The 66,696-nt window shown below is 37.0% G+C and overlaps 13 protein-coding genes across 27 annotated transcripts in view; 6 read left to right on the top strand and 7 right to left on the bottom strand.

The window, feature by feature from the left end:
- The window catches only part of LOC111445033 (putative methylesterase 11, chloroplastic), a 2,670-nt gene extending 509 nt beyond the window's left edge, over positions 1–2,161 (bottom strand). The window contains exons 1-5 of the mRNA XM_023083220.1: positions 1,713–2,161; positions 791–1,027; positions 559–702; positions 104–235; positions 1–29 (exon numbers count right to left, since the gene is read on the bottom strand). The exon at positions 1–29 is cut by the window's left edge and continues 509 nt beyond it. Coding sequence (XP_022938988.1) covers positions 1–29; positions 104–235; positions 559–702; positions 791–1,027; positions 1,713–2,051 — 881 coding nt within the window. The 5' untranslated portion in view covers positions 2,052–2,161. The remainder of the gene's footprint in view (positions 30–103; positions 236–558; positions 703–790; positions 1,028–1,712) is intronic.
- A 5,432-nt stretch (positions 2,162–7,593) lies between these two features.
- Positions 7,594–11,258, top strand: LOC111445054 (protein LONGIFOLIA 2-like). Its single transcript, XM_023083260.1, has 4 exons — positions 7,594–8,109; positions 8,182–8,234; positions 8,317–10,102; positions 10,197–11,258. The coding sequence occupies exons 1-4, from the start codon at positions 7,950–7,952 to the stop codon at positions 11,000–11,002; spliced, it is 2,805 nt and encodes a 934-aa protein (XP_022939028.1). The 5' UTR covers positions 7,594–7,949; the 3' UTR covers positions 11,003–11,258.
- An 862-nt stretch (positions 11,259–12,120) lies between these two features.
- Positions 12,121–14,219, bottom strand: LOC111445056 (transcription initiation factor TFIID subunit 8-like). Its single transcript, XM_023083263.1, has one exon. It carries the CDS (start codon positions 13,419–13,421, stop codon positions 12,381–12,383), a length of 1,041 nt encoding a protein of 346 aa, XP_022939031.1. The 5' UTR covers positions 13,422–14,219; the 3' UTR covers positions 12,121–12,380.
- Positions 14,220–14,227: 8 nt separating this feature from the next.
- Positions 14,228–15,735, top strand: LOC111445055 (malonyl-CoA:anthocyanidin 5-O-glucoside-6''-O-malonyltransferase-like). The gene has a single exon (XM_023083261.1). The coding sequence runs from the start codon at positions 14,290–14,292 to the stop codon at positions 15,679–15,681; it is 1,392 nt and encodes a 463-aa protein (XP_022939029.1). The 5' UTR covers positions 14,228–14,289; the 3' UTR covers positions 15,682–15,735.
- A 49-nt stretch (positions 15,736–15,784) lies between these two features.
- LOC111445057 lies at positions 15,785–17,795 on the bottom strand. 3 transcript variants are annotated; one of them, XM_023083265.1, is made up of 3 exons: positions 17,343–17,795; positions 16,309–16,986; positions 15,785–16,193 (listed from the first exon to the last, which is right to left on the bottom strand). In XM_023083265.1, exons 2-3 carry the CDS (start codon positions 16,917–16,919, stop codon positions 15,959–15,961), a joined length of 846 nt encoding a protein of 281 aa, XP_022939033.1. In that variant the 5' UTR covers positions 16,920–16,986; positions 17,343–17,795; the 3' UTR covers positions 15,785–15,958. The 3 variants fall into 3 exon arrangements, with proteins under 3 accessions (XP_022939033.1, XP_022939034.1, XP_022939032.1); XM_023083266.1 differs by having other exon boundaries at positions 16,309–16,949; XM_023083264.1 differs by having other exon boundaries at positions 16,309–17,795.
- Positions 17,796–22,062: 4,267 nt separating this feature from the next.
- On the top strand, positions 22,063–29,371 carry LOC111444907. 2 transcript variants are annotated; one of them, XM_023083038.1, is made up of 11 exons: positions 22,063–22,471; positions 23,039–23,255; positions 23,420–25,009; positions 25,040–25,249; positions 25,503–25,642; positions 25,723–25,850; positions 26,029–27,768; positions 27,918–27,966; positions 28,057–28,307; positions 28,575–28,682; positions 28,862–29,368. In XM_023083038.1, the coding sequence occupies exons 2-11, from the start codon at positions 23,225–23,227 to the stop codon at positions 29,067–29,069; spliced, it is 4,455 nt and encodes a 1,484-aa protein (XP_022938806.1). In that variant the 5' UTR covers positions 22,063–22,471; positions 23,039–23,224; the 3' UTR covers positions 29,070–29,368. The 2 variants fall into 2 exon arrangements, with proteins under 2 accessions (XP_022938806.1, XP_022938805.1); XM_023083037.1 differs by having other exon boundaries at positions 22,064–22,471; positions 23,420–25,249; positions 28,862–29,371.
- A 2,146-nt stretch (positions 29,372–31,517) lies between these two features.
- LOC111445126 (UDP-glycosyltransferase 83A1-like) lies at positions 31,518–32,996 on the bottom strand. Its single transcript, XM_023083359.1, has one exon. It carries the CDS (start codon positions 32,889–32,891, stop codon positions 31,518–31,520), a length of 1,374 nt encoding a protein of 457 aa, XP_022939127.1. The 5' UTR covers positions 32,892–32,996.
- A 223-nt stretch (positions 32,997–33,219) lies between these two features.
- On the bottom strand, positions 33,220–37,209 carry LOC111445664 (solute carrier family 25 member 44-like). 2 transcript variants are annotated; one of them, XM_023084187.1, is made up of 6 exons: positions 36,692–37,205; positions 35,096–35,477; positions 34,812–35,008; positions 33,794–33,938; positions 33,556–33,706; positions 33,220–33,466 (listed from the first exon to the last, which is right to left on the bottom strand). In XM_023084187.1, the coding sequence occupies exons 1-6, from the start codon at positions 36,748–36,750 to the stop codon at positions 33,435–33,437; spliced, it is 966 nt and encodes a 321-aa protein (XP_022939955.1). In that variant the 5' UTR covers positions 36,751–37,205; the 3' UTR covers positions 33,220–33,434. The 2 variants fall into 2 exon arrangements, with proteins under 2 accessions (XP_022939955.1, XP_022939956.1); XM_023084188.1 differs by lacking the exon at positions 33,220–33,466 and having other exon boundaries at positions 33,562–33,716; positions 36,692–37,209.
- Positions 37,210–48,821: 11,612 nt separating this feature from the next.
- LOC111445417 (cytochrome P450 85A-like) lies at positions 48,822–51,777 on the top strand. The gene is made up of 9 exons (XM_023083772.1): positions 48,822–49,271; positions 49,357–49,678; positions 49,781–49,930; positions 50,016–50,258; positions 50,384–50,470; positions 50,592–50,670; positions 51,059–51,165; positions 51,280–51,404; positions 51,493–51,777. Exons 1-9 carry the CDS (start codon positions 49,084–49,086, stop codon positions 51,578–51,580), a joined length of 1,389 nt encoding a protein of 462 aa, XP_022939540.1. The 5' UTR covers positions 48,822–49,083; the 3' UTR covers positions 51,581–51,777.
- An 847-nt stretch (positions 51,778–52,624) lies between these two features.
- On the bottom strand, positions 52,625–54,404 carry LOC111445418 (probable tRNA (guanine(26)-N(2))-dimethyltransferase 2). 3 transcript variants are annotated; one of them, XR_002710853.1, is made up of 4 exons: positions 54,299–54,404; positions 53,457–53,527; positions 53,152–53,329; positions 52,625–52,957 (listed from the first exon to the last, which is right to left on the bottom strand). XR_002710853.1 is itself a non-coding variant. In XM_023083773.1 (4 exons), the coding sequence occupies exons 1-4, from the start codon at positions 53,934–53,936 to the stop codon at positions 52,858–52,860; spliced, it is 396 nt and encodes a 131-aa protein (XP_022939541.1). In that variant the 5' UTR covers positions 53,937–54,264; the 3' UTR covers positions 52,625–52,857. The 3 variants fall into 3 exon arrangements, 2 of the variants coding, with proteins under 2 accessions (XP_022939541.1, XP_022939542.1); XM_023083773.1 differs by lacking the exon at positions 54,299–54,404 and adding an exon at positions 53,916–54,264 and having other exon boundaries at positions 53,126–53,329; XM_023083774.1 differs by lacking the exon at positions 54,299–54,404 and adding an exon at positions 53,916–54,264.
- Positions 54,405–54,516: 112 nt separating this feature from the next.
- Positions 54,517–57,165, top strand: LOC111445419. Its single transcript, XM_023083775.1, has 4 exons — positions 54,517–54,641; positions 55,293–55,390; positions 55,821–55,893; positions 56,889–57,165. Exons 2-4 carry the CDS (start codon positions 55,306–55,308, stop codon positions 56,911–56,913), a joined length of 183 nt encoding a protein of 60 aa, XP_022939543.1. The 5' UTR covers positions 54,517–54,641; positions 55,293–55,305; the 3' UTR covers positions 56,914–57,165.
- A 373-nt stretch (positions 57,166–57,538) lies between these two features.
- LOC111445459 (E3 ubiquitin-protein ligase At3g02290-like) lies at positions 57,539–61,080 on the bottom strand. 8 transcript variants are annotated; one of them, XM_023083851.1, is made up of 5 exons: positions 60,360–61,080; positions 59,718–60,158; positions 58,742–59,168; positions 58,445–58,554; positions 57,539–57,871 (listed from the first exon to the last, which is right to left on the bottom strand). In XM_023083851.1, exons 2-5 carry the CDS (start codon positions 59,835–59,837, stop codon positions 57,845–57,847), a joined length of 684 nt encoding a protein of 227 aa, XP_022939619.1. In that variant the 5' UTR covers positions 59,838–60,158; positions 60,360–61,080; the 3' UTR covers positions 57,539–57,844. The 8 variants fall into 8 exon arrangements, with proteins under 8 accessions (XP_022939619.1, XP_022939622.1, XP_022939621.1 ...); XM_023083854.1 differs by having other exon boundaries at positions 59,718–60,129; XM_023083853.1 differs by having other exon boundaries at positions 59,718–60,076.
- Positions 61,081–62,123: 1,043 nt separating this feature from the next.
- LOC111445189 (auxin transport protein BIG-like) overlaps positions 62,124–66,696 on the top strand; it is a 24,039-nt gene continuing 19,466 nt past the window's right edge. The window contains exons 1-4 of one of the 2 annotated variants that reach the window (XM_023083432.1): positions 62,124–62,506; positions 62,939–63,045; positions 65,024–65,192; positions 65,288–66,696. The exon at positions 65,288–66,696 is cut by the window's right edge and continues 4,689 nt beyond it. In XM_023083432.1, the coding sequence (XP_022939200.1) occupies positions 62,221–62,506; positions 62,939–63,045; positions 65,024–65,192; positions 65,288–66,696 (1,971 nt within the window). In that variant the 5' untranslated portion in view covers positions 62,124–62,220. Of the gene's footprint in view, positions 62,507–62,938; positions 63,046–65,023; positions 65,193–65,284 lie in introns of both variants that reach the window. The other variant, XM_023083431.1, reaches the window with a different exon arrangement.

The following is a 66,696-nucleotide window of genomic DNA, read 5'->3' as shown; positions in this document are numbered from 1 at the left end:
CTCATTGACACAGATGCCAGAGCAACATCCTGGACCAAAAATACAAAATGGCTATGAGAATTAGAACAGAACTCCACAAGCTGTTGAGAAGTTTATGAGTTACCTTGGCAGGACTTTTCTGGAAAAATATGTCCCGCAACAGAGATTTTTCGAAGTTGATAGCTGTCGGAGGATGATCGTTCCCATTTGCGTATGAAAACGTCTGAGCCTGCTGCATTAGATCATCTGCACCAGCCTGCAGTAGGCGAACAAGACACCATTCACATACCTCAACTACGGGGCTAAGGGGGGAAACCAAATGTCGAACAAAGAAGTTGTGAGCCTAGTCAAAAGTGACTCAACAAAGGGTGTACTTTGTTCGTACATGTTCATTGTTACGAGACCTTTTGGGGAAACCAAAAGCAAAGTCACGAGAGCCTATGCTCAAAGTGGACAATATTAGGTTCGTGGTTTCTAACAAGCAGCCGAACATCATTTCGTACAACACAATTCAAATACATGTGCCATGCCTTCCAAAACGAGCAACTTCAGAATTTCAATCCAGATAAGCAAGAATACCTGGTGGGAGAACATGTCTAAAGTGCTCTGTCCATTACTCAACATTGCCGCAGCAATAAATATGGCTTTTGCAATCCTAGAAGGAAACAACTCCATTGCATAAGCTATACATGCACCGCCAAAATCATGTCCCACCAAGATGACCTGCCACAATGTCAAGCTCAAAGCTGGATAAGAAGGAGAAAATAAGTGAATGACTTCATAGTTACTCATTCACAGCCATTTCCAGCACCTTTTCTCCATCAGCAAGCTTCTCGAGGAAATCAGTAAGAGGCTGCACGTATTGCGAAAGGCTCGTGATTCGATTCGGATCGAACGAATGAACTCCTGAACCAGTTAAATCTATTGCAGTTGCTTTGTAACCCCCTTCTTCTAAAAGTGCTATGGTTTTGTACCAACACCATGCACCAAAGCCACCACCATGGACAAGAACAAAATGATTTGTTTCTATATCCTCAAGTTTAACATTCTGCATGCTCAAAACAAATGAAATCAACCAATTTTCACCATCAAGATTTTAAGACTCTTCATAAATGCAGATGTTGTCTTCTTTGGGCTTTTCCTTCCGAACTTCCCCTCAAGGTTTTAAAATGCGTCTATTAGGGAAAGGTTTCCACACCTTTATAAAGGGTGTTTCGTTCTCCTCCCCAACCAATGTGGGATATCACAATCCACCCCCATTTAGGGTCCAGCGTCCTCGCTGGCACTTGTTCCTTTCTCCCATCGATATGGAACCCCCACCAAATCCACCCCTTCCGAGGCCAGCGTCCTTATTGGCACACCATCTCGTATCTACCCCTTTGGAGAACAGCCTCATCACTGGCATATCGTTTGGTGTTTGGCTCTAATCCCATTTGTAACCGTCTAAGTCCACCACGAGTAGATATTGTCCTCTTTTAGCTTTCCCTTTCGGAATTCCCCTCTCAAGACTTTAAAACGCAGGGAAAGGTTTCCACACCCTTTAAAGATGTTTCGTTCTCCTCCCCACCCAATATCGATATCACATTAGCTCCAATAAATTACTGTTGTTTTCCTATCATCAACTCAACAACCATAAGATCCATTTTGAAATTTGGAGGCTACATCAATCCATGAACTAAATATCCAGAGAAAAACACCAAAAGCCATGTTTCAAAACAACACTAAAACTCTACCTGGGCAACGAGTTGGTGGGGTTGAAGCATGGGATCGGTAAGCGACCGAGCACGAGTACTCGAACTACGCGGCAAAGCGTTGGTATTCTTCGACCCTGATTTCGGGTACCGAAGCGAAGAGGTCCGATCAAAAGGGTCGCGGCCGTGGTGCTGTTGAAATAAAATCGCAGCGGCAAGAATTTGCTGTTGGGTCAGAGCAGCATCGGGTGTCTCTTTCCTCGAAGAACGACCTCGGGTCCATATTTTACTCGAACTGGCGGACGACGGCGGGTTGGGAGGGCGCTTGGTGGGTCTTTTCTTCGTCGGCTTGGGCGCGAGACTGCCACAGAAATTACCCATTAGCAGAGCATAAAGTGATCGAAGAGGGCGAAGTTTGAGGGCGGTCTGTTTTGGCGACAGAGAAGGGAATGAATGGATGAATGAATTTCAAAGGAAAGAAATTTATAGTTTGTTCTTTGACTATGGAGCATTCAAAGCACACCGTATCGGCGGCCTCCAGCGATGACTGAGATCCAAGTCGGTGTCTTTTTCCAACAAATAGAATAAGCGTTATTAGTATTTACATAATCGTGGAATTATCTAATTTCATATGAATTTTATATTTATAACAATTTTTAATCTTTTATTTCACAAAATTTAAAACAAAAACAAAAACAAAGACAACAAAAATGGTCGGATGGGGAAGACTTTTCAGTTTGGTTGGGATCCGTTACTTTAAATTGCACACCCACTTTAGGTGAGCATTTAATTGGACTGCAAATTAGATTTTAAGGTTTCGTGACATTCATTAATTAAATACTCCCTATGCTTTAGGTTAAGATACACATTTATATCTTTTATTCATATGATATTATTAATACATTACTTTATAATAAGATAAAGTTTGACCATATTTCTCTGTGGGATGAACGGCCAGACAAGTTGCGACATCTAGGCTAAGCGAAGATAAGGAGATTTCGCGAGATGATAAATTAGGAGTTAAGAAAAGAGAAAGATAAGAGTAATGTAGACTCGCTGCTAGAAGAGATTGTTAGCTTTAGACAATTTCACGATTTTTAAAACGCGCTTGGTAGGGAGAAATTTTCACACTTGTAAGATATGTTTCATTATCCTCTCCCAACCAATGTGAGATCTCACAATCTACTCCTCTTGAGACTCCGCGTTCTTGCTCGCATACTATTTGGTGACTAACTTTGATACCACTGTAATAACTCAAGCCCACCGCTAATAGATATTGTAATCCACTCCCCTTGGGACCCAGTGTTCTCTCTGACACACTACTTGGTGACAGGCTCTGATACCACTCTAACAACTCAAGCCGCCAGTAAATATTGTCTGTTTTAGTCTGTTACGTATTATCGTTAGTCTCGCGATCTTTAAAATGTGTCTGTAAAGGAGAAGCTTTCACACATTTATAAGATATGTTTAATTTTCCTCTCCAATCGAACTTACAATCTCGTAGTTAGGAGAATGAGCTTCAACATTGAATGATGGCTTCAAATCTGCCTACCTTCCCCTTTATTGCCCTTTGACCTCTGACCGACATCCCCCTAACGGTTTACCTTTTTCTCCCTATTTATTATATTATTTAAAGCATTGACTTCTTTTTTTTTTTTCCATTTATGTGTAAATGTTAGGTCTCCTGATTTTCTTCTTCCCATATTTTTTATATTTTATTTTAAGTTTATTTTTATTTAAAGGTTCACCAATTAATAATTTGTAAAGAGAACAATTAATATAATTAATCTTTCAAAAATTACAATATTATTCTTAATTTTTTATAATAATTTTTTTATACTGTTAAATGAAAAATAAAAATAATACTACTTTTAATCCAATATTCTAATTATTATTGCATGGTAAGGGTACTTTTAAAATGAAAAGTAAAATTAATATTTGGTTAAGGGTATATTTGGAATAGTTTAGCAGAAAGATCGACCACTTCGTTCATACGGCCCATAAAAGAAGTAATGGGCCTATAAAAGCCCAAGTTTTGACATTTAAAAAAATAAAAATAATTAATCACAAATTGATTTGATTATAGCAAACATTCATTTACTATAATTGATAATTGACCTAATTAATTCATAGTAATCATTAATTTAATGAATTACATAATTTTCCCAATATTGATTTAAATACTTTGTTTTTATTGGTAGTTGATGTAATAATGATAGCCAACTTTTTTTTAATCCTTTTTACAGTAATAGCTAACTGTGGTAATTAATGTTGACCGCTACCTTGATTTAACCTCACTCATTCGTGTATATTTACCCCCTCCATAATCACAATTACCTCTTTTAACCTCTTTTTTGTTTTTATTATTTATTCGTTTATTAAATTATAATTAACGTCGGTGTCAGAGTGAGCATAATTCATCTAACACAAAGTGTATATTCTCGATCGAAAACTCAGAAGTTCGATCCACCGCTAGCAAATATTATTATCTTTGGGCTTTCCCTTTCGGGCTTCCCCTCAAGGCTTTAAAACGCGTCTGTTAGGAGAAGGTTTCCACACCCTTATAAATGTTGGTTTGTTCTCCTCCCAACCAATGTGGGACATCACAATTCACTCCCTTTCAGGGCCCAACGTCTTCGTTGACACTCTTTCCTACCTCTCATCGACATGGGACCACCCTCAAATCCACCCCTTTTGCCGCCTAGCATCTTTATTAGCACACCGCCTCGTTTCTACCCCCTTCGAGGATCAAACACGGACGATGTGTCAACCTTTTCGCTGTTCCTCGAAGGGGGTAGACACGAGACGGTGTGCTAGTAAGGACGTTAGGCCCCAAAGGGGAGTGAATTTGGGGACGGTCCCACATTGATTGGAAGAAAGAAAGAGTGCCAGCGAGGATGCTGGGCCCCGAAGAGGGGTGGATTGTGATGTCCCACATTGGTCGGGGAGGAGAACAAACCATCATTTATAAGGGTGTAGAAACCTTCCCTAACAGATGCGTTTTAAAGCCTTGAGGGGAAGCCTAAAAATGACGCATATCTGCTAGCGGTGGATCTAGGTCGTTACAGTATATGACTGATATCACATTTGAATGAAAATGATACCATTACGTGCTAAAATGTTCAACGTTACAGATTTGTATAAAAATTAATAAAATAAAAAATTAGAAATTAATTTTTAAATCTCCAATTCCACTTGGTTACCTAATTGGAAGCAGAAAAAAGTTGGCAATATAATATTTAAAAACATATAAAATAAAATAAAATAAAATAATGAAATTCATTAAAAGTTGAATAAAATAATTAATTAAAGTCAAAGTTACATGAATTTGAGAGAGAGAAGAGCATGTGAGTGTGTAGATCCCAATGAACTGTCAATTTTGAAGACTATGATTTAATTATTGAACTTGTTTGAGTTTGTCAATCCTTTGCATAAAACTATTTGCAGACATACCCCCACATTTTTTATATTTTATTATTTTTTCTTCCATTATTGACTTTGTGTTTAATATATTCAACCAAGTTATTATATTATATAGTTTTAAAACATATCATATGGTTAATATAAAGTTTTAATCAACAACAAATTCATGCAAAAGTTTGGTTAATTATAATCATATCATTAATTATTAAATAATAAAGTTAGGAGTAAGTTTGAGATCCATAAAATCTTAAAAAAGCAACTCTCATCATGAAAGATGAGATAAGATGGAATCTCTTGACCTTACTGCACAATCTTGAATATCTTCAATTTATATTTGTAATGAGAGACTATCCCTAGTGTGAGATTTAATGATTATTCTTTAGGCCATACCGTTTATACACGCGGCATGAACCCATTGAGCATGCTTGTTAACGTACGTGACACCCTAGTAGAGAAGGGTACATGAATTGTAACAGCCCATGTTAACCGCTAGCAGATATTGTCCTCTTTGAGCTTCTCCTTAAGGTTGGTGGTGATATGTAATGGATCAAATTGGATAATATATGCTAACGGTGACCTTAGGTGGTGTGCTAGCCATTTCTTACATATCCATAGTGGACACATTTTAAAACTGTGAGACGTACGACAATATGTAATGAGAAAAAACATACAATATCTATTAGTGGTGGGGCTCAGACTATTACTAATGGTGTCAAAACTAGAGACACAAGGGGTGAATTGGGGGATCCCATATTGGTTAGAGAGGGGAACGATGCATTTCTTATAAGTGTGCGAAAATCTCTTTTTAGTAGACGTGCTTTAAAAACCATGAGGTTGACGATAATACGTAATGGGCTAAAGCGAAGAATATCTGCTAGCAGTGAGTTTGAGCTATTACATAAATAAATCGATACCACGTATGAATGAGAGCAATATTGTGGCTCTTATAAGTGTGTGAAAATCTCTCTTTAATAGACGCGCTTTAAAACCACGAGGCTAACGACGATACGCAACGGGCTAAAGCGAACAATATCTGTTAGCGGTGGGTTTGAACTATTATATAAATAAATCGATACTACGTTTGAATGAGAGTGATACTGTGGGTTTGGGTGACCTGGGCAGGTCACGTGGAAATGGAATGTACAATGGGTGATGATGGTGGTTGGAAAATAGTGAAGAAAAATGATGGAGATGGGTGAGTTTGAATTTGTTAAGGGAATCAGTCACGTGATGCCTTCACTTTTCCCATGTGCCTTTGCATTCCCTTTTCCAAATTCGAAAAATTAATAATTTAATGTAATTAAAATTAAGTTTGAATATCAGCACTTTACATATTATTAAATTAAAAAAAAAAACAAACTAATTTGTAGTTTTTCTTCAAAACAAAAATATATTTGGAAATTATTTTTCTAATTAATTTCTCTTAATTAAAACAATAAAAACCCAAAAAATATAATTCAAGAAAAAAAAAAAAGAGTAACAATAAATAAAAGAATATTAATGGAATATATAAATTATAGAAAAGTGGTGTCTTGGCTGAATGTCCTTTGCTTGTACTTCTCCCTTACCCACTATTCCTCATAACTCACATGCTACAATTAATTAATTAATTAATTATTATAATTATGTGGGGAGGGAATTTTAAATTAATAATATCTTCGTCATTTATATTTTTATTTTTTTTTTCTATCTCTAAAATAAAACGAAAAATTCTAATATCTATATAAAAAAAAGAAATATTAGTTAGCGATTAAATTATATTAAATTTAGCGTAATTATATGTAATAAAAGATTAAAAAAAATAGGTGACAAAATGATTTAAATTAGATAATGATAATGATGTCAAATAGGGTAAGAAATCCATAGGATCTTTTAACACACTGCTTTTTACATACCATGGTTTTACCCGCCATTAATTCGCTTAGCTGTCCAGGATTTCAATAATTAAAATAAGAGTGTGAAAATGGGAAAATAATTATAAAAAAATCCCTCTTTTCTGTTAATAAAAATTTTAAAATTTAAATTTAATCCGCACCCTTTTAATTTTTTTAATTAAAATTTATAAGGATGGAAGATGAGTTGACTTTGACTTGATTAAAATATATTATAAATGAATATTTAGGCATTTGAGAGGAGAGGAAACCTTTCTTATAAATGTGAAAACATTTATCTAATAGATGAATTTTAAAACTGTGAGGCTAAGAACGATAATGAAATGAAGTAGATAATATATACTAACAGTGGGTTTGAGCTCTTACGAGATTTATTTGTGTTTTGGATTGCGAACTAAAGCAGATAATATCTATTAGTTGTGGAGTTGACGTTATTGTTTGTAAAGATAAAATCCGAGTTTCTTAAATTTTGTTCCACTTTTCTGACAGACACCACATGGTGACCCCTTGAGGTCCACCAGCCACCATTATCTTCTTCTCCACACCAAACTCTCTGAAACCAAAGAAAAAAGAGGAGAAGAAGAGGAAATGGAGTGATCTAGATCTGACCCACATCGTCGTCGTCGTCGTCGTCTTCGTCCATAACACCCTGTTTTCATATTTAGTATTCTCTTCCTCATTCTATCTTATATACGTAATGGAGTGTACAAAATGGGTGTCCCCAGAGAGCATCTTCTTTCTTTAACTGCTTTCTGACCATTCCCTGCTTTTGGTTTTTTCCTCTTCTTCTTCTTCTTCTCCTTCTTCATTGCCCTGTTGGCTGTTGCGTGTGTGTTTCCCGCATTCCCAAGATGAACAACGCGTTAAACTCACTACTCTTTTCCTCTTCTGTGTGCCCAAACCCCAAAATAAGCCATATCTTATGACCTTTCTTCTTTGCTAACTCAAACTATTTTGTTCTAAGATGTCTGCAGACCTCACCAATTCCTTATCACATGAGAATCAAAGCCTTCATAACCAGTTTGGCTGTATGAATGCCATTTTTCAGATGTTTGACCGCCGTTATTTCCTTGGTGGCCGGAGCATCGCCGGTCGCCTCCACAAGAAACTCCTACCACCGCCAGGTACTTGCTTGCTAACTCTTCTTCCACCATAATTCATTTCTTTTTAGTAATGAACACTGTCTTCTTTGGCAGGTCATAATGAAGGCATCCCAATGGAGCCAAGCAATGCCTCTCAGAGAACTCTGGTGAGAATTCTGTAAGCAAATGGCAATTCAGTTCAGTTTTGAAAGACCATTTTTGTAAAGTGCTTGTTTTGTTGAATTGTAGGGGAAAAACCAGAAGATGTCAAGAAAAGAGAAGCAAAGAGTCTCCACTGAGTCATCCAGAGCTTCATTTTCGTCTACAACTTCTTGTTCTTCCAGTTTTTCATCTCTTGATGCTAACAACAGAGCAGCTCACCTTGAAACAACATTGCTCAGCCTTGTCGATTTCCCTGGAAACACGACTCGGGAGTTTCTGATGAACCCGCATGATTCTTCTGCTGCTGCTGCTAAGCAATTGAGCTGCAAATCTTTTGAGTTCCGGGATATTGTCAAAGAGAATATGAACAGAGAAGCAGTCAGAACTGTGGCGGGAGAAGAAGCCGTTAGTCGTAAATTAAAACATGTGGACTCTCCGAGGCCGGTGAGATCGACTTCAGGATCAAACGAATCATTTCGTGCTCTTGTGCGATTTCGAGAAGCGCATCGATCTGCCAATGAAGAGGATGATATTCCCACACATCCAGCAACCAAGTTTAATCGAAGGCTGTCTTATGATGAAAGGGAGTCCTATGATGCATTGAAATCAACAATAAAAATCAGGGAACTACCGAGGCTATCACTGGACAGTAAAGAAAGCTGGGCTAGGCGGTCTGCTTCTGGAACGAGATCGAATGATCTAGTTAAAGATTTCGAAGAACGGGTGAGTTCGAAACAATCATCTACAGTCGTAGCAAAGTTAATGGGATTGGATGATCTCCCAGATTCATCTTCAACCACCAACAGTCCATCAAGATTGATCAATTCTCACCCAAACTATGAAAAAAGTTCTTTGTCCAGATCGTCGAGGAAGAACGATGAGAACACACAACAAAATCGGTTTTCCGGGTCGCCAAGGATTTGTCATGGAGATTCCTATTCACCCAGCTTGAGAAACAATCCTTTGGATTTGAAACCCAATGCTTGTACTGAAAGTCATGAACTTGCTACAGATGTTCCAAACTCCTCTGTTTATGGAGAGATTGAGAAAAGATTGTCAACACTTGAATTCACCAAATCTGGAAAAGACCTCAGAGCTCTAAAACAGATACTTGAAGCTATGCAAAAATCTCGAGCAATATTGGAGAACAAGGAACAAGCATCAAACTGTGCATCACAAATAAGTAGTTCAGGAGCAGCAAGCCCAAGAAACTCGCTACTTGACAGCACGGCTTCTTCTGCGAGAGCCAAGGTTTTGAACTCTTTAAAGTCACAGAAATCCTCAATAATCATCATGAGACCAGCTAAACACTTGGAAAAACTCAGCAACTCCTCTCCCTCGGTGCCATTGAATCATGTTGCATTGTGCAGTGGGAAAATGCAATCTACCAATACAAGAATTTCGAAACCAACGAAATCGACAAAGGATCAACACGGCCTTCGCACAGAAGTCTCAACAGCCTCAGGAAACAGTCCAAGAGTAACAAGCTCAAGACTGCATAAAAAGTTTGGGGTAGAGAAAGAATCATGCCCCACCACTCCATCATCAGATCCAAGCAGGACCGAAAGGATTAACACCAGAAACGTTGGATCATGTTCCACAGAAATAAAACTCAGGCAAAAATCTCCCACTTCGAACCAGAAAAGCGCCAGGAAATCGAGCAAAAGTAGTACATGTCCTAGTGATACGAGTCGACGAGGAAGTGTTTACCCTCTGAAGGCTGAGACCAATAGAGTGGAATCAAACAGCGTCACAAAAGTCAAAGCAACATTAACAAGCTCTGAGCAACAAAGTCCCGTCTCTGTTCTTGATTCTACATTTTACCAAGATGATTCACCATCTCCTATCAAGAAAATATCATATGCTTTTGAAGGTATGGATCTCGTTCTTCATTATGCTGTAATGACCAATAATAATTATGTTGCGTTCTGTTACATGACAAGAACACTTGAATTTTGATGGAATAGATGAAGAGACCATAAATTCTGAAGCAGAGTCGAGTCAGGAGGTACCAGTTCAATCACAGAAAAGCACAGAGGCTCTCAGCACCGAGATTAAGAACTTGAAGTCAGAGATCGACAACTTGAGGAAGCACGTTCGACAAGCGAACTTCAGTAACGTGCAGGAGGAGCTCTTGAATGATTGCCAGAATCACCACTGCCAAGAAATGAGTTCACAGCACAGATATATTTGGCAAATATTATCAGAATCAGGTCTCCTCGAAGAGCTTAAAAATGGCCTGTCTGCCATTCAGCTTCACTCACCAGGACACTTGATCAATCCCAACTTATTTCTTGCACTTGAGCAGTCCGAGGCAGTCAAATGGCTTTTTAATGGGAATTCCTGCATTAAACAGAATTCCATATCAGAAGCTCGCAATAAAGTTCAGAGGAAACTTGAGTTTGATACTGTCAACGAAATTCTTGTAGACAAACTAGTGGTTGAACGTTCTTTCAAGCATTGGCAATCAAAAAGTAATATTGCAGGAACAGAGGCAAGAGGCCAACAGATTTTGAAAGAACTATGCACACAGATTGAGCAGCTACAAGATAGCAACCAAAATGGCAGTTTCCATGACTGCGATGATGCTTTAAAAAACATGATTTGGAAGGATTTGATGCATCCATCACGCTACTGGAGAGATTACCAAGATGTTATTCCAGGCATAGTGTTGGATGTTGAGCGGCAGATCTTCAAAGATTTAATAACTGAGATTGTGATGAATGAAGCAAGCTTCTACGACGATCATTGCAGGGGATTTTCCGCAAACTAGGAGTTCCCATAATCTTAGATGAATAAATGGGCAATCTATCCCTCACTTCCCGCTTCAAAATTTGCATCTTCAGTTACTTCTACAGGTTTAGGCTTATTTGACATTACCCTTCCAGAGTTTTTTTTTCTCTCTTGTACAACCCCAGCAACTCCTGCAGTGTGAATTTAGATCGTTGCTGGCATAAGAACTGTATTAGAAACAAATATTAATTGTATATGAAGGCAAAGGTACAAGTAGCATCCTTGTTTTCGAGTTCTGTTCAGCACACTGTACAGATCACTAGGCCATCTAGGAACATCCAGGTCTTGGAAGTTAGAATAGAAAATGCAAAATGCAAAGGATAAGTGCTAAGTTCCAAACACTGCAGCCTAGCAGGAAATAATTGATACACACAAATAATCAAAATGATAGCAGAAACAAGAAACCAGAAAGCCATGTTGGCATGGCGTTTCAGTACATCATTAAACAGCAATTGATGTGAAACCAGCAAACCACTACTGTCATGGAATAGAAACTTGGCTACAGTTATGTCTACATTAGCATGGTGGTCACAGGTCACCAACACGTTCTAGAGACCAAGATAAAGTAAAATGAAGATATAAAAGGGAGAATCTTTCTATAATTTTTAGTAGGACCTTGGGTGGAAGAATTGAGATTTAATCAATAAAAGAAATTTGAAATTTTAAGCTCCACAGAGAAGTTTCTATAATCGTGCAATACATAACCTAAACCAAAACTTTCAGAAGTATGTCTGATTACTCCCATGAGCAAAGCAAAAGCCAAAGTGAGAAAGAAAACAGCCATTGACAGAGCTAGGACTTAAAGGTCAAGCTTCTAGTTCAAATTTCCAGGGCATACAAATTGTAAACGAGATAGTGATGGCATATATGCTAGGAAGAACAATATGAACAACAGATCCCTCTAACCAAAAAAGTTCCTAGAACATCGCAATAACTATTAGAAGTGTTTTTCCCTGATGATTCTTTCACAATGCATATGATAAACCAACCTCCTTTTCTTTTGATCTCCCTCAACTCGAAACATCGTTGATTACGATGATATTAACATGAGGCTAGAGTTGTTCGCCCACCCTTGTCTTCGTACTTCCTTACTAACCATTTCCAAATGCCAAATTTATTAGAGAAAAAAGCGAAGTAGTTCATATAAAACATAAGCATACCTCAAAAATTTAGGTAAACTGGAATCTCTCCTTCCACAAAATTGAATCTTTCATTCTATAAGCTAATACCAGACAATACAATGTTAGTGATTTTCACAACCAGGAGAAACTGCATCCAGTCTCCTAAATCCGTGTACAAATTTCAATCGAGCAACCTAGTTACAACTGAGATAGCCCCTTGGAGTTCTCCATCAAGTCCTAAAGAATCTTCTCGACCTTCCTTTTCTTGTCATACATCTCATCTTCTGCTACAAACCAGGACGAAGATGTCTTCACACCATTGTTTGGAACCTTCAATTCTATCCTGCTACCGACAGGCTTCTTTCCAGTTCCAATCTTAAACTGCATAGTGGATCGTCTGTTCAGAGAGAACTTTTCATCAGAATCGTACAAATTGTTCTTTATTGATTCAATAGCAGGAGCAAAAGTCTCCAGCACTGAGACATGTGTATCCACAAGACAGTTCTCCATGATAGGAACAGGATATTCTGTACTTGAATTGTTCAATATACTATCTGGAAGAACGAAAGAAGAAATTTCCTTTTCCCCAAATGGCAGTGGGGGAGCAAAAAATGGGTTACTTTCTTGTGTTTGTTTGATCATAGCTGCATTTCTAGGGCCTTCTCTTTGGGATCCTTCCAATCCATGGCAAAACAACCACCTCTGCAGATTCCAGATGGATTGTTCTGCACTTCTACATGGTTTTTCTAGCTCAGTTTTAATCGTTTGAGGCTCCACTACTTCCTCCTTCACAGTGGAGGGCTCAATGTCTGCTTCAGGATCAGGGATTGCAGGCAACCAAGAAGGTATATGTTCTCCAGGAGGTTCTTCCCCAATTTGCCAAAAAGTAGGCCTCAACTTTCGCTCCTTGACAAATGGAAATTTGGGAACAGAGTAGGCAAATGGGATTTCTTCAGCTCGAGCTACATACCGAGAAATCTCTTTAGCAGTGCCGGAACTCGCGAGACAATATTCAATATCCGAAGCACCTGCAAAGCCTTGGACAGACCCCAAATCTTCCTGTGCTTTCATTACATCCAATACATTACACTCTGTTCTGCCGGCGAAGTTAGCACAGAAGTTTGCGGCCCTTCCCATGTTATGAACATACCGAACTGCAACGTCCGCCAGTGTTTCGAGGGCAGACTGTTGAAAAGTTTGAAACCCCTCACTCTCACATATTTGGGATACAGCAATCCTAGCAAGCGCCCGTGGGAAGTCTTCACCTCCATCGCTCATATTCAAATATTCATATCAACTTATCTGCCGCAAAGATGGCAACCAAAAGCACTCGTGAATGAATTCCCCGTTCGCACTTCGCTCATCGGCGGAAAGATCAAGAAAATGAGACGAAGAAATCGCACAAGTACTTCGCTGGCGCTCATAAATCAGACTTAAATGACAATCTATAGTAGAAAATCTTGCGCAGATGGATAGACAGTACAAACTTCAGTAGAACAAAGCATCACACAACTATCAACAGAAACAATCCGAAGCTAAACAACTTCGCAACTGAGACAATGCCCTAATGCATCAGACGTTGAATTAAGAACAAAATTTGGGCTCAGAAAAACCAAAATGTGAAACAAACTATTAGAATGCTTAAACTATGTACCATTAATTGCAATGCTTGCCGTACGCATTGGAGATCGATCGAAGAAGGAGTTGCGAAGGATTTAATCTGGAAAGATAATACGATCAAGTACCCAATTGAAAACGAAGGAAGCCCAAGATCGCAATTGGGTACTTGATCGTTCATAGCCCAACCCAACCCATGCGGGTTGGGTCAAGTTAATTGAATTTTTCGGGTCATCGAGGTCATTGAACACCCTACGGATTATCACAATCACAATTTCAAATTATAAATATTAAAATGTGGGATTAATTGGTGGATTGTGAGGGTAATTATGTGAAGAATATGTGAGAGATGATATCGTGATTCACGTTGATAGCATATAATTTTTGTTCTATCATATACCAATCGACTTCCATTTCCACGTGAAACATGCAATCCTGATCCTGAAACTTTTTCAAATAATTCTCACCATATAAACCGCTCTAAAACCTCATCAATTCTCATCAGTTCCAGCTTCAAATCACGGCTCATATGGAGAATCTGAAGGCAAACCTGGTCAGAGTTCTGGAAGTCACCAAGGTGTCTCCACTTCCGGCCTCACCTTCCTCCGCCGCCGACTTCTCTCTTCCTTTTACCTACCTTGATGCTCTGTTTTTAAAAATCCCTCCCACAGAGCGACTCTTCTTCTACTCTTTACCCGATCCCCCATTGTTGGACTCCAATTCCATCGTCACTCATCTCAAGCACTCCCTCTCTCTCACTCTCCAACATTTCCTCCCTCTCGCTGGAAATCTCGTTTGGCTACCGGAATCTCCTAAACCCACCGTTCTTTACTCCCCTGGCGATGCTGTTTCCCTCACTGTCGCCGAGACTGATGCTGACTTCACCCACTTCTCTTGTACTGGAATCCGTAGAGTGGAAGAGTGCCGCCCCTTTGTCCCGGAATTGCCGGCGGTGGATGATTCGGTTCCGGTAATGGCTCTGCAGATCACTCTGTTCCAAAACAGGGGATTGTCCATCGGCATCTCCAATCACCACGCCTTCGTTGATGGCAAAAGCTCGATCATGTTCTTGAAATCGTGGGCTCACATTTTCAAGCACACCCAAAACAATCCCGAATCCCCCATTACTCTACCGCCAGAACTAACCCCATTTTTCGATCGGTCCATTATCAAAGACCCAAAAGGAATCGACCTGCTCTACATCAACTACTGGCTAAAAAAGACCAACCCCACCGACCCATCAATCAAGAGCCTTAAATATTTCCCAAATTTGGGAGTTTCACCAGAAATGGTGAGAGGGACATTCGAATTAACCCGCACAGACATTGAAAATCTCAGAAAATCAGCAACAAAGGAAGACGAATCACCGACCCGATTCTCATCGTTCGTTCTCGCATTCGCGTACATATCGATTTGTGCGGTAAAATCAGCGAGAATAGAACAGAAGAACAAGAGAGTGTACCTGGGCTTCTACGCCGATTGGCGGGCGCGGCTGGATCCGGTAGTGCCGACCAACTATTTCGGGAACTGCGGCGGAAGCCATGGAGTTTTTGCGGAAGCGGGGGCATTGGAAGATGATGAAAAGGGATTGGGGGTCGCATCGAAGAGGATTCATGAGACGATACAGAGGTTGGATGAGAATGTGACAAAGGGGGCGGAGGAAACTTTGTCGAAATGGGAGAAGGTGGAAGAGGAGATTAAGTTCGTCGGAGTGGTTGGGTCGCCGAGATTGGGGGTTTATGGGTTGGATTTCGGGTGGGGAAAACCAGAGAATGTGAAGATGGTTTCGATTGAGAGGACTGGTTCGATTTCGTTGGCGGATAGACGAACCGGAGATGGGATTGAATTCAGTTTGGTGCTTTCTCAGCCTGAAATGCTCCGTTTTGCCTCCATTTTTTCCGATGGTCTTAGAACTCTTTAGCTTTCTTTGTACTCTCTTCCGAAGAAAAATAAAAACATTTCTCGTTCCATCTCATCGTGTTAGTTTGAATCTAAATGAAAATTTTGAATCAAGAATCAAGAGATTGTATGATTTAATGAGAAAAAAATAATCAACTGTTAATCCTTCTGATGTAACTCATTAAGGATTACAGTAATCAACTGTAGCTCATGTTGTTTGTGTTTCTTCCTTTCAATTTGAAAGAACTAATTAGCTAGGAGCGTAAAACAAGTAGTACATTCATCAAGCAGAGATCCCGTCACCGGCATCGACACCACGAGAAGCAGGAAAACCAGCCCGAACCCGAGTTTGTGGCCGGAGGCGGTGCCGTGAATTCATGAGATGAAGATGGAGATTCATGCTCTGGCGATTCCTGCTTCATTGACTGCTGCCTATTTGTTTGCAGCTTCGTCACTAGCTGTTGTTGTGGTGTTGCACCTGAGTCTGTTGAGACGGAGCTGGTTGTTTTTGGCGTTGCACCTTCACTTGCCAATCTGATAAAAAAAACAAGGCAGAATTCATAGCCACAACAATTCAGATTCCAAGTTCAAAGTGAAAACATTTCTAAAACAGCCATTATATCTATGACTATGATTCAGGATTGCTTACAGTGGGAACTGAAACGAATGAGAGCTATTCATGCTGTCGTTTGACACACTCTGGCGACCTCGAAGCTCATCTGTAGGTGTCGTGGTGGGTTCTTTTTGATGAACTGATATGGCTGGAATTTGAGGTCCAGTTGATGTCACTGGTTCAGCCGAGACATTCACTGTGATTCCTGTTTTACTCTCAACTCTTGGTGGTTCAACAAGAGGGGGCAGGCTGGGTAGATTCAGGGATGAATTGGGGTTCAACATCAATTCTCCAGACTTGGTAAAAAAATTGAAGTTCTCCCTTGAAAAGCTGCTGTTTCCCACATGAATACTGAACAATGATTCATTCGAAGCAGTGCTCCATTCCATAGGATTTGAAGGTTTACCAGAGAAGATCGATATAGGTATTCGGTTTGGATCATGGTTTTCAAGCACCCCCGATAATCGAATCTGAGAAGAACTCTGGATTCTACATGAACCCAGAGACAAATTCTCCGCTGTTTGCACAGCTCCCATAAACTCGAAAACATCTGGTTTTGGTTGAAGAGCTGAGTCTCGTGACTCCGAGGTAGATGAAGAATTGGAGTTGTGGCGATCAGGGATAACATCGGTTTCTTTATGGGCCATCTCTAATTGCTCCTTGGATTGCTTATTACTCTGTGCACAATCCTACCAAGTATTTCGTATCCGAATGCTTCATAAACAGAGAAATGAACGGAAGATTCAGCAGAAACAAAGCTAAATTAATCACAACATCAACAATCTCCAGCTGACTTATCTTTAACCAAAAACTACAAATTTCCAGACACGATCTTAACAACAACATTCTAATACTACAATCGTTTAGGGAGAAAATGATTCTAAAACTAGCATTCATACTCCTAACACAAAAGATCAAATACTGAACAAATACAAAAAAACGAAACAGAAAAAGAAATCCTCGTTATTACCGAGCAAGCGATATAAGTATCACGCGAACTTCTTAAAGTACGATTCCGAACACAAATAACACGCAGAAAGATAATGATCGCGATGAACAATGAGACTCACGTAGAATCGCCGAGAACGTTTAGGATACGATCCTCAGCTACAGAGAAGAATCCATTTGCTTAAATCTGAAACGCTTCTTTTCCTGAATCAGCAATAAGAAGAAAAGACGAAATCCACAAATGGAAAGGAGTTGGGAGGAGGATAAGAAGAAGTTAGAAGAAAAAACAAAGATGAACAACGGCGAGAAGTTGGAGAATAGGGAAAGAGATGGAAAAAAACCAGTAGGGTTTTGGGAATGGATTTGGTGTGGAGAGAACGACGAGAGGGAAAAAGGGAAGGCCGGGAGAAAATTTCGGAGTGATGAAGTTGCTTTAGGTTTTTTGGTGCAACGGAGCAACCAATTCCGGTAAGAGTGGCTGCCCGGCGCCCGTTCGAACATATCCAGTTTGCTTCAAAGCTGGAATGAAACGGCAGTGAGACATCGAGCTGGGCTGCGCCATTCCTGTTGGTTCGTTTCTCCATTTTTTTCGCGGGAATTTGGCCTGTTTAATTTATTTTATAAATATAATCGATCACATTTATTTATTTATTTATTTATTCTATTTTATAAATCCTTTTCTTATGAATAAAATATTTATATTTAAACAAAAATCGGATTTATATTTTTTTAATATTTTAACAAAATAAACATGGATTGAGTCAACCTGACCCTATCAACTTTCTTCCGACCATAGGTTATAAACTAGAGGCTAATTTGAGCTACACACAGACTATAGTGGTCAAAATAGGTATAGAAACGTTATCGAGACTAATCTCGTAGGTATTATATGGAAAGGTAGTGGTGATAAAACGTGTAAATTTGGCAACTACAATGGAATGTAGTTGAAAGTTGGGTCCGATTGAATTTGGTCTATATTCGACATTGAAAAAGAAACACGAGATTACTATCAAATAACGATAAAACATGTAGGGCCTACGAATTTGGTTTGAAATTCAAAATTTTAAAACCCACCGCCTATTATTTCCTTATAAATCATACATTTCATTTCAAACCATACAAATCTAATAAATTATTTATTTACAGTAACAATTCAAACATAAAAATAATCCATATTTTGTTGGGTAGATCAATAGTAAAAACGGACGGCGGTAAAAATATCCAGCCTCATAAATGCAAGCTCCCAACTGTTCTTTAAACTGCATTTACTCCCTCGCTTTTGGAGCCATTTTTTTTACCACAACTCATTATTGTATCAATATTAAAAACAAAATTACAAAGTCACACAATATAAAATTGAAAGTTTACGATCAAATTCAATTCTAAATATATAATATAAATCGGTTAAATTTTAAAAATTTAAACAATATTTTAATTATTAAATATACGTAAATTTAAAATTATATAGACTAAATTTATAATTTAATGTATTTAACAGTGAAAAAACAAGAAATCCAGATACTTTGAAGAAATTAACAAATTAAAAACAGCAGGGTTAAATTTGTAAATTCAGTGAGAGGAGAAGAAATGGAAGGGCAAAAAGGACATTAACGGTGAATACGCGCCGTGAAAGACGCGTGGAGATGCATGGCGGTAAAAAATTGACTCGTCTTCCAGGTTTCGATCCCACGCCCAAAAGTGGCTCCATTCTCCAACTACCATTCTCTCTACTTATTATTATTATTTAAGTAAAAAATTGTATATTTAATATGAATTTCTTTAAAATATCTATTTTTAAAATCTCATCTTTTAAATTTTAAATATTTGAGTTTAAATGTAATAAAATTTTAAATTACATTTAAAAAAATATATTAAAATTATGCTATTTTGTAAATACCCATATTAACGCTTTAACTAAATTTCAGAAAGAAAATAATAATAATAATAATTTATTTTAATAGTCTAACCTTCCTTTTACTAAATTTTTTTTTCTAACCAAAAGTATTTATTTAATAGGTATATTTATATTGACACTGAATGAAAATAATTAAAATTACAACAACATAGGAAGAGATTAATAATAAAGTGAATTATATTATCACGCATTAATTAACCATATAGATTAAGACGTAAATATTTTATATATATTCATATTTGTTTGTTTGAAAAATGTCTTTTAACTAAAAATAAATATAATGACGTTTGAAATTATCAATTAAATTTCTACGCATATATAGTACAGGATGGATGTAGCCAACTCGATTAGTGAATTGATTTGACGAAATAATAGAAACTAAATTTCAATTATTATAATGTGACGGGTGATTAAATTTTTACATTATGTCTATGTGGACTAAATTGGGAATAAAAATTAAATTAAATTTAGAAAAAGAAAAGACTTTGACTGGGATGTAAAATAAAAAAAATGAACGGTTCAGATGTAATGGGGAAATTTGAGGAGAGCCTGACCTGGTTTTGGGAGTCCGAGGCTAAAAACGAACCAGAGCTTCGGGTGTCGAACCTAAAGCGGCATTTTTGCAACCGAGTTTGTTGAAAACATAATGTTAATTAGCATTATTTTAATGCCTAATTTACTGTTTTCATCGCTTTATCTTCGGCTTTGATGTCTGTAGAGACCAGTTTCTCACTCTTTCTGCAGCACTTGAGAAATGTTTGGAGAGAGAGAGAGAGAGAGAGTTTTCAGTGAGAGAAAGCTTGGAGCTACAGAGAGAGATAGGGAGAGATTAGAGAGAGAGAGAGAGAGAGAGAGAGAGGTAGGGACATTGGAAATTGTCGTGGGTTTTGATTGTTGATGNTTGGTTCGTTTCTCCATTTTTTTCGCGGGAATTTGGCCTGTTTAATTTATTTTATAAATATAATCGATCACATTTATTTATTTATTTATTTATTCTATTTTATAAATCCTTTTCTTATGAATAAAATATTTATATTTAAACAAAAATCGGATTTATATTTTTTTAATATTTTAACAAAATAAACATGGATTGAGTCAACCTGACCCTATCAACTTTCTTCCGACCATAGGTTATAAACTAGAGGCTAATTTGAGCTACACACAGACTATAGTGGTCAAAATAGGTATAGAAACGTTATCGAGACTAATCTCGTAGGTATTATATGGAAAGGTAGTGGTGATAAAACGTGTAAATTTGGCAACTACAATGGAATGTAGTTGAAAGTTGGGTCCGATTGAATTTGGTCTATATTCGACATTGAAAAAGAAACACGAGATTACTATCAAATAACGATAAAACATGTAGGGCCTACGAATTTGGTTTGAAATTCAAAATTTTAAAACCCACCGCCTATTATTTCCTTATAAATCATACATTTCATTTCAAACCATACAAATCTAATAAATTATTTATTTACAGTAACAATTCAAACATAAAAATAATCCATATTTTGTTGGGTAGATCAATAGTAAAAACGGACGGCGGTAAAAATATCCAGCCTCATAAATGCAAGCTCCCAACTGTTCTTTAAACTGCATTTACTCCCTCGCTTTTGGAGCCATTTTTTTTACCACAACTCATTATTGTATCAATATTAAAAACAAAATTACAAAGTCACACAATATAAAATTGAAAGTTTACGATCAAATTCAATTCTAAATATATAATATAAATCGGTTAAATTTTAAAAATTTAAACAATATTTTAATTATTAAATATACGTAAATTTAAAATTATATAGACTAAATTTATAATTTAATGTATTTAACAGTGAAAAAACAAGAAATCCAGATACTTTGAAGAAATTAACAAATTAAAAACAGCAGGGTTAAATTTGTAAATTCAGTGAGAGGAGAAGAAATGGAAGGGCAAAAAGGACATTAACGGTGAATACGCGCCGTGAAAGACGCGTGGAGATGCATGGCGGTAAAAAATTGACTCGTCTTCCAGGTTTCGATCCCACGCCCAAAAGTGGCTCCATTCTCCAACTACCATTCTCTCTACTTATTATTATTATTTAAGTAAAAAATTGTATATTTAATATGAATTTCTTTAAAATATCTATTTTTAAAATCTCATCTTTTAAATTTTAAATATTTGAGTTTAAATGTAATAAAATTTTAAATTACATTTAAAAAAATATATTAAAATTATGCTATTTTGTAAATACCCATATTAACGCTTTAACTAAATTTCAGAAAGAAAATAATAATAATAATAATTTATTTTAATAGTCTAACCTTCCTTTTACTAAATTTTTTTTTCTAACCAAAAGTATTTATTTAATAGGTATATTTATATTGACACTGAATGAAAATAATTAAAATTACAACAACATAGGAAGAGATTAATAATAAAGTGAATTATATTATCACGCATTAATTAACCATATAGATTAAGACGTAAATATTTTATATATATTCATATTTGTTTGTTTGAAAAATGTCTTTTAACTAAAAATAAATATAATGACGTTTGAAATTATCAATTAAATTTCTACGCATATATAGTACAGGATGGATGTAGCCAACTCGATTAGTGAATTGATTTGACGAAATAATAGAAACTAAATTTCAATTATTATAATGTGACGGGTGATTAAATTTTTACATTATGTCTATGTGGACTAAATTGGGAATAAAAATTAAATTAAATTTAGAAAAAGAAAAGACTTTGACTGGGATGTAAAATAAAAAAAATGAACGGTTCAGATGTAATGGGGAAATTTGAGGAGAGCCTGACCTGGTTTTGGGAGTCCGAGGCTAAAAACGAACCAGAGCTTCGGGTGTCGAACCTAAAGCGGCATTTTTGCAACCGAGTTTGTTGAAAACATAATGTTAATTAGCATTATTTTAATGCCTAATTTACTGTTTTCATCGCTTTATCTTCGGCTTTGATGTCTGTAGAGACCAGTTTCTCACTCTTTCTGCAGCACTTGAGAAATGTTTGGAGAGAGAGAGAGAGAGAGAGTTTTCAGTGAGAGAAAGCTTGGAGCTACAGAGAGAGATAGGGAGAGATTAGAGAGAGAGAGAGAGAGAGAGAGAGAGGTAGGGACATTGGAAATTGTCGTGGGTTTTGATTGTTGATGAAGAACTGCAATCTCAGCTCAAAGGAGAGATAGAGAGGCAAGAAAGTTCCGGGCCTTCAATTGTGGCCATTTGGATACTCTTCCAAGAACAGAATTCTCCGGCACCTAAGTTTTTGCGTAGTTATAATTCTGTTGCTCAGATCACACCTCCCAGCTCGCCACTGTGTTCCTTAGCTCGCTTTGCCTTGTGGGTTTTCGTTTATTTTCTTCTCCTAAATTAATCTAATTGTGAAGACTATATGGTTCCTCTTTGAAATTAGCTAACGAATTGTTATACTTTGTTGGCGGCTTTTGATTTTGTTCACTTATTGGGGGTTTATGATGTTCGTCACTGGAGATGCGCGCCAATTTTAGGGTTCTTGAGCTAAATTTTCGGGTCTTGGTTTTGAAGCACTAGGATTTGGCTGCATAATTTATTCTCCACGGGATTTCTCTGCAATTCATGATTTGTTTTTTCTGCAAGTGGTGTTAGCTTCGATTATTTTTTTTTTTGTTATACCTGTGGAGTTTCGTTAATCATGTGTCACTGCGTGGTTGCTTGTCCCTTCTTATTTGGGATTTTCTGCGACTTCTAGATCACTAAGCGTGTTTATCTTCAAGTTTTCTTTTACCGAAGAAGAACGTGCATTCAAATGCGTTTAGGACGCTGCTCAAATGGATACTGACCTTCTTTCAAATTCGGGTCAAGTTTCTTACTAGTGTGTTTACTTGATTTAATCTTATAGTGATTTTTCCTCTACTTGTTGGGCATTAGGACTTCGATGCATTTGGTGGCTGTAGCTTTAAGCATTCCTGGTCATGAAGTAGAAGACAGTTACAGGACTCCAGATAATAAAAATTAGATAAGCGCTGCCTTCAATTGCATGTCTTGAATGGCGATCTGTTTATGTTCATTTGAGATCATCATGTTAGAAAACTGCACGTGATCATCCAAGTTTCAATGCGAAAAAACTGTAACATTACTCTACAAGGTACCCCAATGGTCTCTACCTTTCTCTTGATAGTTCTAATAGTATAAATCTTTCTTGTCATTCTTGTCTTTACTCCTTCCTCACTCGATATATCGATGCTGGGTTCGTTTAGTGTATTTGAAACAACCATGGCTGCTTTGACCGTATAAGGTTTTGATTTGCAGATTCTGTGGGAGGATACCCGAGAGAAAATTTGACTGTGTCATTAGGCAGAAACTTTGCACCACTGGCTTCAAGACCTGGTTTCTGCAGTGACACCTTGGAAGGCCAACCATTGAATACGAATGGCTATATGTTTGGAGGGCAAAATTTCCAAACAGAGCACTCTCAGCAAGCATTCCTGGGTGAAACGACTAGCTATGATCCACATGTCTTGATGCTGAGAGGCTTGTCCGTCCTAAAATCACATCAAGAATATGCACCAGTAGACAGTCCAACCCTGACAACTAATTCTGAGAGGTCTGAAATAACTGAATCGTCAACTGACTTCAACTTTCTCGGAGGATCGCAGCAGCTTGTGAGGGGTCAGCAACAATTAGACACTTCTCAACTTCAATCGATGCAGCAGTCTACATATAATGACGTGCAGTTACAGCAGCAGCAAATGATGTTCAAGCAGATGCAAGATATTCATAGGCAGCAGCAGCAACTTCAGCAATTTGGTGATGCAAGGCAGCAGGGTTCTCAAAATCAGATCTCTGCTTTCCCTAGACAGTCTACAGGGGGTCAATATCCATCCTTTATTAATGGAACATCTCTCTCTGATTCATCAGAAATGTTCATGAACAGGACATATCTAGGTGCATCTTCTGTAGCGCAAGGAGTATACAACCAACTAATGTTTTCGCCCGAGAAAGGCCAATCTTTTCACTCAACAGTGTTGGTTCCACAGCAGCTTGATGAATCTAATAATAGATCTCCTAACTACAGTGGAGGAGGTAGCATGGGTCAATATTCTCAGCTCCAGGGAATGGATCGTGATTCTTGCAGTTTGTTGACAAAGGCTAGTGGTCATTGCATGAAGCCTACTTTGCAGCCTGTAGCTTTCAGTAGCTCCTCTATGGGTAATATAAATACTGTTTCTGCAGGCCAAACGGGCAGATTCAAACAAGGCTTTGAAGGGAAAAATTTATTTGACCAAATTCCAAATCAAGGTTTGGATGCCAGAATGAGATCAGATATCATCCAGCAGAAGAATTATTCACAAACAAATGGATCGTTTCCTGAATTTCAAGGAGAGCAAGATGGAACTGGTTGGCTTGGTACCACACAGCAAAAAGTCACCCAACTGGATGCATCTCAGTATTTTGTTCCCCTGGATCCGATTGAACAAAAAATTTTATATAATATGGATCAAAATATGTGGGACACTTCTTTGGGAAAATGTACAAATGTCAGCAATGGAAGTTTTGAAAATAACCCAGTACATTCAGATTATTCAAATGCACTTCCTTCTATTCATAGTGGGAGTTGGAGTGCTCTCATGCAGTCAGCTGTAGCCGAGGCTTCTAGTAGCGATACTGGGATACAGGAGGAATGGAGTGGATTGACTTTTCAGAATACAGAACTGTCAACTGAAAATCAGCATTCAAACATAGTGGATAGTAAAAAGGAGCAATCAGCATGGTACGAAAACAGCATGCAAAGTGCATCAAGTTCAAGGCCATATGCAAACTTCAACGATTCTAGTATGAGTTCTAGCTTTCCTGGGTTTCAGCAATCAGGCATCCAACCATCTTTTGAGCAAACAGAACATCTTTGTCCAGAAGACTCCCATAAACTAAATCAAAATCCTTCTGGAAAAGCTGGTGAATGGTTAGACACTACGAGTGCTCAAAAGCGACTTGGTGACCAATCTCAACATGTTCAACCACACGAGCACTTAAACAAGAGCTTGGCAAGTCAGTTGTATGAGCAACCTGAATATGACAGACCACATCAGCAGATAACAGCTTCTCATGATAATGTTAATCGACCACATGGGAAACCACAAGGTAGGATTAATCATTTGGTAGTGTTTGATTGAGATATAGTTGCATCGATTAAAACTATTGTCCATGCCATTATCTTGCAAAACTAGTCAATGAAGTCCCACACAATCGAAGGGATCATAATGATCTTAGGCACCTTGAAAATATGAAGCTTGTTAACATCTCCATGAACAGCTAGGAAAATGACGTCATGAGAAAAAAGAATAGTCAGATAAGCGATGATTCTAATGTTCTACAAATTCTTTTGATAAAGCAGGTGACTCATTTATTGACAAGCTTCTGCTGAAAAGTAACTCCCGTGATCACTACATGTTGAAACAATTAAGCTCTCAAGGGCAGGGTCATTTTCAGCAGTCATTTCTTGATGTTTCTTCCGACGCTGTGAAATTGGAGAAGGTGGTTTGTTATCCCAATCTATATTTCAATTATTGTATTGTGACCTTCCTAATGTTGCGTGCAATTATTTATCTTTACAGGGACAGTTAACTGGTTTCCAGAGAAATTTAAATTCTTCAGATGGTACTCCTAGGGGCCATCTGGATGCATCTACCAATTTCGGCAAACCAACGGGCTCAAATGGCCAAACTCCATACAAACAAACAAGGTAGTTATGTTAAGAAAAGACAATGTCAACTCCACCTGGGAGGTTGAATCATTGAGCCAAAGCTTTTTATTTAACCTATATGTTGTTGGTCTCTTCATTATTGCTTGAACAAGTGTTATCATACTTTCATTTTATTTTAAATATGTACTCATAACTTTATATCCATGAACTTTTGCAGTGAAAATGTGAATGGGCATCTTCAAAATGTCGACCATTCTAAGGAAAATAGTGCCATCCCCCATTATGGCTCTATTGGGTCTAGTCCTTTGTCTATGATGTCTCAGGCAGTGTTTCCAGATCCATCTGTTTCTCAAAATCACAATCAGTCTACATCTCAAGGATTTCCTATGAGATTGCTTCATCCATCTCAACAGCTATCATATTCAAATAAGATATCTTCATCTCGAGGCCTACCTCAATTATCAAGCAATCCGGATACAAGTCCGGTTATTTCTGACTTAGCTCCCCCATCTCCTATTCAGTCTATGCCTCCAGATGAGTCATCACAAAATGTGCATTGGGATGAAAATTCGCATTGTTTGGGAGAGGCAGAAGCTGCTACTTCATTATTCCTGCCGCCCCATTTTGTAACAGATGAAAATCAAGGGCAATTCGTTTCTGGTGCACTTGCAGCACGTTTGTCTCCACAGGGTTCATTGCCAAGTACTGCTTCTAGATATCCACAATATGGCCTATCTTCCTCTCATGATACATCTCGACACATCGACAGGAATATGAGTGGAAAACAGTATCCGGTTTTTGAGGCCCTGCCTCTCTCTCAGCCTTTATCTATGTCAAGAATAGACCAACAGGGTGGGTTGTTGACAAGGCAGCAAAATGTTTGGTTAAATAACACAAGCCAGCAACATAATGCAACTTCATTGGCTCCACTGGGATTCAACAATCAATCTTCTAAAAAATGTGGACTCCAATTACTGGAATCTGACATGATTCCTACAAATTCACTGAATTATGACCATAAGGATGAGGTACCAGAGCAGAGGACTAAGTCGGATGTATATAATACTTTACTGGCTGATGGAGTGGCAAGGAAGATTACTAGTACAAATGCGTTTCCCTCTAGCTTATTACTGGCCCATGCACATCAGCAAGATCTAAATAGAGTACAAATGGAGGAAAAAAATTTAACCACCTCTGAAAGAGATTTTCCATTTGATAACTTTTCTAAATTGCCTCATGTTGTTGGTCAACAAAACTCGCTTCAAAAAGTTCAACCAATGAAGAATGTGGAGACTGAGCCAAAGGGAGTTCAAGATGCGCAACAGGTAAATATTATGTCAAAAGAGAATTTAACAAGAGAAGATGGGAAGCATGGACAAGGTTTTGCATACGAGATCAACTCATTGCCATCCGAAAATAGAAAAATGCTAAACCTGTTTGCAAGAGGAGGAAGAGAAGATTATAATGTGACATCTTTGTCTGAGAATCCACCAAATGCATGTTCAAGGGGTTTTACTTCAGACGGCCAAAGTGAGGCTGTGAATGAGTTTAATAGAAAAAATATGGAAGGTAACGATGAAGAAAATTCTCAGATGAATCCACTTTCTGCGTCTTCCTGGTTTAAGTTCAGAAATGGGCAGCTGCCTTCAATTTACAATGAGCTGCTTCCAAAGCAACCTGGTGGAAACTTCTCTCTCTCGAAGCCTTCGGAAAATTTTTGCAAACTGTCAACTCTGGATGGAACGGATTCTGCAGATGTTAATCAGAGTGGTGGAGTTTGGTTGGCTGCTGCTGCAACCTCGGTGCCAACTGACATAACAGGCCCTTACGAATTGCCTTCTATTGTCACTGTTAAAACTGCGGACACGTTGAGACCTAAAAAACGTAAATTTGACTCATCTGAGTTTCAACCATGGCATCTAGAAGTCCAAGGTTCTCAAAGGATTGTGAATATCAGGTATTTAGCGATCAAAGTAAAAAGGGGATATTTCTTTTAATCTTGACTTTTAGTTGAAATGATCTTCTCTTTTTACAATCAATATTTATTTTATCTAAGACCATGTGTTAGTCTGGTTGTTGTTAATGTCTAGAATATGTTGCTTGCAGTGTGGCAGAACAAGACTGGGCAGAAACCACAAACCGGCTGCCAGAAAAAGTATTCCCATTAAAACTAAAAGATCAAAAACTTTGTTTAAAATTTTAAATAAGAAGTTGCTGACCTATTTTTTTCTCCTTTAAATTTCAGATGGTAAATGAAGTTGAGATGGTTGAAGATGGATATGTGATGCTTCGATCGAAGAGAAGGCTTATAACGACAACACGGCTGTTACAGCAGTTAGTTTGTCCTGCACCATCATCCATTCTCTCAGCAGATGCCTCTTCCTTCCATGATAGCGTGATATACTTTATCTTAAGAGCGTCATTAGGGGATACATGCAGCCTGATGTGTGGTCAAAGAAATGATTTTCATGTCTCAACACTTGATAACAGAAATGTGTATGTGTCCTTTCCATACTTGTTGCTAGCAACTGTTTACATTTTGATTTTCCCTATTGTGAAAGTAGGAGTAGAACATCATGTCATTACTTTGCGTTTGTATAAATAACATTTTCTGTGCTCTTATTTTTATTTAGAAGCAGAGTATAATCTTATTCCTTTTCACTTTATTTCTTTGGATTAATTAGCTCGAATGTGTAAATTACATGAAAGATTTAATTAGTTTTTGGGCAGCTTTTGTAAAAACTTTCTGTGGATAACTTTCAGAGTGTCTGAGGAACGTGAAACTGTAAAACGTACTGGCGATAAGCACATAGAGACTACTGTGGAAAGATTCTACGCCCGAGCCAGGAAACTGGAAAGTGACTTGCAAAGGTATGGACATACGGTTTTGTTTTCACAAAGCTTTTAGTCGTTTTTTACTTATACATCTAGATTCATTGTAATAATCGTGCTTAAAATCTTCTAATAATTGCTAGAAGAATAGAAATATGCAGTTTGCAACCTACAAAACATCATTTATAATCTTCTGAGTTATGGCACTTGCCGTGCAGATTGGACAGGACAGCCTCCATGGTGGACTTGATGGTTGAATGTCAAGAGTTGGAACGATTTTCTGTCATTAATCGTTTTGCAAGGTTTCACATTCGTCAAGTAGAACTCTCTGGAAATGCTTCTTCAAAATCATATCCCCAAAGATATGTCACTGCACACCCCATTCCTAATCATCTTCCCGAGGGTGTACAATGCCTTTCACTGTAGTAATTAGTTAATTGGTCCCCCACAGCTAATTCCCTGGTCATCTACATACAAACCATATCCTGCCCCTACTTTTTGACTACAATCTCTGGCATTGACATGATGTGGTACTGTAGAAGAAAGAGGATACAAGAATAGGTTCATATCTTAGCAGCTCTGATAATTGAGGCCATTCGTTCTTTTGTCGAATCAAGGCCAAACCGTTGCTTATTTTGATGAAGTACATAGTGGTATCATGTATCTTGTAAATTTGCATGAATATCTCAGGTGAACAAGTCGTTCTGAAGCGAACGATTCAGAGAGGATGATGTGTTGGGTATGGATATTGCATATCGTTTTAATACATAAATTAGAGAAACTAGCCTGCCAATTTATTGGTAAGCTTATTAGTCATGCTTTGCAGTTTTTCTTCTACTGTGCCACTTTTTATAGGTTTATTATTTCAAAGAACTGGGGAAATCAGTATGGAAGTTTGCATCAAGAAGACCAAGCGAATAGAATAATCAAAAAGGTTAAAGTTATGGCTTTAAAATCTCCCTTTCTTTGTATTTTTCTGTTTATTTTCTTTCCTTTTCATTGGTCACGTGTAAGCTTGTGTCCACCTTCACCATCACTTGTTCATTTATTGGGAAACACAAACATTGACTGTTTCCCAAGTGCCAAAAGGGAACACATTTATTGAAGGAATAAAGGACAAGAAGAAGATATTCTTCTTGCATTCCTAAATATATTATTATTGTCATTATTTGTAAAAGGTTCTTTTCTGTGGGAAAGATTCTGATTGGTTGTTTGACTGAAAGCAGCTAACTATGTCAATGTCAGTATCTGATTGAACTCATGATTTGGTGATGTGAGAGGAAAGCTGATATCATATCATTGTCAAAGAGACAGTCGGATGGAATAACTCTGGATTGATGAAACAAATCCCAGACCATGTCCAATCCTAATATTTTCTGCATGAATATTATAATAAATGTTCCTTCCAGGTGTGTGGGGGCTGTTTGTTTGTACGAGGAAGATTACTCACCTTTGCCGACAAAGTTAGTGGATGTGTTTTCTTCAATTTATTTTCTATCATGTCCAAGATTCCTTTGACACTAATTTTGCTCATTCTTTGAAGTTGGACCTGTTCTTCAAGTACAGAAAGTTGCACAATGCCCTCTGCCACCAATTCATCTGACTTTGCTGCCTGTGATGCTGCTGCTGCCCTTCAGCCTTCCGAGACTGTTGGTACTAATGACTTTCTGATGCCCTGTTTTCACCTCTTAACATTTGATTTTCTTGAACTGTTTGACCTTTCTTTCAAAAACTATCAATAAATGTAGACTGCTTCAATATGGGCATTGAATGCTATGAAAATCAAAGGTAATTTGCTTCTTAAGTTTGCTGAAAAAAACATTGTTCATTTGTTTACGGGTATTTTTTACAAGCATCACAGTCATAAAGTTATAAGTTGGAGGGCATTAAAAACATGTGTTTTGTTGGATGCATCTTCACCAAAAATCATGATTCGCTTATCAAAAACATGTTTTATGATGCCTTCCAATTTATGACATTCGAACAAAGATTTATTAAGGATTATTGGGAGAAACAATTTTTAGATGATGTCGAGTTGAGTTTGAACAAGGGAAAACATCAACAAATTATTAAGGATAATTTTAAATTTATTTACTTGATTATAACATGGAGAATTTGATTTTTTTTTCAACGTGTATTAATCCAAATACAAGTAAATATTGTATTTTGATCGTCTCGTATAACATAATATATATTTACTAAGATGCATTCGACTCCAAAAAGAAGTTAAAAGTTTGTATTTTGTAGGAAGGCTTAAAACGCCCTCAAAATTTGATTGAAATTTAAACCATTTGAGGAGTTATAATGCGTGGTATCATCTCAAAAAAGAGAGACACCCACAGTTGTTAATCCCACATTGGTAAAGTTGGAATTAATCACCTTGTTTATAGGCCGCATTTGAATCCTTCATGATCGCCGAGCTCGTTAGTGTGGGCTTGTGACCCAAACGGGGGCAATAAGATGGTTGAAGAATGGGGCCGTCCGCTGAGTTTGGGCCTAGAAGAATTAAATGCTGGCCTGCCCATTCCAAGTTGGTAGTCGGGCCTTGGGCTTCGGGCAAAGGCCCGGAGTTCACCGCCACTGGAGTTTGGGGGACACTGCGTGAGGCTGGTTTCACAGAACAGCGTCACCCCCCGCTTCCATCGGTGGAAGGACAACAGGCTGCTTCCTGGCGGCCCAACAGCAACTCAGAGGATGGCTCTCACTCCAACAATCGTTTTTTTCTCATACTTCCAAATGAAAGTATAATAATTTGGTCATATTATTAAAGAAGGATTAATTATTGGTTGCATGCAATAGCAGGACAAAGTAATTTGAGATATCATAGAATGAAAGAAAAAGGAGTGAGAAGCGGCGGCGGCGGCGGCGGCAGAGCTAAACAGCAACATCGTCATCTTCTTGCTTCGCCCATTTAACAAGTCGATCGAAGTTGAGGGCAGAAGGAGCATCAGCCCCTTCCCAACACCTTCGTATTTCCTCCGCAAGAACTCTGCTTCGATCTTTCATCTCTTCATCCCCTCCCACTAACTCCACTTTCTTCTTGATTTCCCAACGACTTACAACCCCATTCACTTCCCTTTCAAACCCAATTCCCACCTTCCAAATCTCAGTAACGTATTTCATGTTCAGAAAATGGTCTCCCACGTACGGCCAACAAAGGAACGGCAACCCACTACTCACCCCTTCGATTACAGAGTTCCACCCACAGTGGCTCATAAATATCCCTACAGAAGGGTGGTTTAGCACCTTTTGCTGCGACACCCAACTCACTATTTTCCCTTTTCCCCCCTTAAAACCCGCTGGAAGTTGGTGCTCTGTTCCCTGCCGCACCACCCACATGAACGGTCGCTCCGTAAGCTCCATCCCCATCGCGATCTCCTCAAACTGTTCCTGGTTGAAGTCGGTGCTGCTCCCAAATGCCATGTACACAACCGACCCTGCCGGTTGCTGGTCCAGCCAACGGATGCAGGAGTCGTCTTCTTTCCATAACTGCCCTGCCTCCGTCGCAATGAGTGGGCCGATTGTTAAAAGCTTGGGGTTTAGCGAAACCACTTGTGGCTCCAGTACGTGAGGCAGTATTAAAATGTACCATTTCGCGTAATGGCACCCTCGCTGCACTCTAACTAAGTGATCGAACAAAATCTTTTGCGAGTTCTTCAATGGAACGCACCGCCAAGGAAGGTCACTAGTGTGGATCATTGAGGGAGTTCCCAGTGATTCCAATTCGATTGTCTTTTCTTCTACCGGAGTCCCTTCTGGGGTTATGATGCCACTTTCAATAAGTTCGTTAAGGCTGAGATTCAAAACAGAGTGAGCGGCTGTGAAAGGCGTGAAAATGGCTCCTTTCACGCCCAAACTGGCAGCGATTTCGAGAACCCAACCCATCGACATATCGACAATGGCACAAGCAAGACCGCCGTCGTGGTCAGTGTTCATCTTGGCAAGCAATTTCTCAAACTGTGGCTTTAAATTGTCCATTATATCCACAAACAGCTTGTGTATGTCGTCTCTGTTTTCGTGGAGAGGAAACCCATCAGGGAGACCCAAGAGCTCAACGTTTGGGCCAAGGATTTGGTCCATGTTTTGGCCCATGGCTTCCAGTAGCTTACTGTGAATGAAATCTGTGTTGATCATCGTGATTTTGATGCCTTGCTTTGCCAACCCTTTGGAAATGTGCATCAGAGGGTTAACGTGGCCTTGTGCTGGAAATGGAATCACGACTACTCGTCCACCCTTCTTCTCCGCCATTATTGTTGTTCTTCAAAGCTCTGTGTTAACATAATTCAAAATCTCTCTCAGCTTATATAGGAGAGGGAAGGGAGGGAAGCATGTTTGTGTGACCCTTTTTCAAGGGATAATTTTCTTTTCACAATTTTATTTTTTAAACCATTTTTAACAAGAACTGAAACAAAACTAATTAAAAGTTTAAAATAATAATAATAATAATAAAAGATTAATTATTGAGATAGTGAAGTAAATCATGCTTTTGTTGTGAAGCGTTAACTAATCTTCACATTCATAACGTGGATCCATACAACAACAACAGAAAAAAAAAAACTTTAATAAAAATGATTAATGAAGAATAATATTTGTTAGTCAAAATACAAATGCGAGAATTGTAAGCTTACATTGTGTATTTGAGCAGAGTTTATTGTGATGAAATAATAATACAAAATATATGTCTAAAAAAATTAGGAGCTATTCCCCTCTGCAATTGAACCTGGCCTCGTTGTGAGGGGTAAAAAATGTTGGCCGCCGCCGCCGCCTTGCCTCTAAAAATCTTTGATGAGCTCAACTCTGTTCATCATTTGAACACAAGCGCTCTAAATTTTGCAGAACAACATCCAATCAGAAAGATGATGAAGGGGAAAAGTTTTCACAAATACAACAGATAAGGATATGAAGGCCTTACTTAAGTACTCGTAAGCCAATATCATGGAGGTTCCCCAGGCTGACATGCTGAAGAACCGAGGACCCAGCCCCCTGTAGAAACCTTTCCATCCATCCTCTGCGATTAAGCTTTCAACAATTTGTCTTGCTGTCTTCCCTTTATCGCCCATCACCTATGAACACCTCCATACCCCATCAAACTATAAAACTCGAATGCAGTACCAGCAATATAACACACATTTTGTTTGGGAGTAAGTAACCTGTAAGCGAGTCTTTATGGTGTCCAATGGTGTTGTAATGCAGGAAGCTGTTGCACCTGCGATTATTCCACCCCCAGCTTGCACTGAAATAAGTTGGGTATGGCTTGGAGCAAAGCTCTCAGAAGCTGAGTTTTGGCCTAAGAACCTTCAATGTTATAAATTTCAACCTCAGATCAGATAAATGTTGGAAAATTCCTATTGCATATTGCATCTTTTTGCCACAATAGTTCAAAACACAGTAACCAACAAGAAAACTAGAACCAAGGTATATAATCAAGGACAATGTAAATGAACGCACACGCCCACCGCTAGATATTTTCTTTTTTGGACTTTCCCTTCTATGCTTCCTCTCAAGGTTTTAAAACGCATCTACTAGGGGGAGGTTTCCACACCTTTATAAGGAATGCTTCCTTCCCCTCTCCAACCAACGTGGGATCTCACAATCCACCCCTCTTGGAGGCCCAACATCTTTGCTAGCACATCACCCGGTGCTTGGCTCTGATACTATTGGTAACAGCCCAAATCCACTGCTAGCAGATATTGTCCTCTTTGGGATTTCCCTCAAAGTTTTAAAACGCATCTACTAAGAGAGGTTTCCACACCCTTAGAAGTAATGTTTCGTTCCCCTCTCTAACCAATATGGGATCTCACACTTCACCTCCCTTGGGAGCCCATCATCCTTGCTGGTACAATGCCCGATATCTGGCTCTGATATCATTTGTAACAGCCTAAGCCCACCGTTAGCAAATATTGTCCTCTTTGGACTTTCCCTTCTAAGTTTCCCCTCAAAGTTTTAGAACACATCTACCAGGGAAAGGTTGTCCACATCCTTATAAGGAATGTTTCGTTCCTCTCTCCAACCAATGTAAAATCTCACACTATTTGGTATGTAAATATTGTCCTGTTTGGACAACTTTCTCTTCTGGGTTTCCCCTTAAAGTTTTAAAACACATCTACTAGAGAGAGGTTTCCACATCCTTATAAGAAACACAAATGAAGGAAAATTACCACGTCTCACCTCCAGATGATGCGTTGACTTGCACCATAACTTGCCCACCATACAGCACTAGATGGAGAGTAGGTTATAACAGATAACCCAAAACCTTTATACAATCCCCGGATGCCATCGGACTTTATCAGTTTACGAGCAACATCTAAGCCCCCATTATATCTTGCATTACCCGAGTATCCTTGAACCATTAGCTTTTGACTAATCTGAGTGGAATCAATATTTAAGCTTTTAAGTGAACAATAGATGAACAAAAACCAAAATTTAACAAAAACTAAAACAAGCCTACATACCACATCAATTGGAACAAAAACAGCTTGAGAGAAAAGGGATGCAGTCATGCCAGCTAACCCGTTTGCTATAGCAGCCTGTGAGGGTTCAGATAATTTAAATGGCTCAACCATTTTAAAGGCTCCCACTTTGGTCGTCTCCAAAGCGGTAAGAAAGATAATCCTTGCAGGAATTGCACCAGTGATTACTGTGCCAAACCCTCTGTAAAGACCAGGAACCCCATCATTCTTAAGTAAGCCTTTAACGACAGACGCCGCGTTTTTCTCTGCAGAATCCTTTACAGCAACCTGCATCCTTGTTTTTACAACGGAAACAGGGTACAGTGCGACTGTAATCCCGGTAAAGAGACCAGCTCCGATGCCATAAAATTTTGCTTTATCAAGCCTGCAAGATGTAGCAGGATTGATAAACAAAGTATCATACAAGATATTGCAACTTTTTAGTCTCAACATGCTCAGATGCAAAACTTACAATTTTGCTAAATTGCTAATGTATAAATGCAACAAGTATCCAGCAGGTAAATTATAATGCACTGAATGTTGAGAAAGAAGGGCACAAATATTGCAAACTGAGATACATTTCAGATACATTTGTAACAGCCCAAGCCCAAGCCCACCGCTTGCAGATATGGTTCTCTTTGAGCTGTTATAAATGGTATCAGAGTTAGACACTAGGGAATGTGCCAACGAAGAGATTGAGTTCCGAAGGGGGTGGACACGAGGCAGTGTGCTAGCAAGGACATTGTGCCCTGAAAGGGGTGAATTGGGGGGTCCCACATCGATTAAAGAAGGGAACGAGTGCCAGCGAGGACGCTGGCCCCAAAAGGGGATGGATTGTGAGATCCCACATCGATTGGAGAGGAGAACGAAGCATCTTTATAAGAGTGTGGAATGCGTTTTAAAAACCTTGAGGGGAAGCCCGAAAGAGAAAACTCAAAGAGGACAATATCTACTAGTAACAATCTCACTTTTCAAGAATAACAAGCCAGTGTATACTATACAAGCAAAGTACTTAAACGTTTCAAAAGCACGAGCACCACCAGAGACTAAAAAATAGCATCTAGTTGACTAGTTGTGACTACTGAGAGAACAGCCAAACCTGTTCTTCATTTTCACAAACAGGTTAAAGCATCAAATTGCAATGAGTATCTCAAAGCCAGAATCATCCCAAATTTCAAGTTCTATCTTAAACCCCAGGTTAATTCAAGTTTGAGAAGACGTTTCAAATTTAATCCACAGATCATATCACGAGGTTTCCCCCCCCCTACTATGGATCATCTTACTCACACACACACAATTACAAACTTTCACCTTCCCTCGATATTTCTTCTCTTATATATCATCAAGAACCGAAATAGAGCACTCAATAACTCTAAAATGTACGGATGCATCAAAGTCATGCATAAGGGGAACAAACAACAAAGCCAGAATGGTCAATTAATATTGGAGCGAGTCAGCCACCTATATCATTCAAAGCAATAGCTGAGAGAAGTTTCCAAATCGAAGTACAGAAATATATGCAAATACAGTAGATACATGGAATGGAACGAGAAGAAAGAAAAAGAAAGGCAGAGTAAAGGAAAGGGAAGATGAAAATACTTGTCCCAGTTAATCTCAGTTTGACCAAACGACTGAAATCGCGAACTATTCGCATCCATGGCCTCCCTTATCTGAATCAAACAAACAAGGAAGGCAAAGCAAATCAAGATACAGAACTCAGGAACGCATTGATGAATCTAAGAAGTCGGTGAACCAAATGATATCGCCGAGAACGATGGGTGCCGTTCCGACGAGGCGAATCGTGTAGAGCAACAGCAAGAACAGCGAAAAACGATGTGAAAACGGAAGTGGGTAGGTGCGTTCTTCAGGTTTCACAGCGAATTCCTTGGTTTTCTTTGAAATTGATTGCTTGGAGAGACAACAATTTGGTGGGAAAGGGGTGTTTTAGTTTTTTGTTTCAGCTATTCGATATTTGTTCTGTTCCTCTTCGCTGGTCAAAGAGACAGCGCCCGCCCCCGGTTGGCGGTGACCAAAGGCGGCCTTTTGTATACAAATTTGGCCTTTGGTTACATTTGGCTGCTCCCCAATCACGCGGCGCATCGCCTTTCTCTTCACGTTCTTCCTTCATCTCGTATCTTAGTATATTCCTCTTTTTTTGTTCTACAAACTACTGGTGTAAGGAAACACCGAAAAACCGACCGAACCGCTGCCGGTTTGGCGGCTTCGGTTTGCAAATAATTCGGTTTTGGTTTTCGATATTTTGATGATTTCCGTCGAGCCCATTCAAGTTCAACTCGCACCAGCCCATTGACAAATCAGCGGGCCCATTCAAGTACAATCCTCAGAAGCCCATTTACAAATCAGAGGGCCCATTCAAGTTCAACCAACACCAGCCCATTTAAAATTAGCGGGTCCATTCAAGTTCAACACACAGCAGCCCATTTAAAATCAGCGGGCCCATTCAAGTTCAACCCACGGCAGCCCATTTACAAATCAGCGGGCCCGTTCAAGTTCAACCCACACCAGCCCATTTACAAACCAGCCGGCCCATTCAAGTTCAACCCACGGCAGCCCATTTACAGATCAGCAGGCCTGCCCAACTGAAAATAGTGAGAAGGCAGGGGGGGGGGGGGGGGNGGGGGGGGGGGGGTGCGGGGATTTGTGTGGGGGTGTCAAGGACGAGGATAAGGAATACAATTTTCATCAATAGCCCTGTTTCGCAAACCAAATGAAACCTCCCATGTTCACGCCTTCCAATGAAATACACCACCTAACGAAGGCGTTCATCGACCCCGAGCTGAAAGAATTCTGGTTGCCAATCACGAACATGGCAAAGAACGCCAAAGACTAGCCTCGAGTCACAACCAAAAAATGGAGTGCAGAAACCCTAGAGAATCATGAACACTCGATGACAAGGGAAGATCAGTGATAGCATGTCACCATAATTCCAAGGATCTCTTACCCATCCTTCAAACTTATCACCCACCACCTGGACATTTATCTTTCTAAGAATGGTTCATTCTTCTCTCCAATCGATATAAAATCCCACAATCCATCTCATTTGGAGGCCTAATGTTGTCGCTGGACTGACTCTAATATTTTTTGTAACAACTCAACCTCACCACAAACAAATATTGTCTGCTTTGACCTTTTACGTATTACTATCAATTTCACTAATTTAAAATGCGTCTACTATGTAGAGATTTTCACACCCTTGATAAAAAATGTTTCGTTCTCATCTCCAACCAATGTGGGATCTTACTCGTACCAGACTCGTTCTTCTTCGAAAAACAACTCTCGAATAATATATTTCTTTTTCGAGCTTTGGATACTTTGAATGGAAAGCATTTGTGTGCATCAGAGGACATTCATTCAAATTCATTCATTGACGTGTGGGGTAAGGGCCTCTCAATAAATAATTTCAATTTCATATGTTTTTAGCTTTTGGAACATATCAAATTATAAATAATATATTATTCAAAATTTATAATTTTACTTCAGGTAAATAAAATAACTAATGGGCCTGAATATGTGGGCCAAAGCCCATTATTACATTGGTACTTACCAACCCAATACGATTAACAGCGGGCTTTTTGGAGATTATTTTACGAATTTTTTTATTTATAAACTATTAAAAAAATAAAATAAAAAACTCAAAAAGAAAAATTATTATTATTTTCAGCAATAAATTATTGTTGTAATGTTTGCTTTGTGTGTCAAAAGTGGGCTACAATTACGTATGAAATTCATTATTTAAAATAAAATGAAAAAGTTAAAAACAATTTATAAAAAGAAAAAAATGTTCCTGAAAATCCTCTTTGTCTTGCATTGTTGCGGTAACAATGGGCACCAAATTGTCTGATCTGCTACCCCACAAATCAACGACTTCTATTTTATACTAATAAGTTCATTCCCCTCTTCATTTTTGCCCTACTTTCAATTATTTCTGCACATTATTGCCCCACCAGTATTCGACCATACCTCATTTGATAACGGTACAACATTCGATTCGACTCCGTATTTACCCGAACCTAATACAAAAATCGAATGTTTTACCAAATCTAAATTAAAAATTACAATTAGAGTCACGCAGATGTCACACCCAAGTGGATAATTAATAATTTAATACAAATTCCAAGACGATTATAAATTCAAGAAGACAAAAACAAACATTCAGTCAAAATAAGCCTCGGGTTTTCAACCTATAGATTTGTGAAATTAATTCTTTAGTATATTAAAAAAAAAAATACACCCTTTCTCTCTCTAAATGCGTCGAATTAAAAACTATATATTAAAATTAAATATAAAGATTGGGACATCCAAAGTGAAGTTATTAGTGAGAAGCACATGTGAGAGTAGGTAGGTTTAGAGGTATCCAACACATGCTACCAATCTTAGAACTATAATATTAAACAAGAGAGGGAATTATATTAAAGTTATAATATAAGATTATATTATAAGATCTGGAATATCATATAAACCTACTAATATATAGTTTCAGTAGTAACATGGTTCATGAAATTTTAATGGGCTCCATGTTATTGGGTGCTTCCCACATTCTATGATCAAATAAATTTTATGTACATTTAAGATAAAATAGATTATTATTATTATTATTATTATTATTATTATGGTTGACTTAAATTAGAAGTGAATTTGTCTTCTTTCTAATTATCAAACATAACGAAGATTGCTTAATTAAACAAATTTATTAGTATAATTACATAAAACATAATGATTAAGAATTAAATTTAAAATTAATAAAAAAAAAAAAATCAGAATGATTTGAGATCGCATGCATGCATAAAGCAATTTTCCAGCACATTCACCCACAAAATAAAAAAAAAAATATATATATGGATTATATAATTTTATTTAAAAAATAAAAAATAAAAAATAAAAAATAAAAAAACAAAAAGTCAACCCCCTCTTCATTTTCATTCACAAGAGCATACATAAAAGGAAGATATTCAAGTATAAGGTTCATTGGAGGAAACAAGATTCTCCAATATCCATTAATTTAATTTTTAATTTTTAAAATAATTTTGGAAGGATTTCGACCCGAACAATCGTGTTTGTCATTACCCTCTTTTATACGTAATATCATCAAAATGACACATCCGACAACATCAATGAAAAAAGAAAAGATATTAGTAACACACTACATTATATAAACCCTGGACTCGAAAGAATTATTAAATTCGAGGTGTATAGAAAAAAGGACACGTACCCGTCACCTTCTAAGTCGTTAAGATGCGGGGTGAAACCAAAAAATAGTTTTAATCGAGAGAGAGAGAGAGAGAGAGAGAGAGAGAGTAAAATTAAAACTAAAATAGAGGGGAGAAGGGAGATATATATAGAAAGAGAAAGAGATATGATTGGAGATGGTACGAGTAACATGCAGATGGGGAAAGGAGTTGTTGTTTGTATGAGAAAGAGAATAAGGGAGAGGAGGGCCACAAGGGGAGGGGAAGGGGGGAAAAAGGCCAAGTTTTGATCCTAATTGAGGGGAAGCAAACACCAGATGATCACATGGGTTTTGGTACCCTCTTTACAACAATATATAAGGGGTTATATATACCTAATGTGGGTTTCCTTTTTCTTTTTCTTTTAAATAAAACTCCAAACGACTATGGGAATGGGAATATGGAGAGAAAGCAAACAACAGCAAAGACAACCACTTGGGTTGGAGCCATCAACACAAGTATGCAAATGGGGGACCTTTCTCACATGGGGGGTGGGAGGCTTCTTCACCCCTTGTGGAGCCAAACAAACCCCCTTTCATAACTTTTTCTTTTTCTTTTTTTTTCCCTAATAAAAGAATCTTTTTTTTTTCATGCCCACGATTCCGGGTTTCAGTATCTGATGTTCTCGACATTCGTCTCGCTTCTAAAAGCGACTATCATCCCAAAAGACCAACGTTGGTGCTTTCAGCACACTTGAAAGTATGTCTTATTGGCATACCAGTGGTTTCTACACTCTTGTAATGAAGGTTTCGTTTCCCTCCCCAACCGACGTTGGATCTCATAATCCACCCCTTAGGAAGCCAACGTCTTTGCTGACACATCGATCGTTGTCTGGCTCTGATACCATTTGTAACAGCTCAAGCTCACTGTTGGTAGATATTGTTCAGTTTAGACCGTCACGTATTGTCATTAGCCTCATGGTTTTAAAACGCATCTACTAAGGAATATTTCGTTCCTCTCTCCAACCGAGGTGGGATCTCAAACATACGTAGTAATTTTCAATTATTTTAAATCTTGAAATTAAGTTATATGGGTTTTCAATTCTATAGAATATGATGTATGAATAGGTGTCGGGACAATGAAATCTCAGTTATTATCGTCGTTTTGATATGATATTTATTTTCATCATTGTTAAATTTAATAATCTTCCTAACTAACAAAGATCTTGTCTTTACTCGATATTTTTTTATCATACCTTAACATATATAAAAAAGAATATTTCAAAAATTGTCTTCCACTTATGTTTTTTTTCCATGCCATAATCTCTATGTCTATCTTCGTACAATTTTAACATTTTCTTACAAACTAAAATGTTCTTGAGCTTTTCTTTTCTTTTTTCCTCGTACTTTGTCTTAATTACATCGGTTGTTGTTGCAATCTAATAATAATAATTAAAAAAAAAAACCATGACGATCCAAAGATGGAAATAGATGACGTGGAATTTAGCAAACCAATCCTTAGTTGACACATCATCTTAGTCACATAGATGTTGTGACAATTTCATTTTATTTTATTAATATTTTTTTTTGCTAAATAAATATGATTAGCTCTTTGAAATTATTAATACTAAAAGAGTGATGTTGATTAATAAAAACAAATTATTTTAAGAATTAATATATATATATATATATATATATATATATATTATTATATTTGCAACTAAACAAATTAAATAATCATTTCTACTTTGAAACAAGTCCTAATAATGAACTATCCCGCTTCAATTATGCATGAAAAATATGTATTTTTTTATATATTTAATTCATTAAATAATATATTGAATTACTATCCAATTGAGAATTTTAATTAAATTGATGAATTATGATATATTTAGTTTTTTTTAGTATAATCGGTGAGCTCTTGGGGAAGATCAACTTGTTATCTCTACAGTAATTTTTATCCGTTGAGCGACGACCCTTCCACTCGGCACCGTCGGATCACTAAGGCCGACTTTCGTCCCTGCTCGACGGGTGGGTCTTGCAGTCAAGCTCCCTTCTGTCTTTGCACTTGAGGGCCAATCTTCGTCTGGCCCGAGAAAACCTTTGCACACCTCCGTTATCTTTTGGGAGGCCTACGCCCCATAGAAACTGTCTACCTGAGACTGTCCCTTGGCCCGTAGATCCTGACACAAAGTTAGAATTCTAGCTCTTCCAGAGTGGTATCTCACTGATGGCTCGGGCCCTCCGGGAGGGGGCCTTCTTCGCCCTCCACCTAAGTTAAGCAGGAAAGGCCCAAAGCCAATCCCAAGGAATAGTGAAGCTTCATAGAGTTTTTCTGTCTAGGTGCAGGTAGTCCGCATCTTCACAGACATGTCTATTTCACCGAGCCGAGATATTTTGTATACAATTTATAAAGACATCTATAAAGTTCGATACCATAATAAAATATATTAATTTTGGCTCCCAAATTTTAGCTTCTAAACTTTTAAAATGTTGAGTTTAATCTTTAAATTTTAAAAATTGTTCAATTTTTTATTTTTAAATTTTTGAAATGTTCATTTTAGTCGAAAAATCTTTATAAAATAATAATTTTGGTGAAAAAAAATTGTTGGATGAGATATTATTAAATCATAACAATATGTTTTTTTTTTTTTTTGGAGAAAATAAATAAAAAAAAGGAATGATTTGAAATAAAAAAAATTATATATATATGGGAAGCGAAGAAGTGAGCATCGAAGGACAAGCACACGTGACCTTCATCTGCCACACTGCCACTGCCAAACAGAAACTACTTCCCTGCAAAACCCAAAACTATATAAAGGGTAGAATGGTCTTTTCATTTCATTTCTTTTTTTTTTCTTTTTAATGCTTTAGAAATAATTTTTGAAGACCTATTTTTAAAAAAAGTTTAATCTTGATTAATACGAGTAGTTAATATAATGATGTGGGACCCATTAGATAATTAAATTATATTAAATCCTAATTGGGAGTTATAATGAAGTGTTATTAAAGTTGAACATAATAATAATAATAATATTAAAGAACCGTACAATTGTTGTTGCCGCATTCTTAATGCTAAAGAGGTTTTAATGTCATAAATGCATTGCGTTGTGGCATGGTGTCCTAAACCAGGATGTTCCTATGTCTCAACTCCCTGATTTTAATATCACTTGTCCCCATTTTTATCTTTCATTCAATTTTATACACGTGAGCTCGGTTTCCTCCTTTTTTTTCTTTTTATTTACCAACATTCTATTGAATTCATGGGTCAACGGGACGGTGACTTGAACAAATACAGGAAATATAGATCTCGCCCCGACCTCATTTATCCAGCTAGAAAACATATCCTCCACCTCCTTCTTCGTTCTCTGTATAAACGGAGCATCTACTCTCGTTTAAGTTACTATATTTTAATTTTGATTTTAATAGGAAAAATTATACTTTGGGTTGATTTTAATTTTAGTGGTATTTTGGTAATTGGTATCAATTTTATTGTTAATTATTAATAAAAACAGGGGCACGTGGAGAGAGGGGGCACACGTGCACAATGATCAGTGTTTCACCCAACTGGCCTCTCTCAGTCTGATAAGATAAGGACCTCTGTTTCCTATAAACCTCTATTTTTTTTTTTTTTTTTTAATTTTTTTACCTTTCCTCTTTTTATTTTATTTTAATTTAATTTTTATTTCAATATAATACAAAAAAAACAATTATGGGTCCAATTCCACAATCATGTTTCTATTCCCCTTTTGAATTTTCGAAGCTTTTAATGTATTTCTACACTTATTCTTACAATTTCATAAATATACATTATAATTTCATTCCTATGTATTTTTTTTTTATAATTTCGGAGTTTTATCATTCATAAAACATTAAAAATATTAGTATTTAATACGTCACTAAATTATGTTGAAATTTATAAAATAACTAAAAAATAATGGCATGCATCAATTTTACTTGCATAATTCATTAAAATATTACCATATTTAAAAGATAAATTGAGTTGTTTAATTTCTTAAATATATTAATTTAGAATAAGTATAGAGGTGATGAATTAGATTCTAATTAGTAATTTAAAAAAAAAAAACATAACTATTATTGAAATTCACGCATCCCAATAAAAAATTATGAAATTAATCTTCATATTTCAAAACTTTGACTTTAATTTTGTCGTTATTAATTATACTTTATTGACTTTAAGACCCAGATTTTATTCTTAAAAACTATTTTTTTTATCGAACTTGTTAGTTTAATCAATTTAGAGAATTAGTTTAGATAAATAATAATGTAAAAAAAAAAAAAACAAATTTTAAGTTTTTTTTTCTTTAAAAAAACCACTGATAATAAATACAAATAAGAATTGGACAAGAAATAGTAGCATTACTGTTGTTATGTACTGTTATGGATAGAAGGGAGCTATAGCAAAATAGCAACATGTTAATTTTAATCATAATTATTGAGCAAATAATTAAATTTTGCAATCAATTTATTTTATAACCCAAATCCTCATTCAAACAAAATTAAAATTAATTTCACCATTTTTCCGAAAGCGGAATAAATGTACTCACAACACCCATGAACGGAACTACACAACGAGATACTAAGATATTTACGTGGTTCGGAGAGAAGAAGTTTCCCTACATTCACGAGTAGTAACCAATCACTAATAAACAAAGTATTACAAGTGAATACCTCACTATCACACTGCAAAGACTCTCACCAATATGTCACTCAAAAAATACAATGTGACACACAAAACTTGATAAGTTCAGCAATAAATTGTTAGAGTAGAGAACATAAACAATTGGATAGCCTTTACAATCATGGTTGAACTTAAAAATATCAACAGAAAAAAAACAAAGGATGGGATGTATTTATATTTATATTTATAAGTTGAAATATGTTTATATGGAAGATAAAAAAGATAAATATGAGTCCACACGTGTGCATGTGCATGTGACAGAGGGAGATGGAGTTCCCTTCAATTATTAAGAGAGAGAAATAAATAGTAACGGAAAAAGGGAGGAGGAGAGAGAAATAGAAACAGCAGAAAAGACAAAAAAGACCCCTCGTGCAACTGGTTCTTTCAAATTAATGTATATCACTAATTTTTTTTTTTTTTTCCATTTTCACCGTTTTTTTATAATTATAATTATTTATTAATTATTAATTTATTAATAAATCCACCCTCGCCACTCTCCAACCCGCATGTGTGCATCTGCCCACACATCCCTTTCCTTCTCCAATTAAACAATTTTAATTTCTTATTTTAAATATAAATATATATATTTTCTATCTCAAAAATTAAGAAATATATATTTAAAAATATTTAAATTAATAGGTATTTTAAAAAGACTCGTAAACATTATACAAGTCGTATCCGAGACAACTTCTAGGAACATGTCTCTATCTCTTTCTAACCGTGTTGGTTTCTCTCTCTAAAGAAGGCGTGTGCATTCATCCATCTCCATCACCCTACTTCTCCGTCTCTTATTATTATTTTTTCCTTTTCTTTTCAATAATTAATAATTATTTTCATTTCTAATCATATAATGTCGGCAAGGCATGATATTTCAAAAAAAAAAAAAAAAAAAAAAAAACCAATTCAATCTACTTTCCTATTTTCTCTATTTACTATTTTAAAAATAAAATTAAAATAGTGACCAATAAACAAATTAATCGCATTTATTAAATACTTTTCCCAAATTTGTTTTAAATTTAACGAGTACATATTTATATCGCATATTTGATTTTTTTTAATGTATAATTCATTTGATTAAATTTACGACTTTTGAATAATAATAATAATAATAATGATAATAAATCATACAACAATATTTATGATTGGAATTATCTATCTTTAGTCTTAATAAATGCCTCTCAATCCCTTTCAATATTTAAAAATTTGAAGTCTAAAAAGGATTAGATTTTTATATTTTTAAATACAAAATCCAATATTTAATAAATAAACAATATTTTAAAAATAATTCGAGATTAAAATATTCATTAAATAGAAAAAGAATCTCAAACGTGGCAATACCCTCCACGTCTACAGGAATTAAAGGGTATTCCATATATGAATAGTGGTGGGAAAAAGGGTAGGAAATTTACTTCTTCAAGAGAAAATAAAATAAAAAATAAAAAATAAAATAAATAAAGTTGAGATTTTGATAATTATGTAAAATCCTTTTCAAAGGGATCGCAATGGATCCACCCTTTTCTTCAAGTCGCCATCCATTCCAAATTTTAGTGCCACCCCCAGACAACAAAGTCGCCTTCGCCTTCAAAACAAGAGAGTGAAAAATAGGGGGGGAAACTTCGACCGCACGACGAAATTTTAACGTTGTATGTGTATACTTACGCGAGTTTCACATAAATTTAAGAATAAACGACACGGGATAACTTAGTCCTCCATTAAGCGTGTTAGATGAACACGACTCTCTACAATGGTATGATATTGTCTACTTTGAGCATAAACTCTCATGGTTTTGCTTTGAGCTTCCCCAAAAGGCCTCACACCGATGGAGATAGTATTATTTGATTATAAACCCATGATCATTTTCTATATTAGTCGGTGTGGGATTTTATTTGATCATCCAACAAAGCGTGTTTAGAATAAGTAGGTAACGTGGTTATGTTGTTGGGGAATGTTGTTGCAATTAGGTGTTGAATCTGGAAATAAGATGTTAAGAAACGCTCTATTCACAATTGAGAATAGAGACGACATCGCGAGACAATCTTCACAAACCATAGGAGAGTGTCGGTACCTGACATGGTAGCGGTTAAATCTCGTCCATGACAATCGTCCCCTCCGACTAGAGATTCAAGAGAGTTGGAAACTAAAATAAATGTGTGATTTTGAAGGGGGTATAAGGTGTTGATTAGACTGATGAACATGATGTACACCAACTGTACGGAAGCCACCCCCACATCCTCTCAATACTATTTTGAATGGTGCGTATTACTACAATCAAAACCATGATTGCCACACCCCTTGCCCCTCCTCCCCTTCCATTCATTTCACTGTTTTTTTCTTCTTTTTTTAACTGTTTGCTTTCCGCTTCTTCTTCCCGAACTTCGTCGTTTTTGTCCAACCAAAGTGTCGGGTGTCTTCCGTGAAAGATCGTAAGAACAAGACAATTATTTCAATCTTCTTTGTAAGCTTCATTCCTCATGGCACGCACCAAACCTTTTAAGTACACGTTTTTGTTATTAAACCAAATCATTAAATACACGTTTTCATTAAAAAAAAATTATAAAAATAAAGGGGATTAATAATACATTTAAAACGAATATTATTAATAGTAAGAGTATTTTTTAATCTTACTAACCATTTGGGTGGGTATGGGACTTTCATTATCCAACAATAATAAATAAATAAATAAATAAATAAAAAATGGTGGATTTTTAATTCCCAAGGAAGAGTGAGTTGAAAGGTAGATGCACTTTTGGGGAACCTTTTTGAGCATCATTGAGGCATCAAACTCGAGGCTTTGCCCTATGATTAATATTCAATATTTTTTTTTTTAAATCTCATTTTCTTTCACAAATTAATTATTATTAAATAATTTTTTTTCATAGAAATTCCAACATTAAATAATATTTTCATAGAAATTCCAACATTTGATTGGTGCATATTTAACTCTACACCTATACCTAGGCCTATGTGAATTTGTATTTTAATACAAGGGTAGCAGCCCTATTATTGAATTTAATAACCCGTCGCCTAATAATTAATTATCATTATTATGACTAGATGTGTCCATAAGGCAAGGAGGAGATATGAAAGCCTTCTCGTCTGTCTCTATCTTCGTCTTCTATTTCAATCTTCATCCCGACAAAATTTTTTATTTATTTTTAATATTAACGGATTATAAACTTTTGATATCACATGGTAAGGTAAGAATGTGCGTGTTTGTAGTGGATGATGTAAATTCTGTTGACCGACTTTTAGGATTTTTTTTTTCTTTTTTGGTAAAATGGAGTGCTTTGCATGTGCTCTCCTTCTTCCGCACATCCTTTCTTACTAAGCTTCTATGTTATATCACTTTTCTTCTCTCGTACCAATTTTATTCCACTTCTAATTCCCGAGTCCATTTTGGGTCTACACGAATGTTGAGCTAAACCATTGTGGCTAAATACAGATTATAAAAGCTCTAGCTTTTGCTGTATCTAGACATATTCATTTACTCCAACGAGTCATGGCTCCAAGGGGACCTGTTCCAAAGTGGGTGAATGAGAAGAGATTTTTTTTCCATTCTCACTCGGTGAACATCTCTAGTTGTTTATCCACTCATAATTGATAAAACTTCGTTCAATTCAAGACCCTTCTTTAAGTTCAATAATGGAAAGATAAAAGATTGAACCATTATATATAAAAATATATTTTATCGGAGTTAACATAACTATAGGCTTAATAGATCGAAATAAAATAACAAAGAATAAATAAATGAAGGGTTCTTTGAAATTAAAATCTTGGAGGTTCGTAGGGGCAGTGGAAAAAGAGTCGTTGATTAGAGTGCCAAGTTCATTTCTTCCATAGCCATTGAATTTTACAGTGTGCGGCCCTTAGCCTACCAGTTTCTTCTAAGATTGGTAGGGTCCCCTCCCCTTATAGTATAGGGATCTCTCTTTCTCTCACTACACAACACACACGAACTACTAACTACTGCCCTCCCTTCTTTCTCTCTCCTCCCACACGCGGTGGTTCAGAGGTCTATATATATGATACTCACTTGGCTACCCATAAATCCAACCAAGCTCCATACTCTCTTTCTATCTCTCTCTTCTTTTCTTGGGAGCTTCAATGGCGTTGGCCATGGTCATTCTTGCTCTGTTCTTGCTCCTCTGTTTTTGTGCTGCTTTGCTGAGATGGAATGAAGTTCGATACAGCAAAAAAGGGTTGCCTCCTGGTACAATGGGCTGGCCTATTTTTGGGGAAACCACTGAGTTTCTCAAGCAAGGACCAAACTTTATGAAATCCCAAAGAGCTAGGTACTGATTTCTCTGTTTTCTGGCTTTGGATTTATGGGTTTTTGGGATTTTCTTTAACATTGCTCTGTTTTTTGTTTTTGAAAAGGTATGGGAGCATTTTCAAGTCCCATATTTTGGGGTGTCCTACGATTGTTTGTATGGATCCAGAGGTTAATAGATATGTTCTGATGAATGAATCAAAAGGGCTTGTCCCTGGTTACCCTCAGTCCATGCTTGACATCCTTGGCAAATGCAATATCGCCGCCGTCCATGGCAGCGCCCACAAGCTCATGAGAGCTGCTCTGCTCTCCGTCGTGAGCCCCACCATGATTAAAGACCGACTTCTTCCTAAAGTTGATGAGTTTATGCGATCCCATTTGAGGAATTGGGATCGCCAAATCATTGACATCCAAGACAAGACTAAAGAGGTGAACTATATGAAAAGAATGCAAATTTGCTATTTTGTTCCAATGATGTTACTCCTCCTTCCTCTGTTTTCACTCATTTTTTCCCCCCGTCTTCCTCTTCAGATGGCTCTCTGCTCATCTTTGAAGCAGATTGCAGGAATCGAGTCCGGTCCGCTATCGGAATCTTTCATCCCGGAGTTCTTCAAGCTCGTTCTCGGCACCCTCTCGCTCCCCATCGATTTTCCTGGCACAAACTACCGCCAAGGAATTCAGGTAAAGAGATGTTTTGTATTTGAATTCCAGTAATGTAATCTCCGGCAGTTTCTGGACAAGTGAGTAGTTTTGATGTGATTTTCAGGCGAGGAAGAGCATAATAAAGCTGTTGCAGAAGCTGATAGACGAGAGAAGAGCCTCAAAGACAGAAAAAGACGACATGCTTGGGTTTTTTATGAGCGAGGAGAACAAATATAAGCTGAAGGATGAAGAGATCATTGATCAGATCATCACAGTTTTGTACTCTGGCTATGAAACTGTTTCGACAACTTCAATGATGGCTGTCAAGTTTCTCCATGATCATCCCAAAGTTCTTCAGCAACTCAGAGTGAGTATTATTAAAGGAAGAACCAAAAACATGATTTACAACTTATCTGAGCTGGAAAAGTTTGAAAAGGCTGTTGGGTTTGTTTTTCTTTTTCTTTTTCTAAGTTAGAGATTTGAAATCTGCAGGAAGAGCATTTGGCAATCAGAGAGAAGAAAAATCCTGAGGACCCCATTGATTGGGATGATCTTAAAGCTATGAAGTTCACTCGTGCGGTATGATTTTATGTTTTTACTGTTGTCTTTTCACTTCTTTGAGGGTTTTTCTTCCTTCAAAAAAAGAAGAGAGAGAAAAAGATTCCAACTTTACACTGTTTTTTGCTTGTGAATTGTTTAGGTGATCTTTGAAACATCAAGGCTGGCCACAATTGTTAATGGGGTCTTGAGGAAAACTACAAAGGACATGGAACTAAATGGTGAGTTGCATGGGTGCTAAAAGTTCTTATAAACAACTTAAAAGTTCCAACCTATGGTTGGGTTAGCCTGACCAGAAAAGTTCCAACCTATGAACTGTCTGAATTTTCAACTAAAAATTTAACCGGACCCAAATCGAAAAAGAAAATGAACCCAACTTAAATTTTATGATTTGAGTTGAGTAGTCTGAGTAATTCAAGTGATCGAGTCACCCTTTTCATTTTGGGACACTTTCCTTCCCTCTTCATTGTGTTGTGGGTCAGTCATTAGATAAGGCTCATAAAGAATGACAGATCTTTTTCATCTCTTTATCACAACAATGTGCTTACTTAGATCAAACCAAAATGTTGGGCTAAAAAATCTCAATCTTTAACCTTTTTTTTCTTACAGGCTTTCTCATTCCAAAAGGATGGAGGATCTATGTGTATACCAGAGAGATAAACTATGACTCTTTTCTTTATTCTGAACCATTGACCTTCAACCCTTGGAGATGGCTGGTGGGTATTGTTCTCTCTCTCTCTCTCTCTCTCTCTCTCTCTCTCTCTCTACCCTTCTCTCTCTTACCCACTATTGAAAAATGACCATTTTGCCCTTGTGTAACATTTTTGCAGGACAAAAACTTGGAGTCCCATAATTACTTCTTCATCTTTGGAGGTGGAACTAGACAATGTCCTGGCAAAGAACTGGGAATTGCTGAGATTTCTACTTTTCTACATTACTTTGTAACTAAATACAGGTAGCTTTCTTTTTCAGAAACATCAGCAAGAAAATAAAACAGTAGCTGAGATCTTAAGACTGAAACCCTTTTTGTTCTGTTTTTGCAGGTGGGAAGAAGTTGGAGGAGATAAACTGTTGAAATTTCCAAGAGTGGAAGCTCCAAGTGGATTCCACATTAGGGTTTCATCTTACTGACTGAATTAAACCAATAATATTTATTATAAAAAAGAAGAAAAAAAAAAGTTCTTGTGAAGAACTCGATGTACAGTTGGAGATGATGATATGTATAGGCACTGTGAATGGTAGAGAGAGATATATGGAGGGAGGATGTACAATAACATTCTAACACCTTGACCTTAGGGACAAAAGGAATGAAATTGAATTTTCATCAACTCTTTTTCCACTGCTAAACAAACCCAACCTACAGCCACTCACAGTCGCTCACTATCATATCGAACTCTAACAAACTCATGATGACTTCGAAGAACCAACTTAAGTATCAAACGGTTTGTGGTATAAACTACACTATTGTCTAGCAACACCTTGTTGCTACCTCTAATCCAACCGTGTTCATGTGTATATGATATCCGTACATAGTTGCTCAATAAAAAGAGGCTTCGTATTATGACTATGATTTATTGATAACATCCTCAAGTTCTAAACATTTAAACCAACATGGCTTTCTGAGATAAGTCCAACAAGATCAAGCTCCAAAAATTAGTCTTACACAGTTCAAATCCTAGTTAGAAACCAAATTTACCTCTAAAAGGGCCCCAAATATGGTCAAAACAGAGCAATACCAACAAACATTTGTACATCTCTCTGTCAAATAGATTAAGACAACCGAGTTCATCCCATCCTTATATTCCTTCCCGTTCCAAACTCGATCGATCCTAAAAGATTAGATGCTTGCAATTGTAAACTAAAGACCAAGCTCATTCTCTCTGAAGAATTACCTTATTTATTTTCCATCTTCATGTTTAACCTTCCTCTATAACAAGTAGTAAAATAGTTGCATTTGAAAAACATGCTATGTTCAAATTCCCTTCGATCTCAATTGTTCAATTCACTATGTTCGGTCCAAACTCGATCGATCCTAAGGATGAAGGCATAAGTCTCAATGGAGTATCCAACACCAGAGATTAAACAAAATTTCAGCTATCGGATCTTTTTCATCTCTTTCTTTCTAAACTTCTCTTAAATCATCAAATCTATATTTTAGATTCAACTAGAAATTTGTTGGGACTTAGCTCACAGTTCGTATAACTCGTTCCTTTGTATAACCAGATATAAGTTGCACCAATCTGAATTTGCCAATCCTAAGCTCTAAAAACTAAGAGGTATTAAATCCATACAACACCTTAGTATTCCTATTGAACTTGACTTTGTACGAAGACAGCTCAAAAATTAAAAATAAAAATAAAAAACCCTCCGTTGGAGAGGAAATAAGAACAACCACCACCAGCTTGCGTTCAGAAACATCTGCTGATCATAGGGATGGAGAGGGAAAGACTTCTTGTGCATTCCCTGTAAATCTTGATCTCTCTCTCTCTCGACAGGAATCTAAACCTCCTAGAAATGAACAAAAATGATATATTTTGAAAGAAAGCCTTCCTCAAAATTAAACAAAAATCTGCTACTTCTACCTAAGCGTCCCCAAACGAGCATTTCATGCGGAGGGTCAAAAAGTAGATACTGCATAACTCAGAAATAGAAAATTTAAGATAAGGAAACTTTTACTGGTTGGGAGCTGATTCATCCTCTACCTTGGGACGTTGTGCTTTAGGCTCTTCGTAATCCGTATGGCTAAGAGCTCCAATTATTGCCTCTGCATCCAATAGAGAGATGTAAACACTAGTGATTTGACGACCAGCTCTCAGCTTGGAGCCCCAATGTCTTTCAGGGTTTGGAAGGAAGCGTGCAACTTTCCTTGCTTGTGCCCTGCTAAGGGATGCCACAGGCCATTCATTTTATGAGTTTGATGTGCAAGGTAATCTCTGATGGTAACCCAAAATTAATGTTTGACAGTGGTAAACAGAGTGCAAAAACAGTTCAACTTAATGAAACTTACTTCAAGACCTTGGCAAGAATAATAATTCCTGGCTGATCTTCTGGTTGAGCTTTTACTGGGTGGTTTTTTGCCTACATAAGAACATGACTCAGTAGCTCTACAGTTCCACATCTGGTGACAAGTAAGACAAAGGATTAAGGAAGCTCTACAGTTCCACATCTGGTGACAATGCTATACTAATTTCCTTTTTGTCTGAAACCATGACTGAGTAGCATGGGTGAATATGAAAATACTTGAACAATTGCGGGAGTGGGAACTGAACTGTTTCTGGTTCTCCTCCAAACAATTTTTACTTTTCGAACCCATTTCAACAAAAAGAACCCCAAGAAGAAGGGAAAAGAAGCCTAATGTTGAGTTTTAAATGTAGAAAAAACTAGTTTCTAGACATCTCAAAAGAACAATAATTAGGTATCAGAAACATTTTATTGACAGAAATATAGAGCATTATTAAGGCCAAACCCCAGGTAAAAAGTGACCCATCAGACGCCACAGCTACCGTATGTTCACGGCCCCAAGCTATTGCATCCATAATGTCCATCTCTAGGCCCTAAAGCATTCGAAAATTTCCACCAAATGAAGCATACAGACAGATATTGAAAACGAAGACGACTTGCAGAATAATATAAGCAATCCCTCGCTTCATAGGGGGTAATGATTAAGTGACCAGTCGATTGACCAAAAAAGAAAAACCCAGATTCAGAAGTACTCATTGCAGTGAAAAGGTCGAACCAATTCCGATGATCTAGGACAAAGTTGTGGTCAGCCGTATGATTCAATTCAGACTGTGAAAACTGAAAAAACGACGTAAAAATTTAAAGACAAGGAGGGAGAGAGGAGAGTACCTGAGGAAAAGGATCAGCCAAGAAAGTTGAAATGAAAAGGAAGTTCGAAGAAAATGAATTTATATGCTTTCAAGAAAACGAGCGCCGTTTTTCGTTGTCCCGCGAAACTTGGAGATGGGTCACGGTTAGTTTTGGGCCAGGCTTACCCCTGCCCTTCCTTCGGGAGGATAGTTTTGTAATTTTGTGGAATAAATAGGGTATAAATAAAGGCCGAGGCGAAAATAAGGGGTACTGCAGACTAATTTTTCATTGATTTCCAGGAGCTTTTGTACCTCTGAAGCTTCCAGGCAGAGCTCTCGAATCAACCCTTCCTCAATTTTCATTTCCATCCGTTGCATGAAAGGTGAGACGAATTAGGTCATAAAAACAGCTTCAATTTGATAATTTCTTGTTAAAGTTCATCTGTAGTCTTTCTAATCTGTCTGGAATTCATCATTTCCTGCTTGATTCCGCCCCCCTTTCAAGCAAAAGCGAGTATTTATCCTTTCTACTATGACTTCTGCAGCGAACGTGGGAAAAACCGCATGAAAACTCATTAATTTTCGATTCCCTTTCGTTTATGGAACCGGCTCTTTTTGAGCAATTTCTCTTTTTTCGTGTCTATGGGTTTTTAGATCTGTGTTTGCTTTTAGAATTGACTTTGAAGGAATCCGAAAAATTTCTGTTCCTTGCTCTTTGGTGATGCTCGATCGAGAAGTTTGGCAATAGAATATGGTCTCCGCTCGATCTAATACTTTAATTTTTTATGATGAGATTTGGACGTCGGAGGAGTAAAATGAAAACAAAAGTCTTTCTTAAGATATGTTTCTTCGTCCGATTATGCTACTTACGTTTAACGCGGCCAAATATTCGGCCCTTCATGACCAATAAACACGTGACTTTTTGTTTGATCGTTTAACTGCCATAACCTCTTGTTTCATCATCCGTTTCCCCGTACTTCCATTACCTGAAATTTTAGATTGAAGTTGACTTGGCGGTTGCTTCTTGCTTGTAGGTTTTCTATAGTCATGAATTGGATACAAAGGAAGGTCTACCTTTACAATGTCACTTTTGGGCTGTACATGTTGGATTGGTGGGAGCGTATCCTCTTCAGTATGCTCTCTGTTCTACCCCCACCTTTTCCTAACTAATGAATCCGTGATCTGTTTTATCACTTGCAAGCATGCATAGTACCCATTTCTTTGTGATTTGGATTGAAGTTGTGCTACCAGTACTATTGTCCAGGCAAATCATTATTGATATTTACTGTTTCTTTTCTTCGCGTTAAGGTTTAATCTTATTTTCTATTGTTAAAGTTAGATCCTGCTGTTTGGATTTGATTGTCAAATGGTTATATGCTATCTAATCTTAATTATACTTGTTATGTGTGCCTGTGTCTTATGTTTACTGGATTTATGATTTTGTCTGATCAGGAGTTGAATTTCATTGGTTCAGATATTGTTGTGAGATCAAATTTTGTTCGCGCAAATCTTACTTCTTGTTCTCACTGTTAACCTCTTGAATTCTCCTCATATTATTGTAGATACGTTGGTGGTTGTGCTGATGTGGTTCATGTTTTACAATGGATCGCGATACGTAAATGATTTGTACAAGAGGTATTGTGTTTACCTTTGCTCTACCTTTTCATCTTCAAAATCAGAAAATTAAGTATTTATGACAATTGATTGCACATGTTGTAATAGACGTTTGATAATCCAACAACCAAAGAAAATATAGTAGTACCACTTTCACATGACCTAAGTTCGGTAAACGGCAATTTCATATTTGTTCTTGCAGATTTAATAATAAAAATATTTTTGTAGACTATAATTTATAAGAATGGAACATACAAGGGGGGAATCTTATTCTGAAGGAGTGAAAAGCACATGGTTTATAGTAGTAGAACATATAGGGGGATAATCTAATTCCAAAGGAGCGAAACGAACACTGCAAGTATTGAGGGATGAGGATAGTTAAAGAACTCTTTGGAGGAGAAAGCTCTAAGAGGAGAACACCAAATCAATGTCGCCCCAAATCTTCATAGGGTTCCTTTCCTTTAAATATATCCTATAGTGATCTCCTATTCATTTGTAACAAAGTTCTGGCGAAATAGCCTTATTGTTTCTGAAGATTTATGTTTTGCCAATCCAACACAAGTAAAAGAATATCTTAAAACAGAATATGCTATATATCTGTGGGCATTTTTTTAGTTGGAAACTGAAGCAAGAATCTCATAGCCTATCTTATTGAGAAGAATATTTGAGTTTTTGGATATATTCATGAGTGGTTCTCGAGAATGGCTTTTAGAACAGATGGAAAATTATTTGGATGCTTGGTTCTATACTCTACAATTTTCATGCAATCGAAGTTTAAATTGAAAGTATGTTTCGGAATGGTTTTGAACATGACGAAAGTGATTTAAGCCATTTTAGAATCACTCTCAAACATTTATCACGTTATGGTTATGTATTAATTTCGTCAGTTTTTCTTCTTTATCTCATCACAAGCCAGCTGTTGTAATTGATTACTGTTCTACCTTATTTTCCAATCCCATACCGTTAAACCTTTTCTTTCTTAATCATGTATCTTCCTTCCATCATCTGCATCTCAGGCATCTGTGGCAAGGCAAGGTGTAAGACCCAAATGCAATGGATGCAGAGACCATTGTGCCCAATGGGGGGAGAGGTTCAGGGCTGTCATCGTTAATTTGAATGGAACATTGCATTATTACGTAACGTGTTTGTATTAACCTGCTCGAAATCTGGTTCGAAACTGATTTCCACATTTGAATGAATTGCTCTGAGTTATCAGCGACAGTGTAATTGATGTTATATTTGGTGAATCAGGATCTGGTCAGAATTAAGAAAATACACTTCTTTTCTTGTCTTCCTTAGATTTGCCGCTATGACTTCTGAATTATGTCTGGTTCAATCGAATGTTAATCAGAATTAGAACAGATACCACAATTGTTTATCTTTCTGAATTAGAAACTTTCCAGTAGAAACCAATCTAATAGTGTATTATAGTATTAAATTCTGAATTTTGATGACAATTTGATTGCACTGATGAGCAATGACCAATCTAACAAGTGTATTAGTTTCAAATTTCATGTTATGTTACTGTCCACACTTTTTTAGCATCCAACTTCACATACAACCATAGTCATAATCTTTCATAGTATTCCTCACTCCAGGTTATCTAAAAATGAACTTCCCATAATCTTGGCTCATTTCTTTTTGTTTCTTTGAGAAGAAGAGATGATTGAAAGGTGAGAGCCTATTTCACTTCCAAGAGAAGAAAGAAAACAGATGGATACACCAAACATGGAATGGAAAGGTTTCAGTCATTCACAACACCTATTGTTCTTCCCCTATAGGATGATATTTTGGTGAAACATCAATTCAACTGTATAACTTAGAAATAATCTTTGAAAATGAGGACACAACCTTTGTTATACTTTGATTCATAATATTTACCATCATAGAAAAATCTTATCCTGCAATATTCACAAATGACCATGTTGCTGTTGGTTATGCCCAAGATGTTGCTGCTGCCTTCGTCCGCACATCAAGTTGTTTCATCGAACGCCATAACCTAAGACATTAAAATAGAATCAGACATCTTAAGGTTTGTTTCCTTTCCAGTTTACAAATCACATAATCTAATCTCTAATGTTAACCAAGCTCATCACTAGAATCAGAATTCAGCCTAAAAAGGAATACCGTCTCTGCAGAATTCGACCATGTTAAACTCCTTAGGGACCGACGTTTAATTTTGTTTTATAAACAGATCAAGCTAACAATAGCTTCGCATCCTATTTAAAATTTGTCCTGTCAACATTCCACCAGTTTTCTAACTGTCAAATATCAACATTCCACCAGTTTCCTAACTGTCAAATATCATAGCCAAGCGATGGTCATAAGTTTCATACACAACATGAATCAGGCGGACATCCTTCAAGATACCATCATAATGTGATTTGGGATCACTAAAGTACCATCAATCTGATTTACTTGTGAATAGGAACACTTGTGAAACACATAACTTCCAGAACATAAACAGATCCAAACATCAATTTGAGTCAGACACTCGAACACAATGAATAGGGTCGCTTTCAAATAGTGATTGAACAAGTTTACATGATCCGATGGATACAAGGAACCATACCTTGCCACAAACTGGACAGTTATCACTTCTCTCCATCCACTCATAGATACATCCAAGGTGAAAATGATGAGAGCATTTCGTCACTATCTTGGGATTCTCGGAAGTATATTCTGCCAGGGAAAAGAAGAAAATTAAATGAGCAGAACAAAATTTTGGAACGTTAAAAAATGTGTGGATCAGTAACTTGTTTGTCACCCAGAAGCTCAACAAACAAGAATATTGAGGGCCAAAACCATAGATTATTATGAGCAAGAAAATAAGATCCATGATAAAATGAAGCTCAATAAATAAACCAACCTTCAAGACACGTTGGACAGACATCCTCATCTTCAGAGGATGTATAAGCATACCCAACATCAGTGGTAGATTTAGTTGATGGGAACTTTAGAGATGACTTGCCAAGAATTTCTTTAGATTCCTCAAGACAAGCAGATCCATTCCATTTGCCAGATGAGCCCAAAGAATCTGAATCTGTATCCACATCACCTCTTAAAGGCTCCGACTCCTCTTGTAAATGGCTTGACCCCTTCTCTCGCCTGGAAATTAATCCATCCCGCTGCAAGCGGATATATCTGGGGTCAGCATCATAAGGCAATGGCCTTGGAGGTGAGCGGTACATTTCAGATAAACAGTTATCGGTTGATGCTGTAGAACTCATAGGTGTTGCCCCTTGAATTGATGAAGAGACAGAATGCACTTCTCCTCTTCGAAAAACCAATGTGTACTACAGAAATTAAGAGGGGAAAATAGAGTCATACAATTATCTTGAGAATAATGTTACAAACTACAGCTAAACACTTGTGAAACTCGAAACAAATTACGAGTGCTTTTCCATAAAGAGGGTTGCGGGTTATATATATACCCACGCTAGTGCACATTATAAATCAAAGGCAATAATTTCGATAGGATATATGGAAAGACACAAATGAAAACAAACAACACAATGATATGACATACAAGGAAGTAGCATCAATATTCAGGACATTCCCCTCCCAATATTTGTAGGTTCCGATTTTCATCGTCTCTATCAAATCCTCGAAAAACAAAACCAATAATTGAATTTTTTTCTGCAACTTTGTGATGAAAAAATATGAAGAAGTACAGTAATCAAAATTTATTTTGTTTCAAACTTTCAAAACTTTCTTCAAATTTTCACCAACATTAACATTAAAAAGAATCATTGTCATATATATTCATAAATAGTTACATTTTCATACTTGAGAGTGACATCGCAAAATAACCTGATATACATTACAATAAAAATGGGGCTTACTGCATTTAAGAAGCTCTGAATGAAGCAACTAAGACAGGTGCAATTCCTATATACTGAACTATTTGGATTGACATAGTCTTCGAAATCCTCCACGCTCAAACAGCAGCAGACAGCACCCATTGTGCCAACTCCTACCAATCTTCCAACCAGCAGATTCCCAAGTCGACAGATAAACCAATTTAGCTATTCACTTGCTTTCGAATGGAGGTCGTGGGCAATGATTATGCAGGAAAACGGAGACGAGAGTACATAAGCTCGCAGAAGTAGAATTGCCTCCACGAACCAGTACCCTCCCTCTTGAAGTTGAATAAACACTGGATTATTTAAACTCTGATTTTCCTCTGTAAAATTAGTATCCCCTGTTCAGTAATGTTAATGGGATGAGTATCCAAAGGGATTGTCCTCAAAGCAACTGTGATGCAGAAATGCCAATGTGATCACCTAGAAAGAAAGTTAACCGACAATTCCTTCTAAGATCATGTATTAAACCAACAATTAGCAATATTTCAGGGAATATGAATCTGTCGGCAGCACTCCAAAACCACAATAATCACAACAATGAAAGAAAAAAAGTGTTGAAATAACCAAAAATAAATAAAAGTGCTGATGAAATGCAATACTCTTCGGTCAAAGTTTACCCACCCATCATTAGACCATATCATTTTCTGGGTCACCTCTGAAAACACGGATTCTTTCCTTCGATGATGAGGAGACGAGATGCCATAACAACATCAATAGCAAACCAAGCTGATCGTCGTTATCCAGGGCATACATAACTCATCCAATATACCATTGATGAATAAGAGGAACAGGACAAGAAAAATGATATTCAAATTATGCGACAGCCCCATAAGAAAAAACTCGAGAAATAGACGATCGGGCCACGAATACACATAAATCATGAAAAGAATCAGAAACCCAATACAGAACAATCAAAATATGGGGCGATCATCAAAAGGGGTCCCCGGGGCCACGGAGAATAGTTGGAAAAAGAGAAGTACCTTGAGAGATCAGTAAAGTGGGGGGAGAAGAGAAGACCGAAAGAGAATACGATCTTCGGTGGTGGGTGGAGGACAGAGAAACCTGGAAATTGGGACCAATGATGATATGCGGAAATTATATACACGCACTTTTTCGGAAAAATCGCGCACACGGATAATGGAATTTCAAGCTAATTCGAGATTGCGCATTTGAAGGGCGTTGAATTGGAACATAGAAGGCAATGGAATGAAAGCTACAAATCCCGCGAAAATAAAGCCGCCCTCTTCCCTCTATATCTTTATGTTTCTCTTTCCTTCTCCCTCGCTCACTGCCGGTGCCCCTTTCCTGGTAGGTGGATAACAAGCTCCATACCTCCGCTCCCTTCTAAGAGGACTTTCTAATTTTAAAAAATAACAATTAATACATAAAAACAAATGCACCCTAAAAAAATTAGGGTCCCTATACACCTCCACCCTGATTGAGTTAATACGTACCTCGTATAACAGTGTCAGTACACGAGTCGAGTTTGGTGTACATGAGTGGTTCCTTGCAAGCATCTTTTTCTGACTCGTGTGTCATGTGTTCATTAACTTTCATCTCGGTTCATCCATAAACCACATTTCGTTAGAAGAGTTTCCTATTTGACACCAACTCTTACGACTCAACTGTTCACGCTTATTTGATACCAGCCTCCATAGCCACACAACTCCAAAACACCCCTTGTTGTTAGCTAAGCATATAAAATTACTCAATAAACAGCTCGTTTGTAGGTTCTCGAGTAGACATTGAACTTCGATAACCTAGATTTTCTTTTTTAGGTCACCGACCATAAAAATACCGAGATCAAGACTTAGCCCGCTCCTTTGAACTTATCAATGCTGAAAGAGTCTTAGTTCTAGTTCAATCAACCCGTACGAGCTCATAATCCGATTTTCATTCTCTTGTCGTATACGATCAAAATATGTATGTCCACTAATAGCCATCTATTACTCATCTACTCAAGTCGTCAATCCCAATATTTAATTTCATTCGAATATCTCCAATTTTGAAATTTTGCATTTTAGTCCTTCAAATATTTGGAAATTGAAAACTTGATTATGATTATTATTTTTTAAGTTACATTATAAAACAAAAATAATATTATCGTAATTTGGTAAAAAAAAAAAAAAAGGTGAAGGACTCACTGTCAAATAAAAGCAGAGCATTTATTCTGAATGTACACTTTATTATATTTTTGTGTTTAATAAATTTTTAAAAATTAAAAACTGAATAACAACTAAATTCTAATTTTATTTAATTAACTATTTTTATGTTAATAATTGAGAGTAATTGAAAAAGCTATTTATAAAATTAATAATAAAGAAATTTTATTCTCACAAAACCCCTCTGGGATATTACTATTTATAATTACAACACAGAAATTCGTTTCTTCTTTCTCCTCTATTCTTCCTTCTTTCTTCTTCTTCTTCTTCTTCTCCAAGTTTTCAGTTCTGATCGTCCTGGCCTTTGGGCGCCACTGCTCATGGCGGAGCAGAGTCTCGTCAAGCTCATAGACACTATATTCCTTGACGATTCCAGCAGCAGTGCCAATACCAAGAAGCCTTTTTCTTCCTCCGATCTCCTCCAGCTTCTTCGCTCCGATGATTCTTCGTTCAAACTCGGCCTTCGTCAATTCTATTCGATTCTCAAGGCCGGCCTTCGGGACCTTGGTGACGGGAAGCTTGCTTTTCAGTCGTGGAATGATTCTCAGATCCAAGCTGTTTGTTCAATTGCTCATGCAATTGCTTCTGCTTCTCGAGCCCTGACCGGTACGCTTTGCTTCACTCCCGAGCTTTTTTCGATTGAGAAATGTGTTTTTCGGTATCTGTTTTCTTGTAGACGCGTTTTTTTTTTCTTTTCATTTTTTAAAATTTGGATTACTCGTGCAATTTTATTAAACGTAATGTCTTGAATATCTCGATCCTTTTAGGATTGGAAACTCATTACGAATAGAATTTAAGTGCTTCTAACTCAACCATTTATTTCTTTTGTAAAAATACTAAAATTATGAATGCGTAAATTGTGTAAGCAATTTGCTGCTATTTGAGTTTCAAATTTTTTAAAAAGAAATTGCGGCTTTGTTTCTTGACTCTCGGACTTCATCTTCTTGAATATTTCTTTATTTTCGCGGGAAATGGATTTCGGTTGGTGATATGGTATTCAATTGATGCATGTTGTCTTTGATGCATTTGCCTCGACAGTGGATCAAGCTGAAGCTATAGTTGTTGCGGTTATTAAAAAGTCACTCGAGTTGCTTTTCTGTTACTTGGAGAAATCAGAGTTTAAGTGCGATGACTTTAGTATTCAGGTTTGTTGCTTCTTGGTAGTGTCTAAATTATGTGGGAGGGATGGGTTCATCATTGCTTTCTTTTACTCACCTCACATGAGTTCTGTAGGATACCTGTCTCCCTCTATGGAAGTACATCTCGAGCCATGATTTGTTTGTGCTTTAATGTATTCTCAAGTTGAATTTGCTTCTTATTTTTGGCCTTCTGTATTCGTTTTTTACTTTATATCACTTAATTTCATTTTCTTTTATTGCACTTCTTGTGTGTCAAATTTTCTTTTCATATCCTATTGGCTGAGTATTTGTTATGTATTCTCACGTTTGACTGAGTCGGGATATTAAATGTTCCACTGAATGTTATATCTATTACTCTTGTTGAAACTTGATATTTATTATATCATCAAGTCAAATTATAAAATTTGTTTTTGTTATTGTGTCTACTTAGTCTTGGACTTCAAATAGTACATACCGAGATTTAAATTATGCTTATTCTGAGTCCCTATCAGTAATACTAATTGACGAAGTGTTTGTGTCATTCCGTTAGATAAATTTTGGAGAAGGTGGTCTGATTTGACATGTGGTTGGACTATTACAAAAGAATGGTTATATACAAGAATTGGTCGTTGGGTTAGACGATTCGGTTTGATGGGTTAAAATTAAGACCAAGTGCAATAGCATCAAACTCACTGCCTGTTTACTACCTCGTGAAAATTTTATCTTGTTGGATTGTCACGTTAGCATTTGTCAGCTGGTGTTGACAAGAAGGACTAAAAAGGACAAAGTTTAGGGATAGAATTAAAGCTTTTGAAGTTTCAGATATTTTCTTATTTTGAAATGCGTTTGTATTACATAGGCACAGTGTTCAAAGTACAATAGCGAAATTTACTATTCATAATTACCACCACTTTTTTTCTTCTCCTTAACATGCAAACGCACTAACCTCATTGGCATGAGAAACTTAAAAAGCAAGTTATTAGTTACGAAATTATGTAAAGGTTCCTTTTTGCTGATATGGTAGAAAGTAACGTTTTTATCATACAATTCCTAATTGTCTTAATAAAACTTTCTGTTTTTCATAGAATATGCTATATTATTATCTCATTCAGCTGGCCTTTCTTGGGGGTATGGAAGGAAAAAACCATCTGTACGTGGATTGAAAACAGAAGCTGTTATTTATTTATTTATTTTTTGCTTGTAGTTTATAATTCCAAGGATTTCTAAGCAATGTGGACGTTGGAGTTTATTTTGAGTAGAAGCATTTGAACGGTGGAAGTTGATACAAATGGTTTGATTTAATTAATGGAAGTGTTAAAAGTTGCTTTATTTAGCTATAAAGTGTTATATTTTTAACACAAACCATCCATGACTATAGAATTATATCATTATAAAATTACAGAAGTTAAAAAACAAATTTTACAAAAGAATGAGAGAAAGAGGGGAATATGAAAATAAAGAGAGCGAGACAATATAGATATAAAGAAAGGGAAAAAAATGAGAGGAGAAAATATTATGTAATAGAGAAAAATGCTGGAAAAAGTATTTTAATTTTGAGGTTTAAATATGTGCTAATCTTACTTTGAAAAAGTTGGTTGATGTATCTTGGCAATGAGCTTGTGACTTGAATACAGAAAGATGGTGTCAAGTTTGAGATGATGTAGAGGTATGAAGTTTGAGATGATGTAGTAATAGTTAAACATTATTGTTTCTTTTATTTTATTTTTCTAGTAACAATTTTGTTTCTATCACAATCAACATTTTGTTGATATTTTCATGACATTGTGCACAAGTATTAACCCTCGTTTTGATATTAACCATCTTGATTTATGGAAGTTTACTTCATATTCATTCTTGTGCATTAATTTTAAGATTTATATTACCAGCAAGCAAATTTCTTATTTTGAGTGTTTGTTTTTTATGTTTCCATTCTTCTTCTATTTCAACTTTCATGTATATACATTGTTTTTGTATTATATAAACTACCCTTTGGCATCTTCTGCAGAATAATATGTTACTGATTATGGAGACAATTTTGGTTGATGGGATGGATAAAGTATCTGACTGTGCACAGCTTTGCGCCAAGAAAGGTCTTATAGAGTTGTTGAAATTTACTGGTGCAGACTGTGATGTTTCTATAGAGTTCGATAATCACATTGAATGTGGATTTGCAGGTATCTTTTAAATTTAAATGACTTAATTGGAACATGCCTTATGCATTAATATTAGTTTTTCCTCAAAGTTTGTTTTTCTTGTATTGTTCTAGAAGGAGTCTGTTGCTCCAGAGAAGAAAAGCAGGTAGGAAGGCTTTTAATGACAATAGCTGCTGAATGCGTGCAAGCTGATCAGCTGACCACTGAATCTGGGTTCAGTGAGCCGACATTCCTTGAAGACATAAACAAGTTGATTCTCTTTTGCCAACATTGGGCAATCACGCATTTGGCATGCATCCAACGTTTGATTTTGATCTGTAAAGAATTGGTAATACTCCCAGATGTGCTTGATGAGAAGACAGGAAGTACAAGTTTTCGGAAGAGACTTTCATGTAGTTTGAGGATATTAAAGCTTCTTACGGAACTCTCAAAGAAATTTCCGTGTATTGAATATGATGCTAAACTGATGCAGGCATTTGCACTGTTTGCCAACTCATTGCCTTGCTTGTTTGGACTATGTTTTGAGTTTGCAAATAGTCATGCTATAGTCGAGGGTAGTTTTGAGAACACCATTTTGTTACTCCTGGAAGAATATTTGGAGCTAGTGAAGGTTGTATTTCGCAACAGCTATGTTTGTGTGAACATCCAAACATGTATAGTGGCTTCCATATTGGATAATCTGAGTTCCTCTGTTTGGCGGCATGATGCATCTATTGCAAACCTGAAGCCTCCCCTGGTTTACTTTCCTCGGAGTGTTATGGTCATAATTAAACTCATACAAGATCTTAAGGGGCATAAATATCATGCTTTCAGTTTTAACGATCTTGAAATGCATCACACGAGCACTCTTGCTGATTTATCAGTGGAAATACCTAAATGCCATGCTCGTTTGGAGATTGTTCCTTTGCAAAAGAATTATACAGTAGAAGAAATTTTGAGAATGATATTCCCTCCGTCAAAACAATGGATGGATGATTTGATGCATCTCCTCTTCTTTCTTTATTCTGAAGGAGTGAGATTAAGACCAAAAATAGAGCGATCGTTATCCAGTTGCATGAAGAGCAGTAGCACGGTTGAACAAGAAACTTCTGTTTGTCATGAAGATGAAGCACTGTTTGGGGACCTCTTCTCTGAGAGTGGCCGCTCTGTTGGATCTGTAGATGGATATGATTTACATCATCTTGCTGTCAATTCTACCTCTAGCTTTTGCAATCTGCTTCTCCAAGCTGCTAAAGAACTACTGAGCTTTATCAAGCAATGCATATTTTCTCCTGAATGGAGTGCATCTGTTTTTGATGATGGTTGCAATAAACTTGATCAGAATCATATTGATATATTGATTTCCTTACTTAACTGTGAGGGATTCTATTCTGATGACCGATCTTCTGCTAGTTGTGTACCTGCACACGATGAGAAGAAATCTGGCCACATCCATGAAATTTGTTACAGGTTGTTGCATGGTCTTCTCACACGTCATGTATTGCCAGATTATCTTGAAGAGTACCTTGTGAAGAAAATTTTGAAT

The sequence above is a fragment of the Cucurbita moschata genome, unplaced genomic scaffold, assembly GCF_002738365.1.
Source record: "Cucurbita moschata cultivar Rifu unplaced genomic scaffold, Cmos_1.0 Cmo_Scf00007, whole genome shotgun sequence".
In the NCBI taxonomy this organism is placed as follows: domain Eukaryota; kingdom Viridiplantae; phylum Streptophyta; class Magnoliopsida; order Cucurbitales; family Cucurbitaceae; genus Cucurbita; species Cucurbita moschata.
The sequence above is the reverse complement of the archived record's forward strand: the minus strand, read 5'-3'. Positions and strand labels throughout refer to the sequence as shown.

Excerpts from the sequence above, each read along its gene's own strand:
- LOC111445054 (XM_023083260.1), top strand. The coding sequence starts at position 7,950 with ATGTCTGCAGACCTCACCAATTCCTTATCACATGAGAATCAAAGCCTT. Across the intron at positions 8,110-8,181 it reads GAAACTCCTACCACCGCCAG|GTCATAATGAAGGCATCCCA; the intron begins GTACTTGCTTGC and ends CTTCTTTGGCAG. Across the intron at positions 10,103-10,196 it reads AATATCATATGCTTTTGAAG|ATGAAGAGACCATAAATTCT; the intron begins GTATGGATCTCG and ends TTGATGGAATAG.
- LOC111445056 (XM_023083263.1), bottom strand. The coding sequence starts at position 13,421 with ATGAGCGATGGAGGTGAAGACTTCCCACGGGCGCTTGCTAGGATTGCT.
- LOC111445055 (XM_023083261.1), top strand. The coding sequence starts at position 14,290 with ATGGAGAATCTGAAGGCAAACCTGGTCAGAGTTCTGGAAGTCACCAAG.
- LOC111445057 (XM_023083264.1), bottom strand. The coding sequence starts at position 16,919 with ATGGCCCATAAAGAAACCGATGTTATCCCTGATCGCCACAACTCCAAT. Across the intron at positions 16,194-16,308 it reads CATTCGTTTCAGTTCCCACT|ATTGGCAAGTGAAGGTGCAA; the intron begins GTAAGCAATCCT and ends TTTTTTTATCAG.
- LOC111444907 (XM_023083037.1), top strand. The coding sequence starts at position 23,225 with ATGCGAAAAAACTGTAACATTACTCTACAAG. Across the intron at positions 25,643-25,722 it reads ACGCTGTGAAATTGGAGAAG|GGACAGTTAACTGGTTTCCA; the intron begins GTGGTTTGTTAT and ends TTATCTTTACAG. Across the intron at positions 27,769-27,917 it reads CAAAGGATTGTGAATATCAG|TGTGGCAGAACAAGACTGGG; the intron begins GTATTTAGCGAT and ends TGTTGCTTGCAG.
- LOC111445126 (XM_023083359.1), bottom strand. The coding sequence starts at position 32,891 with ATGGCGGAGAAGAAGGGTGGACGAGTAGTCGTGATTCCATTTCCAGCA.
- LOC111445664 (XM_023084187.1), bottom strand. The coding sequence starts at position 36,750 with ATGGATGCGAATAGTTCGCGATTTCAGTCGTTTGGTCAAACTGAGATT. Across the intron at positions 35,478-36,691 it reads ACTGAGATTAACTGGGACAA|GCTTGATAAAGCAAAATTTT; the intron begins GTATTTTCATCT and ends TACATCTTGCAG. Across the intron at positions 33,707-33,793 it reads CCATAAAGACTCGCTTACAG|GTGATGGGCGATAAAGGGAA; the intron begins GTTACTTACTCC and ends AGGTGTTCATAG.
- LOC111445417 (XM_023083772.1), top strand. The coding sequence starts at position 49,084 with ATGGCGTTGGCCATGGTCATTCTTGCTCTGTTCTTGCTCCTCTGTTTT. Across the intron at positions 50,259-50,383 it reads AAGTTCTTCAGCAACTCAGA|GAAGAGCATTTGGCAATCAG; the intron begins GTGAGTATTATT and ends TGAAATCTGCAG. Across the intron at positions 50,671-51,058 it reads AAAGGACATGGAACTAAATG|GCTTTCTCATTCCAAAAGGA; the intron begins GTGAGTTGCATG and ends TTTTTCTTACAG.
- LOC111445418 (XM_023083773.1), bottom strand. The coding sequence starts at position 53,936 with ATGGGTCACTTTTTACCTGGG. Across the intron at positions 53,528-53,915 it reads TGGGTCACTTTTTACCTGGG|GCAAAAAACCACCCAGTAAA; the intron begins GTTTGGCCTTAA and ends GTTCTTATGTAG. Across the intron at positions 53,330-53,456 it reads ATTCTTGCCAAGGTCTTGAA|CAGGGCACAAGCAAGGAAAG; the intron begins GTAAGTTTCATT and ends GGCATCCCTTAG.
- LOC111445419 (XM_023083775.1), top strand. The coding sequence starts at position 55,306 with ATGAATTGGATACAAAGGAAGGTCTACCTTTACAATGTCACTTTTGGG. Across the intron at positions 55,391-55,820 it reads GTGGGAGCGTATCCTCTTCA|ATACGTTGGTGGTTGTGCTG; the intron begins GTATGCTCTCTG and ends ATATTATTGTAG. Across the intron at positions 55,894-56,888 it reads GTAAATGATTTGTACAAGAG|GCATCTGTGGCAAGGCAAGG; the intron begins GTATTGTGTTTA and ends TCTGCATCTCAG.
- LOC111445459 (XM_023083851.1), bottom strand. The coding sequence starts at position 59,837 with ATGGGTGCTGTCTGCTGCTGTTTGAGCGTGGAGGATTTCGAAGACTAT. Across the intron at positions 59,169-59,717 it reads TTCAGAGCTTCTTAAATGCA|TACACATTGGTTTTTCGAAG; the intron begins GTAAGCCCCATT and ends TAATTTCTGTAG. Across the intron at positions 58,555-58,741 it reads CTGTCCAACGTGTCTTGAAG|AATATACTTCCGAGAATCCC; the intron begins GTTGGTTTATTT and ends TTTCCCTGGCAG.